This window comes from Amphibalanus amphitrite, unplaced genomic scaffold (genome assembly GCF_019059575.1).
Source record: "Amphibalanus amphitrite isolate SeventyFive unplaced genomic scaffold, NRLGWU_Aamphi_draft 001974F_arrow, whole genome shotgun sequence".
NCBI classification, from domain to species: Eukaryota; Metazoa; Arthropoda; class Thecostraca; order Balanomorpha; family Balanidae; genus Amphibalanus; species Amphibalanus amphitrite.
The window spans coordinates 18,877-81,547 of NW_024883467.1; the positions used below are offsets into that span (position 1 = coordinate 18,877).

At 47.1% G+C, this 62,671-nt stretch overlaps 2 protein-coding genes across 2 annotated transcripts; one reads left to right on the forward strand and one right to left on the reverse strand.

Annotated features, from left to right (window-relative positions):
* The first annotated feature begins 4,049 nt into the window (after window positions 1-4,049).
* Window positions 4,050-5,015, forward strand: LOC122375974 (histamine H2 receptor-like). Its single transcript, XM_043355594.1, has one exon. The coding sequence runs from the start codon at window positions 4,050-4,052 to the stop codon at window positions 5,013-5,015; it is 966 nt and encodes a 321-aa protein (XP_043211529.1).
* A 28,587-nt stretch (window positions 5,016-33,602) lies between these two features.
* LOC122375975 (netrin receptor UNC5C-like) lies at window positions 33,603-60,635 on the reverse strand. The gene is made up of 18 exons (XM_043355595.1): window positions 60,522-60,635; window positions 58,591-58,944; window positions 48,130-48,414; window positions 47,091-47,258; window positions 45,319-45,483; window positions 44,854-44,895; window positions 43,740-43,886; window positions 43,319-43,471; window positions 41,709-41,906; window positions 40,989-41,102; window positions 40,064-40,204; window positions 39,555-39,718; window positions 38,785-38,908; window positions 38,335-38,444; window positions 37,560-37,706; window positions 37,126-37,317; window positions 34,741-34,913; window positions 33,603-34,206 (listed from the first exon to the last, which is right to left on the reverse strand). The coding sequence occupies exons 1-18, from the start codon at window positions 60,622-60,624 to the stop codon at window positions 34,035-34,037; spliced, it is 2,952 nt and encodes a 983-aa protein (XP_043211530.1). The 5' UTR covers window positions 60,625-60,635; the 3' UTR covers window positions 33,603-34,034.
* Window positions 60,636-62,671: the final 2,036 nt, after the last annotated feature.

Sequence of the window (62,671 nt, forward strand, 5' to 3'; positions counted from 1 at the left end):
ACACCTTTTTGGTGAAAAATTCAACTTCAAAATTTGACCTCTTTTACCTGAAGGTGACCTGACCTCAGCTATATTCAGCTGAAAATGACCCCGAATGACACAAACGACACTGATTTCGAAATCTGTGACCTAAATGGAGCATAAAACACGCATCGTGTGACCGACGCATGATATAAGATTTCCGTGACCTGTGTGGCTTTGACCTGAAAATCAAAACATAAGTTTGGTACTCTCAGGGTATCTACAGCATCTATTCACGAGTGTGTAAACGAAAAATGGCCCCCCTGATCTGACTTGTAAGCCGACGGCTAGAGCCCAAAATGTGAGCAATCCAAACATTGGTAGTTTTTACCTTGACCTGACCTGTGACGTCATCGGTCATCTCTGCGTCAATGAAATCAGGTTTCGTTCGACAGTTCTTCCTGGGCTATTAGACACCGTTTGAATTTTGACAATCGGCCAAATAATTTTGGAGTTAGCAAGGGGGCTGTGAATAGCCCCCCCCCCCCGCCCTCCAGTAACGGGCGCGTTACACGCACATCCAAGTGGGGTGCGGGAAATAGGACTGGTCACTGGTCAGGGGTTAAGTTGACAGTGTACTTGGGTTTGTGAGGATGACAGCAGGTTTTGTAAAGTTCATTTACCGTAACGTTTCATGCTAAAAAAAAACATCAAAACCGCTTCGTACCGGAGAACGACGAAACTTCATGACGTCACTGTTACGTCATCTTAAGTGCTGCTACCACCAACTTGCCTCAAATATGGCCTAGGTACATTTGAAGCTATATCAAGTTTCAAGTTCATATTTCAGTAGGTTACGGAGAAAGCAAGCAAAACGTAAAGGAGTCAAGTTTAGCCCCCCGCCCCAGTATTCGTGGGCTCTCACGAACAAAATCTCTTTTTTCTTACAGGATATCAAGAGCTGCTGAACAACGCACCTCTCTGCTATCGCCACCAGCATCCATTTGATACGGTTCGATAGTTTTATTTTCATCAATTCATCATCCACCTGGTAAGGTCTTTAGCTATCTCCCCTCCCCCAACGTTCAGTCCGATCTAAGCCTAGCGAAAAAAAAAAACTACGAATTCCACCCACCTTTCCTGGACACTCATAAGCAACTACCGTAAACCGGGGTGAGTTGATATGGGGTGGTGAGTTGATATAAATTGCTCGAAAAATGTTAAAATGTGTGCTGCTCATCCATTTGTAAACCAATTTTTAGTTTTATTTTTCTGTGAAGTGAAGCAACCAATAAGTGATGCATATAGCTGAGAAAGGCATGCATGTGGTGCATTGCCTTCTTAACACATTACTTTTTTCAAAGTCCTTTTTTTCTTCTGATTTTGAAACTAAGGAAAAGTCCCCACCCTACAGCAAAGACGGTGGATATTTATGGAACAACATGCACTGGGAAAGAAACTACCATCAATTTACTGTTGATCCCAGGTAGTTTTGGGTTTCACCTATAACAACGCTTTTTTATAATTTTAAGAAAAGTGACAGGTGGTGAGTTGATATGCCATCAAGGGGTGAGTTGATATGCATGATAAAAGCTGATACCAGGCTGGTATGCATGCAAATTAGCATGAAATATGGGTCTGCAAGTAAGACAAAGTCAATTAGACCAACTCTTCTCCTTTTCTCTCCCCACATCATTCCATCAACCCCCAAAAGCTTTAGTTTTTTTTTTTCTGAATGCTTGAGACGAGGCCTGTTAGTATCACTGTTGTTAGTTGTCGGACTTTCGTCCCCGTCTTGAGTTGAGATGTTAGTTTCACAACGTTTCAGCAAGTAACTTCTCCGGCCATCGTCAAATCTGCCTCGATAGTGGAGTGGCTAGAACCGTGGACCATCACCGGGGAAACCCGAGTTCGATTCCCGCTGACTACAAGAGCTTTCGAACGGTTGGACGCGTACGGCGCAACGCCACCAACATCCAGGTCCTTCTGAGGGTCAAAAAACATCTGACGAGTAACGACGGCCAACTGGCCCAAACGTTTGAAACTAACATCTCAATTCTCAACTCAAGACGGGGACGAAGGTCCGACAACTAACATCAGTGACCCCAAAGTTTTTTTTTTCTGTGGACATACCTAACATGCAAAAGGCACAGCACAACTCCCTGCCAAGTCTCAAGATGGCTCCCTACAAGCTGCAAAGGAACACTATAGAACACCTATATACATACAGATTAAAAAAAACATGTTATAATTATTCGTGGTTTCGAAAATGACAGAACTGTCGTTTCTGTATGGCTAACAGCGCGGGAATTCTGATCTCGTGAAACTGATAGTTTTCCTGCTTGGCAATTGCCAACCGAGAATGAGTGACAAAATGAAATGGAACAAACAATATAAAGAAATTGACTGGTGTTTTAACCCTCGCCCGTATTCGTGTTTTGCCAGCGTTTAACGTATAGGGGGGGGGGGGGGGTCCGTTGGAATCCCATCGTCGTTTGGCCCCTGGTGGAGCTAGAGCTTCGAGGAGAAAAACGAGCGTGTTGCCCGAGACGCGAGGAAGCCGATGATAATGATAACCAACTTTAAGGTCCTAGGTCATTGGTTAACCTTCCAGGCCAGGTCAATTACCCAGAAGTCGGGAAAATAAGGGGTTATTTGAAGTTCGTAAAGCGAGGTTATTATTTTTTGGCTGTTGCTGATCACGAATGTCATGTTTGTTTTGATCACATGTGTCTCTGTACATTTAGGCCAGGTCAGGTCAGGTCAGGTCAACCAGTAGGTGTCCTGCCGGCTATCCATAGGGAGTGTCAAGTGTCAACTACCACTGACGGTGTCGTAACATGTTACGAAGGCACTAAAATTACTTCGTAAATGATCAAATGCATGTTAAATTCGACATCGGCCCGAAAAACTACCCTAGAAACATGTAAAACTCCAAAAGTGAGCCGAGGTCACCAAAGGTCAATGACCTGACCTGACCTTCAGGTGAACTTGACAGTTGACACCCACAATACTGCATCGGACCAACATCATTTACATGTTTGGACGTTACAATCACAAAAAGACTGGAAATGCGCGGATAATGTGAGCCGACTACGCCAAATCGCGATTCCGGCCAAGCATGGTCTCGAGAATCAGGTCACAAGTCAAAAACCATTTGAGTCAGGGTCATGAAATCTTTAGAACATGTGTAAAATTGATAAACTCGAGAGGCACTGAAAGTTTCGTCGCGATCGGCCGCTTTTTGCGCGAGTTATGTGCGAAAAGCCGAGGTGGTCCGTTCGCCCGCCTATAAGTGCGAGGGTTAATTTTGGCTTTTGATCCGAATTCTGTTTTATGTCGCTTATTTCACCTGATAGAATACAGTCCGAATTAGATTCGCTTCACTTCACTTCATAAATATTGTGTTGACTACCAGTCCACAAAAGCTCAGAAGTATATGTATTCTTTCATTTCAATCCATTATATCTGTCAGAGGCATATCAACCTTGACCCGCAACTGACAATGTGTTTTAATTACAAGAAAATACACTTGTAATTCCAAAATATACTGCCAGTTTTGATACCGTTGGCTTGAGGACACGTGACTAGCCAAGTTCAGAATGTTCTAAGTAAAACGAAGTATCATAAAGCGAAAAAATGATGCTGCTAAAATCAAGCCATTTTGATAGCGCTGTGTTGGACATGATTGCGTTTTCATGAATGTGAGGTCTGCTGCCAAACTACTAGCATTTTTCTTATGGTTTCTTTCAGGATGTGTTCTCTCATCCTTTTTTAAACACTGGCATTTTATCAACTCACCTCTGAGCTTCTTTAGCCGAGAAATTTTGAAAAATCCAAAATCATATCAACTCACCCCCTGGGGGGTGGTGAGTTGATATGAACTTTGGCGTTTTAAAAAAGGGGCTTAATATATACATTTTTTTATTCATTTTTGCTGATTGCCTCCCCAAGGCATGTGCCATGAAACTGGCACAAAAAGAATACCGTAAATGAATGTGGCTTTTAAAGAAATCTAGAATAACCTCAAAATCCATATCAACTCACCCCGGTTTACGGTACTAAGTGTCCACTACAAGCTCCTCCTGATGGCTGTGAAGATATTGATCGGCTCCCTGCTCGGTCTGCTGATTGTGACCACGTCTGGGGTGCTGCCGGTGGTGGTGGCTCGCTACCAGCACCTCCGCACGGCCACCAATTACCACCTCTGCATCATGAGCATCGCCGACTGCGTGGTGGGGCTCCTCTTCATCTTCTACCCGTGGATGAGGACCTTCTGGCCGTCCCTCGCCTTCTCGGGCGTCCTGTGCGCCCTTCTACTGCTCGTCAACTTGGCCTGTTCGACTGTCTCGAACGTCACCATGTTCTGGTTGGCGCTGGACAGGCGCACGGCCGTCCGCAACCCTCTGCTTTACCCTCTTCTGGTCACCAGGCTCACGGTACGACGTCAGCTCCTGCAGACACTGGGGCTCGTCATGCTGCTCGCCGGATACGTCATCACCTCGCGTCTCCTAACTGACCCCTCCTTCCCGGACGAGATCTCCCAATGCTTTCTCTCTTGGCAGCTGGTCTTAGGACATATCGGTACGCTGGTCAACAACGGCGTCAACCTGGTGGTCAGCTGCGCCACGATCTTCCTCTGCGTGGAAGTGCTGCTCGTGGCGCGTCGCACGTTGCGCTCCAACGTGGCGGCACTGCCGCACGAGCTGGCCGAACGTGCACGGCTGCGAAAGCACGTGCGCACGTTCTACTATCTGCTGCGAGTGATGGTGCTGTACGGCGTCTGCCTGATTCCGTTCAGTGTTTCCTCGCTCCTGAAGGCCTTCATGGGCCTCAAGGCCTCTCTGGAAGATGGGGCGACGCCTGGCGGAGGCGCGGAGGCCGCCAGTGTCCTCACCATGGACTCCGAAGAACCTCAGATCTGGTTTGTCGTTCTGACGGTGCTGCGCGGTTCGTTCCACCTCGTCGACTCCTGGCTGTTCTGCAGCAGTCCAGAGCTGAGACATGCCATCCTGCACTACTTCGGAGGCGACCGTTTCGATCTTTACCCATAGATGTTAGGGACTGGGGGCGGCTTTGAATAGCGAAGTGATCTAACAATGTCAACTTTAACTAAAAGGTCACGATTCTAATGGTATGCTGAAATACGTTTTTCCAGGTATGCGCTCTAGCCACATTAGCATTTTATTTAAACTGATGTGAAGTTTTCATTATTCATGGAGGTTTGAAGAGAAAAAATTGCACCGATTGGAGCAACAGGTGCAAATGTCAGCTTCTGAGTAGCAGTCGGCTCGGCACTCTTTATCGACTTTGTTGCCGGTGCGAGCGACTTTAGCGAGTGTCATTTGAGCGAACGTCATTTGAGCGAACCATTTTCAGCGAATGGCAATTCAGCGATTATTAAGTTCAGCGATTATCAAATAAAGCGATTATCAATTTTAGCGAAAGCTATGTTTCAGCGACATCTATTTCGTCGACTACAATTTGAGCGACTGTCAGTTCAGCGAAACACTTCATCGTTCTGTAACGGTGTATTTTTTGTTTTACTTTTGCGAGCGTATACGTACGAATGTTTCCGGAATTTCTCATGGTTATCCGGAACTGGATGGCGGATGTCACGTTCAAAAGTCAGACATTGAGCTCCAGATTTAATGCTACGTTTCTCAAAAATTCCAACGGTTTAATTTCACCCCCTGCTCTTTGCCAATAATGGTGACCAAACGTTTGTTTAGATATTCATATTGCTTATGCTGTTTTTTTTTCGCGAAATTCCCCCGCTTGAATTTGGACCAGTGTTGTAAAATTTGTTCTTGCCCCAAGCTCCTTACGAAATTCCAGATATTTGGGTGAGGTCCCTGAAACATAGACTGGATTCCCCCGTGCGCAGCTTGAACCATGACACATACCGAACGGGCATTCCAATGGCAAGAATTTCCGAAAAGTAGCAAATGATTGACTTTCGTCGAGTTCGGTTTCGCTGTAACTGTACTCGCTCAATTGGTCTCTCATTGACCACCATATATTCGCTCAATCTGGTTTCGCTGATTCTGGTCCTCGCTAAAGTTGATAATCGCTGTGATTGAATTCGCCGACTTGACAATCGCTGTAAAAGTCAATCGCTTAACCCGCGCGGGGCTGGGGGGGGGGTAAATTTTACCCCCCCTCGCGAATTTTTGCGATATCTCAAAAACGGCGGCGCGCAGCGCCGCCAAACTTTCAGTACCTTTTCTTACATCAATTTGACACGTTCCCTGAAAATTTGAGCGAAATCCGTCGGAAATTTTTTGAGAAATTGACGTTTTAGTGACGTCATGTTCGCCATTTTCGCCTCAAAAACGGCAAAAGTTCAAACGCCGCTAACATCTTCATTTTTAAAGGAATCAAGACGTAACAAAAAAGGTTATACGTAATTTTACGTTGTCTATCAAATGGCTATCTCGGTTTTTTGAAAATTTTGGATTTTGGCCTAATTTTTTTCAAAAACTGACTTTTTTGGGAAAATCATTATAAAATCCAAAATATTGAGTCTATCGAAAAAACCGGAATATATGTCAGAGAAGTGGTCTATGTGCACCTACATACCAAATTTTAGAAGAATCGGTTCAAAAATGTGGGAGTTATTCAAAATTTTATGACGTCACGACACACAATTTTTTTGAAAAATGGCTTTTTTGGAAGTTCTAGACCTTTTACGGAAACAAAAATAGCACCATTCGATTCGCCGTGAAAAACTGCATCAGATAGACACCTTTTTAGGCCTTAACAACCAACTTCAAAATTTGACCTCACTTGACCTGACCTTGACCTGACCTCGACCTGAAATTCATCCAGAGGTGGTCCATATCACTTATTGAGTGTGCCTATTGAATTCTATGAGTAAAATGACCCATAAAACATGTGTCGCACATGCCCTTTTCTATATTTTGTTTTTTGGTGACCTGACCTGACCTGACCTGACCTTGACCTTGACCTCTGAATGATATTGTATGCAGCGAATATAGTCTTGGTAGCCTAAGAACACGTTTTGGGCGATCAGTCTCAGTCCATGACTCCATTCTTCGGCAACTACGGTGCAAGGCCGATACTGTAGAAACTTGCAATTTGTACCCTTGACCTGACCTTGACCTTGACCTCAAACTTTAAATTAAGTACATGTTTTTAGTAGTTCGTGATGAGAGCTTTCGATTGGCGTTTGAATTTTCCAAATCGCACCATTAGTTCGGGAGATAACAGGGGGGGGGGTAAAATTTACCCCCCCCCCAGCCCCGCGCGTTCGGCTGGAGACCCCAGCCCCGCGCGGGTTAAATTGATAATCGCTGAAAATGTTTCGCTCAAATGTCGTTCGCTGAAATGACGCTCGCTCAGGTGTCGCAGAACCCTTTGTTGCACTTGAAGCCAATTTAATTGTTTTATTAAAGCAAGTAGGTACCTATCGTTTTGAACTAGGGATTAATAGATTTAAGAAGGAAGTCAAGAGTGTATTTTTCGGATCAATGTAGAAACATAACTGTTACTCGCAGCACCGCGGCTAACGGCTTTCATCAAGCCGTTATCGATTATTGTATTGTTGCGTGGTGCATTGCATTGCATGGCCGTGTACTGCACACTCCATGTTTCGAAGATATTGTGGCGCTTCCTGAATCTTACATCATACGTTTGTATTTAGCATATTGTGTTTATTGTTCAAAGCCTGTGTTTTATTTCTGTGAGAGTACGCGAAGACATAGCGAAACAATTACTCCTTTGATCCTCCAGAGTCCAGAGTCCCGTGCCGATTAAACAGATCAAACAGGTGCCCAATGATCCGTCGTAAATGGACTGTAATGATCTAGCAGTGTCTAAAAGCCGTAAGAGAGGCTTGTGGTGAAACACATGCCTACAGCTTGCGATATTCTTTGTCGTTAGTTACTAGACATGTGAGGTTCCAGTTGTGCAAAGAGGAAGACTTTCGGGCTAAAAGACCATTGCAGAGCCATGGGATAATGAGAGAGGGCGCAGACTTTGAGCTGTGCGGGTGACACCGACAGTGAGCGGTAGAGGTGAAATTGGACAGGATTACCCCGTTGAGACAGTCTTCTCGCCTCTCAAACGGTGGCACCCAGGAGGGAAAAGGTCTGATATGAACACCTCCAGGTGGAGTGACCGCCAGCCCGGAAAGGGAGCGGGAGGGGGTGCGGATGGGTTTGTCTTGAGGGAGGATGGCGACGGCGAGAACGGCTTTGGTTTGGCAAGGTGATCAGTTGCCTTTCTAATAGTACAATAACGTGACTTTGGAGGGCGATATGAGTTTTGAACGGCCCGACACCATTATCAGAAGCCCGACATGATGCTGAGCGGCCCGAGCGTAGCGAGGGACGCTAAGTATCATGAAGGGCTTCTGATAATGGTGAAGGGCCGTTCAAAACTCATATCGCCCGACAAAAGTCACGTTATTTGTATTATTGTCACTTATCTAGTTCATAATTAACCATTTTCTCAATAGCTTGCTGTAGTCAAATCTTCTGGAGGTCGGTCAGCAAGTTCGTAGTGCGCGAGAATGTAAAATACTGGTTATTGTTAAGCACGTGACTTTTCGGGAATTTAGGGCGAGCACTCACGACTAGAGTATATAAGGCAGGTCAGAGCGAACGGTGCATCATTTTCGGTTTAGCTTCTGAGGTAATAATAGCTCTGTCTCCTTTGCGCGTGGAAACGCCAGATGGATAGCGAAATAACGGAGCGTGAATTAATAGAGCTGGAAAGAAGTGTTGTACCTGACAACACATCGAAGGCCACTCAGTATGGGATGAAGAAATTTAATGAATGGCTTGCATTGAGAGACCATGCATGCGATTTTGGAACAGTTACTCATGAAGAACTGTGTAGTTTACTAAGAAGGTTCTACGCTGAAGTGAAGGCGAAGAAAGCGGGGGAAACTCTAACGCCCAGTACACTGACCTGCATTCGTGCGGCCATCCATCGCTGCCTGACCAGCGCTCCACATAGCAGACCGATCAACATCATAACCGATAGAGAGTTTATCGCAGCAAACAACATTTTTGACGCTCGCTGCAAACTGTACGTAAAGGCAGGCAACCCCAAGCCTCAGCATAAGGCTGCTATCACAGAGGACGATATGAAGCGCTTGGGTGACTACCTCTCGGATTTCGCGTCAAATCCAACCATCCTCCTGCAGGCTACATGGTTCTATCTCTGCTTTTTCTTCGGGAGAAGAGGTCGAGAAGGTTGGGCTCAGATGAAGAAAGATCATTTCGTCATCAGAGAAGACCCAGACGGAAAGGAATATGTCACTATTTCGAAAACTGAAGCAACAAAAAACCATCAGGGTGGAAGCAAGCAGGGAGATGTAGACTTTTCTGATCAGAGGATGTACGGGCCTGGTGTAGAAGTTTTCAAGATGTACCAGCAAAAGATCAATCATAATAGTGATAGGCTGTTCCAAACACCAAAGAGAGCATGGACGCAAGATGAATGTTGGTTCAGAAACGAAGCAATGGGGAAGAACAGCCTGTCAACAATCATGCAGAGGATAGCTGATAGCGCTAAGCTATCACAACGCTATACATGTCATAGCGTTCGTGCCACCACCGTCACGACATTGCATCAAGCTGGAGTGGCAGCTGAAGATATCGTTAAAGTAACAAAACACAAAAGGACCGCAAGCCTTTCACATTACATTGACGACATGTCAGTTCCTCAAAAAAGGCGTTGCTCTGAGATATTGGCACAAACGATGACCAGGCAGTCCGACACAGCCGCAAGTGTAGTCCCAGGGTGCAGCGCCACGGTGATACAGAACGGAGGGCCTGCTACCTCACGACGGTTGTGCGAAGAAAAGCCCAACTTTAATCTGACCATCGGTGGGATGGAAGTGGATGACTGGTTGAACATGAACGAACAGGACCCATTCCTGTTCCTGTTCGATGTGCCTGACCCATTCATGGGATGTGCCTGACCCATGAATGGGTCAGGCACATCGGGTGCCTGACCCATCGGAAGTCCGTCAAAGCCAGCAACTGGTAACGGCGAGAACAGCTCTGTCGTCACTGCTCCCGAATGCAACGTTCAACGGGTCTTGCGTTATCAATGTGAACTTTCACGCGTAAGGATAGGTACGCCGTACGATTACATAGCGAAAACGCATCAAATGTGCAATCGGTCGTGCATCGGTCTATGACAAGTATTGTAAATAAAATATAAATCAAAAACTGTTTGTACCTACAGAACCGCCTACTTCTTTCAGTTGCAATAACCGCAATTTTCATTAAAATAATTTGTGGTATTCATATGAGAATATATATTTGAACATATTTGAGCTGTCGGGCGCTAATGACCTGTCGGGCGGATAATGACCATTATTGGCCCGACAGCTTTTATTTTGAGGGCAATACAGAGTTTGAGCCGCCCTCCTAAATGACGGTAATCGCCTAGTGATCGGCCCGTGCAAGTGACAATAATAAAATGTATAGCTACCATAGAACTGATAATGGTGCTGACTGCACTGAGAATATCACAGGTTATCGACCAAGGTCCGGTTACTCAGGCCACTGTGATCAGTTACTCTGCATGTATACAGCCAGGCCCTCCACTAGCAGCACCCCTCTCATCACAGGCTGAATCGCAGAATTCTCTATAGACATTAGACAGAGAAGTCTGACATCTCTATAGATCCACAGACATCTCTATAATATAGAGCAGTCTGTGACTGACCTCATCCGGGATCATATCTCTGCGTCATTGTGCGCCAATGTGGAGACACCGGCGGAGCCAAGGGACGAGGGAGATCATTCAGGGTCTTTGCTCTTCTTGTAGTGTCTAAAATTGACAACATTTTGTCATGTTCCTTGCATTAAGAGCATCAATAAAAACATTCCAAAGAAAGAGAGTCCTCTAAACCGCACACCAGTGTCGATGAAGTAGGAAGTAAAATCGGACACGCTTTTGGATACTTCTGAGAACTTTTTCTGGAGTTCTTCCCGCAGTGTAGCACCTTTCTGGATCCATCAGCGGGTGCCGATGTGTCGACCTCGACACATGAGTGCTGCTGACTGCCAGCGGATGGTTGAGCCTTGAGGTCTACCGAGATGGGAGTGACGGCGTCGCCATAGCCCGGCCGCAAAGTGTCTGCCGGACAACGGAGAGCACGATAGTGGTCAATTGGCTTCGGATGGAAAAACGACCCCGACCGAAGAGATAAAAACTGTCCCAAAACGATGAGAATCAGGAACATATTACAAAGTAGCGTATCCTGCGTATGAATTTGCATTTATTTGAATTTGCTTGTTTAACGCCAAGGAAATGGTATGACCATTGTCATGTAGAAGGAAATTTCTTTTTCCTATACTGCTCCAAATAATACTCCACAAACCCCTAATACTCTACCCTTGGTAGCTATACGCGAGAGAACGCTGAGTGAATAATTGTCCGTGCTTGACGCTGGTTGGTGGATAGCCAAACCCATTACGGGCACCGCTGTGACGCAGAGCGTCGTTATGGAAACGGTACGAAATCGGTATACGAGTATGTGGATTCGCAACCGGTGACAAATGTATTTGAAAGCAGGCGTGGTTGTGCATCTGCGCTCGCCCACAGACCTCGCCGGCTCTCACGCTGGGCGTCTCCGAGACCAGCAGTGGTGAGAGCCAGGTGTGTAGTGGAGTTTTCGTCTGTCGCTAAGGTGCATGCCATTTGTTGTTTCTGACTACTTATTACTTACGTAAGATAATTATTTGGCTTTTCGGTGATTTTGTAAAATAATATAATATTAATGATATTTTGTTATCCATCACTGGCTGCATTATTATGTAAAAAAGAAACCAATTAATCAGCGCCCTGCTGGAGGGGGGTGTTTGAACTGAACACCCCCCCCCCTGCGGTTTTTCGCGACTATCTCAAAAACGGTGGCGCGAAGCGCCGTCGTTTTTGACACACCTTATCATACACTTTTTTACATATGTTATAAAAATTTCAGACCCATGTCACTTAATGTCACGTCACCAGGTCAGGTCAAATGACCTCACTACATAAAAAGTTTCAGTGTCTGCCAAAGCTACACCGAGTGACTGATCGCTTTGAAACTTTCAGAGATTGATGAGAGCAGCATTATATACAAAATGTTTATCTTGGAATTTTGATATCCATGGCCTAAGATCAGATCATTTTGGGACCTCCCCATTATAAGTCAAAGGGAGAAAATTAAAAGCCGCCTTTTTCGACAGTAGTCATTATAACACTCTAAAACACTGAATTACTACACCTTTTTCCGCTGTTCGATGGCCAATCAGCAAAACCCATTCGTCCGATCAGCACACAGGTGGCGCCAGTGAGAGGCATTCCGGCAAAACCTTCAGCATATGGGCAACACGGAATGCTGATCCCACTCCATAGATCGTCAGTTGGTATAACATTCGCTTTCGCCATAACTGATTGAATTCCGGCAAAACCTTTGACAATTTGGATAAATGCTTCGTCGTTCGTTTAATTCCCTTCGTCATTCACCAAAACACCCCTATGCTAATTTCGACATTCCTCATAACATTTCGTCAAAGCTTAAAACAGATCGCCCCTTTACAGAGGAGACATAGGTGGTGAAACTCGTAGGTCATTTATCCATATAAAACGGAAGCCGTTAATTAAAGCCAAAGGTAAGTACACTACACCTTTTTGCGTTGTTCGATGGCCAATCAGCAAAACCCATTCGTCCGATCAGCACATAGGTGGCGCCAGTGAGAGGCATTCCGGCAAAACCTTCAGCATATATGGGCAAAACGGAATGCTGATCCCACTTCACAGTTCGTCAGTTGTACCTTCGCTATTCGCCATAACTGATTGAGTTCCGGCAAAACCTTTGACGATTTGGATAAATGCTTCGTCATTCGTTAATATCCCTTCGTCTTTCACCAAAACATCCCCATGCTAATTTCGGCATTCCTCATAACATTTCGTCAAAACTAAAAACAAATCGCCCCTTTACAGAGAAGTATAAATATGACCACGTTCATACAGTGCAGTGCGAGGCATATGGTGGCGAAACTCGTGGGCCATTTATCCACATAAAAAATGTTAGCGTTCATGAGCGCCATAGGTAAGTATGTAGGTACAATGTAGATGAACGTCGCTAACATGTCGGCTGATTCATGATTGAAAAATGGACAGGCAACAGAGCAACAGGCTAGATAAGTTAGCCCCGCCTCAAACACCAAGATGTCACCAAGGAACAGGCAACAGGCTGGCTAAGTGAGCCACGCCCCAAACACCAAGGTGTCCGGCCGGCAGGGCCTGGCTTGCCATCTGTCAGCCATTCCCTCGCGAGTCCGACCGGCGCGGCCGCCCCAGGCGTTGTCCCATGACATCGCACGGGCAGTGACGCGATAACGACGGCCGACTTCGTGGGTTGTATCGAAGCGCTTAGGAGTCCGACGCTCAACCATCTATGCCTACTCGGTATTGTGCCTGCATTCTCCTCGTAGCTATCGTATAGGTATAACTGCCTTTTTCGGAATCCAATGGTTAATTGGTTGCAAATTGCGCTGGAACTGTCGCAAGTCTCATCCATGAATGTGTGATTAACATTAAACATTTAATGTGGCTAGATAAGCACTACATCATTGACATTTTGATCACTGACGAAAGTTTTAAATCAACAGTCATTGTTTACGCAAAGTACCGATGAATTTTGCACATCGAGTAACCACTTAGTGAAATGTCGAAGCATTATCTTTCTAGTTGAGGTTTATTTGCCATTGGCCGTTTTCACGACGGAATAGCAGGCATCTATTTGATACCAATATAATCCTTTGGTTCCTCAGGAATTTTAGTAGTTCTTTTTAGTAGGTTTACCAGCTTTCGAATGAATGGCGCGTTAGTTTGCTATTTTTCTATTAAATATCACATCGATTTACTTTATCTAAGGATTTATCACTAACATCAACATAAAGCGTAAGTACAATTATAAAATTATGAAATTATTAAATACTAGTACAATAGTTAAAAAAAGATACTGAGTTGCCACACTACAAAAGATATATTCATTTATGGCGCACGACAGACATTTAGAAAGCAGCGCCCTGTTTTATTGCACGCTGCTAGCCGCTTCCATTGGGTTTTGCAGGCCGACGTCATTGGTTGTTACACGTATGATGTCACGCGACTTGTGGCCTATCACGGCTCTTTAATGATCTCCACTAAATGAATGCAACAATGGCCTTTTAAGTTGATATCTGTGGCCATCTGTCTATGGAGCGACCAATATGAAAGTTAGATGAATTTACCGGGGTTACATGACTATGAGCAAGCAAATGTGTATCAGGAATGGATTCAGGTGGAGAATTGCGCTGGACCATGAGTGCTCGAGCGCTCCCAATTCCACGCCGGTTTGGCTTTGGAGCCGAGACAGACGATGCGGGTCAAGGTCACCGCTGGGGTAACGCTGGATTGGCTGCGCCCGAGCACCCGTAACGCGGCACAATTCTCCATCTATAGATTTTCCTATTCGCTCAGCATTGTGATACCTAGGTGTTCGTAATAGCAATTACTCTGCTTATGTACTTATCCCCGGTTATTTAAAAGAAGTTTTTGTGAGGGGATATCACGGCTATAGGTAGGTTCTCAGTTGCCCTATTCACGACTTTCAAAGAATGCTCCGATATCTAAATACCGCACAGACCTACTGCATTGGTGAATCTGACAAAAGGTCTGTGGAATTACATTCCCCCTCACCACACCCCTAAAAACTCATCCAGTGTCCAAAACCACTTTTATCGACTCGCCAAAAAAAAAAAAAAAAACACACACACACACACTCACACAAAGCATGGGGCATGTCAGCTCTCAGTTCATTTATCATTGTCTTTACCATGGTTCAATTGCATTGCGCGATTCAAAGCACGTGAGTGCCTATATAGTATATATGTAGAAAATAATACCTACAGCAAAACATCAAAAATTACAAAGGCTACAATGCTTAAAAAGTAGGTTCATCAAGGAAGCCCATTTTAGCTTGCGTGGTGTTGCCAACCATGCGATTCCAACGCGGGCTATTCACAACGTCTGCAAAGGCACGTTAACAACTGACAAGCCGCCACCGCTGCCACTTATTCATAGATGGTTGATATCGCAGCTGTTGGCACTCGGCAGCCGGTGTTGCGACTTAACGGCCGGCCGGCCCCATGAAGGAGAAGCTCTTGCTGAAGCTTTGTGATCGCCTCATAGCCGCCTTGGATGTCATCTTTCTTGGCAGATCCATCCGTTCAGATGGTACGGTGCAGTCTGGATAAAGGACGAAGTCCAACGCCGCTAACCCCGCGACGGCCACCCCAGAACGTGGCCGCAGACCGAACGGGCGTGAGGGCCGTAAGGGCCACCCCGCCATCCGGTAGGTGGCTGAGCAGCCGGGCGCAGCGGCGCCTGGGCGGCGGCCGCGCTGAGATGAAGTCCCAAACCGCCATGTCGCCATCACCGCCATCACCATTGCTGCAGCTGTTCCCAACCGCCTCCATTGCCGCCGTTGTCAGGTATTGCCAGCAGCCGCGCCGCGGGATGTCAGAAGCCGCGCCTCCAGCGCCCCTCTCCGCACGTGTGCAGGTGCTCTGCGGCCGCCGGGTCCGACGTCCAGGCAGAACATTATATTTCCATGCTGCTCCGACGGTGGGCTGGTCTTGTTTGGGTGTTCCTCCACTGTGACGTCGGTCACGCCTACCCCGGCCAGGGCGCAGAGGCCGACGTCTCACCATCCGGTTGCGGTCCTCAGTCGGGTCGCAACGTGTGCCTCTACCGCAGCGTGGAGCGCGCTCCCGCTGGGCAGCGATACAGCCAAACGTAACATGCGGGCGGCCAGCGCTGCGCCGGACAGCGGACCCATGCAGGGGGTATGCCGGTCTCGGCCATTAGCGGGGTCGTCGGGGCCGAGGCTGTACATACAGCTGGTGACCGCGTGAGCCGCCAATCGAAGCTCACGGCTTATAAGCTCGACGCGGGCATCACACGTTGTCCCGATGGGAGCTCCACGACGCCGCCGCGAACTCCAGCAGCGCGGCTCGCAGCGCGAAGACCGGTACGGACGGCCGGGGCGCAAACGGCGTGCGGGAGTCGCAGGCGACGGAAGACGTTCTGCGGACAGAAAGGGTTGGGCATAAGCTGGTCGGCAGGACACTCTTGAGCCGAGCCTTTGATGTAATTACAGATGATCCAGAAGCATGCACAAAAATTCATGACACACTATTCCCATTTATGTATTTGCTACATATGATATGATATACCAGCTCATGATCAGTGACGCATTCTGGGCAATATGTTCTAAAGTGAAGTAACTGAAGTTACAATTGACAGCTTAAAAAAACACACACACGCACACACATTCGATAGCTTATGAGAATAACATGCCTTGTCTGTTTAATGCAGGAAAATATTTTTCACTTTTTTAGAAACAGCAAAACCGTTGTCAACATGCCATGTCAACTATCTAAACAATTTTTATGGAAACTGCTCTAGCTAGCTTAAAGTTCCACAACGTTTCCGGAGCACTGCACCCAAACTCAGTTCATGTTGCAAGAAAAAACAGTAATAATGCCTCCTAATTTTGAATGAAATATAGGTATGAGTAATTTGATTTGGAAATTGGAAAGCAACAAATTTCCGCACATCATTTTAGCAAAATTACTATTTTCTTCAGCCACCAGGTTTTGCACAAAACTATAGTAAACTTTATGATCTAGTTTACACCAAACCAAAGCCCCTTTTAACAAATGTTGAATAAATTTTAACAATTTTAAAAAATGTATCGTGGAAAAAATGAAAAGTGTAGATTTGTAAAGCCGGGATATTTCACGGATTAGGCACTTAAAGAAATATCTTCACCTTTCTTTGAGCCACCAGCCTTCACCAAGTTTTACACGAATGTAGTGAACCAGACAATGTGGCAACTCAAAATTGTGATGGTTTGAGATAATTATAACGGTAAAAGAAAAAGCAACACAAGGTTCCTTACCCTCGCTTTTTTCACTAGTCCAGATGAGGCTTCAACTGTTGCCGACCTGAGGAGCTATAGGGACTTGAGCTTTCCAAAACTCAATTTCTAAGGGCACTGAGCAGTGTTTGGGTTTCACACGTATGCGATCGTAAGTTATATTAAGTTGACAAAGCAAGCAAAGCAAAGCATGATGCCCCGCGCGTCCACCCGCGACCACGTCCCGCGTCCGACTCCCGACCGCCGCGTGACCCGAGGCTCCCGGCGGTCACGTGACCTACCGGCCGGGACTGCAAACGGCCTTCAACACCATTCTTGTATGACGTCATATCCTACTGAGGTGCTGATTGGTTATTTCCACCGTAGTTATTTTTGTTTCATTGTTTTGCGTGTTTTTCTTATGTGAAATGTAATTAAAAAATTTGCCATATTTTAATACCATTAAAACATAACTCAATAGGCATAAAAGAAAGCTCGATATATACTTTCCTTGTTTTTAAGAATTCCGGAATTAGATACCCGAGGGAGTAAAGTTGCCACGCTGATTTGATACCTCATAGTCGAAAGGTGGGCTACTAGAACCAAAAATTGCTGTGTTTGTAAATAAATAAGTGATTTGAGGGCAAAAAATGCCCGGATTTAAACTTCTAAAATTATTTTGAACATAAAATATTTCAGTTTGAGGGATGTTAAGGCCTCAAAGGGTAGGTACTTTTTAGGTATTAAATAAGTTCCTCTGCGAAAGTTCCGTCGTGAAAACGGCCATTGGGTCTACAGTGCAGGGATATTTCTACCTCGCACTCCTCTGAGATGCAAAGATAAGAATTTGTTATATCTGCATCCCTCTGAGATGCAAAGATAAGGTCTCGAGGGTTCATAGCGAAAAATCAAGAGTTCATGTGATGATGGGTCAATAACCGAACGACATTTTTAATGGTTGTTTATGGATGAAACTTATGAAATAAGAACAAACTACTCTGAATCTATTTTACATCGATGAATGCATTTTAATATAATATTTAATTGATTAAGAATAAACCTCAACATAGAAAGATATAGGATTCCTCATGGCTCACTCGTGGAAGATCGGATATCTTTTCCTCGCGTGTTACAGAAAAACCTCGCTCCTTCGTCGCTCGGTTTTTCAGTAACCCGCTTGGAAAAGATATCCTTATCTTCCACTCGGAGCCATGAAGAATCCTCTATATCACAATCTGACAAAGTGTTTTGCCTATGACGAACAACGTGTTCAATGACAAAGAGTTATGCAGAATGGTTAAATGGAGTACAGCTTATTTTGCCGACCGTCAATTAGTGATGCACAATGCACATCGCCGATGGGTTATGCTGAATGACGCTTGTTTCAAACTGATGCCGAAGTGGTTATGGCGATTGGCCATCGAACAGCGCAAAAAGTTGTAGTATATTTGACCCGCTGAACATGAAAATGGCAACCGTGACCCCTTTTTATGGCCTGAGGTCATCTCAGGTCACCAATAGCATCTGACTGTTTTTCGCGAATAACTTTTGATAGAGGCATGCTAGAGCGATGAAAACACCTTAGCTTAGCTGTGTTTGGCTTGACGATACGGATCGACTGATATGCAGCTTGATCATTACCGGTCAGGTAATGACCTTGAATTGAGATCAAATTTTAAAATTGACCTTTCAAGGTCAAGTGATAATTCACCCGACGCTTCTTGACGAGAGGAACACGATGCTGGTAAAATAAAGTTCGTGCAAGGTTTGAGTCAAAATTTATTGCAGAAAAACGGTTTCCGAAAAAAAAAACGGCTATTTTGGCAGTTTTTGCCCCCTGCAGGCAAAGCCGTTGACGTTAGGTCAAATTCGAGAGAATTCTTCAGGAAGCGTTAATAGGGCTATTAAATGCGTTTTTCCGCGGCGCTGCAGCTTTATTAGTTTCCGAGCTGTGCGTCGATTTGTTGAAAGTTGTCGACATCTGACCTACAAATCGGCGAATTTTGGTGTTCAATGACCTCTGGTGACCTGACCTTTGACCTGACCAAAAAAGTGACTAAGTGATTTCTTCCTGATTTTTGTCGCTGTTTCGAATGCCGCCTTTCGCGCATCGCTACGTGGCCCAGGAGCCGAGTTAGAAGGGGGGTGTTCAAACACCCCCCCCCCTCCAACAGGGCGTGAAAATCCAGGACCCCCAGCGGGGCGCGGGTTAATACAAATGCAACACTTTTATCTAAAAACGTATATATTTAGTTTCTTTCGTTTGTCAACTCGCGCATTTCGCTGCACCTATTGGTTCTCGAATTATCGGCTAGAGGCATTTACCCCCTCCCCCCGCATTCACCCCCCCCCCTCCCACCCAGCAAGTGGTGGGTGACGAAATATCCCAGCAACTGACCGGTCAAGGAAGGCGTTGTATCAACCCCCCCCCCCCCCGGCTTGGCACTAGGGCTAAAAATCTTTTTTTACAGGATATGGAGAGACACTGATCTAGCTGCTCTGCTTCCCCCACCATTCGGCAAATAACAGGGCATGACAGATTGATTTCAACGGACACCAGTTCAAAAGATATCCAGCTCTTGTTCATGCCCCTGAACCGATGCTCACCGAAGATTAACACTAAAAATATTGCAAAGCCACACGACTAAGACAGCGTCCACTAGGTAGTCATCATGATGGCTGTGAAGATATTGATCGGCTCCCTGCTCGGTCTGCTGATTGTGACCACGTCTGGGGTGCTGCCGGTGGTGGTGGCTCGCTACCAGCACCTCCACACCGCCACCAACTACCACCTCTGTGTGATGAGCATCGCCGACTGCGTGGTGGGGCTCCTCTTCATCTTCTACCCGTGGATGAGGACCTTCTGACCGTCGTTCACCAGCTCGGGTGTCTTGTGCGCCGTGCTGCTGCTCGTCTACTCGGCCTGTTCGACTGTCTCGAATTTAACCATGTTCTGGCTGGCGCTGGACCGCCGCACGGCCGTCCGCCACCCTCTGCTTTACCCTCTTCTGGTCACCAGGGACACGGTACGACGTCAGCTCCTGCAGACACTGGGGTTCGTCATCCTGCTCGCCGGATACGTCATCACCACGCGCTTGCTGAACGGTCCTTCCTTCCCGGACGAGATCTCCCAGTGCTTTCTCTCTTGGCAACTGGTCTTCGGACATGTCGGTACGCTGATCAGCAACGGCGTCAACCTGGTGGTCAGCTGCGCCACGATCTTCCTCTGCGTGGAAGTGCTGCTCGTGGCGCGTCGCACGTTGCGCTCCAACGTGGCGGCACTGCCGCACGAGCTGGCCGAACGTGCACGGCTGCGAAAGCACGTGCGCACGTTCTACTATCTGCTGCGAATGATGGTGCTGTACGGCGTCTGCCTGATTCCGTTCAGTGTTTCCTCGCTCCTGAAGGCCTTCCTGGGCCTCAAGGCCTCTCTGGAAGATGGGGCGACGCCTGGCGGAGGCGCGGCGGCCGCCAGTGTCCTCACCATGGACTCTGAGGAGCCTCAGCTCTGGTGGATCGTTCTGACGGTGCTGCGTGGTTCGTTCCACCTCGTCGACTCCTGGCTGTTCTGCAGCAGTCCAGAGCTGAGACATGCCATCCTGCACTATTTCGGAGGCGACCGTTTCGATCTTTACCCATGATGTTTGAAGCCGGTGCGACCTGGGATAAAGAATAAATGTTAGAATGTTAAGTTTATCTAAAACGTCAATATTCGTATATGTAAGGGGCTAATAAGAGTGCCCCCTCCGCGGCCGCCTGATTGGCTCGGCCGCGGCTGCTGCTGGGCGCCGATGCTGGGCGCCGCTGCTGTGTGCCGCTGCTGGGCGCCGCGGCTGGGCGCTGCGGCCGTCCGCCGCCGCGCCATGGTGTGGTCCGGGTCGTGGGCCGCCCGAGGCAGTGCGCGTTGTCGGCCGCCTGGCCCCGACCCGGCGTTATGTCGGGCGTCGTGTGCGCGCGTCAGTGTTGTGCTGGACTTGCTGTCACGTGCGGCGTGGACGTGTCTTCACCGTGTAAATACAGTGTGGACAATAAACCGACCACCTTTATGATGCTGGCCGCAGAAACCGTACGCGATGCAAGTCTACGTATAAATACACTGTAGTATGAATAAATCTCAGCATTTTATTTAACCCGCGCCGTGCTGGGGGGGGCGTTTTTACGCCCCCCCCCCTTCAGGCTTTTTGCGAATATCTCAACAACGGCGGCGCGCAGCGCCGCCGTTTTTAGTACACGTGTTCCTACATCATTTCCCCACATGTTGTGAAAATTTCAGACCTAGGCCAGTCAAGGTCAGGTCACCAGGTCACGTCAAGTGACCTTACCTCAGAAAAAGTTCAAAGGCTCGCTATAGCTACACCGACTGAACGATCACTTTGAAACTTTCAGCGATTGATACGAGTAACAGTATGTATAAAATGTATATCTCGGATTTTTTTTTTATAAAATTTTTATATCTGTGACCTAAGGTCAGGTCAATTTTGCGACCTCTCCATTATAAGTCAATGGGAGAAAATTGAAATGCGCCTCTTTTGGACGAATGTCGTTCAAAACGCTCTCAAACATCGGTTCATAGGTAAACATGACACACTGAATCGGAAAAATGCACCTGTAACCTCTCTGTATGCCCCTGAGGTCATCTCAGGTCATGAACGGTCGCCAGCAGTTTTTTGGCTATAACTTTTGATAGAGACGTGCTAGAGCGGTGAAAACACGTCAGATGTGTTCAGCTCGACGATACGGATCGACTGATATGCAACATGACCCTTTTCGGTCAGGTCATGACCTTGACCTGAGGTCAAATTTTCAAAATGACCTTTCAAGGTCAACAAATAGTTCATTCGACGCGTCTCGACGAGAGGAGCACGATGCTGGCAAAAGTAATGTCGTGGCTCTCTTGAGTCAAAAGTTATTGCCGAAAAACAGTTTTCGTGAAAACGGCTATTTTTACAGTTTTTGCCCTCTGGAGGCTAAACCGTTGACCTGAGGTCAAATCTGAGAACACTTTACATAAATGGCGGTAAAAGGGCTATCGAATGCGCTTTTCCGCGGCGCTGTAGCTCTATTGGTTCCCGAGTTGGCCGTTGGCAGTTTCCAAAATTATCGAAATGGACTAATTTTGACCTTCGATGACCTCTGGTGACCTGACCTTTGACCTGACCTTAAAAATGACCGAAGTGTTTTCTTCTTTATTTTTGACGCTCTTTCGATTGCCGCTTACCGCGTGTCGCTACGTGGCCCAGGAGCCGAGTTAGACGGGGGGCGTGAAAACGCCTCCCCCCCCAGCACTCGGCGGAAAGTTCAGGCCACCAGCACGGCGCGGGTTAAAGAATACGGCGAAATCCCGATTGTACATATGTAAATAGATAAAAATGCACGGCTCGAACGCGACCCGCCTGTTACCGAGGCACTCAGCCGTAAGGTGGCTCTAGGACACACCGCGGGCGCCTACCCCGTTCCGATGCAATCCTCTCGGCGCGCGTGACAAGGCAGATGGCTCGGTCCGCATTTGGAATTTTCTTTGGCGTCTTGCAGCGAGAAATCATGGCACTGGCCCTATATAGGACGCCGATCGACAGAGGGCGTGAAAGGAGTGGAGACCGAGTCGCGCCAAAAATTAGCATACGAAGCTCACTCATACCACCGATCGCCGACCACGTGCTAAAGGAGAAGAAGAAAGGTAAGTGTGCTTGTCGGATCACCGCAGAAGCAAGATCGTGCCACGCAGTCTCACGCCTACCCGCAAGCCTTTATCGATAAGTTATATTCCAGTGCGATGTATTGCATTGTATGACCTTGTGTTGCATCCTGCATGTGCCGAGAAGATTTTGTGGTGGTTCCTGAATCTTTCTACTCATCATATTTCTTTGGCATTCCATATGTTGTAAGCGTAAGCCTTTAGGCATTCAATTACAAAGTAGGTCTAGAGCAGCAATGACTCCTGCAAATTGCAATCATTGTAGGTATCAACATTGTACATTTGCCTAATGCATGAAAAAGAAAGTAAAAGGTCCTAATGATTAACCCTCGCCGGCACAGGGGGGGGGGGGTGATGCAACCCCCCCCCCCTAAGGTTTTTCACGAATAACTCGCGTAAAAAGCGGCCGATCGCGACGAAACTTTCAGAACCCTCGCATTAATCAATTTTACACCTATAACCCTAAAAATTTCATGACCCTGACCCTAATGACCTTTGACCTGTGACCTCTTTTCCGTGACCATGTTTGGCCGAAATCGCGATTCGGCGTATGTCGGCTCGCATTAGCCGCGCCTTGCAAGCTTTTCGTGGTTTCAAACGTTCAAACATGTGATTTGATACTGCTCCCATGCAATAGGGTGGGTGTCAAGGTCACTTGAAGGTCAGGTCATGTCATTGACCTTTGGTGACCTCGGTTCACTTTTTCGAGTTTTACATGTTTCTAGACTAGTTTTTGGAGCTGAATTCGAATTTAGCAACCATTTGAACACTTACCTACGAAGTAGTTTTGATGCCTTCGTAACATGTTACGAAGCTGTCAGAGGCGGTTGACACGTATTACGAATACCCATCACGACCCCTACCGGTTGACCTGACCTGACCCGACCTTGTCTAAACGCTTAGCGACATCATCTGTGATCAAAACTTACACGATATTCGTGATCAGCACCCCGGAAAACCCCTTAGCAGCCACGCTTTACGACTTTCTAACAGGTCCCGATATTCCCGATTTTTGGGTCATTGACCTGACCTGGAAGGTCAACCGATGACCTAGGACCTTAAAATTGGGTATCATTGGCTTCCTCTCGTGACGGACAGCACGCTCGTTTTTTCCGCGAAGCTCTAGCTTCATCAGGGGCCAAACGCGAGGGGGGTCGTACCCCCCCCCCCCCTTGTGCCGTCGAAGGACTCAAAATGGCCTGTGCCGGTGAGGGTTAAAGAGACTTTGATTCAAACAGCCTTCAAGACAGGCTGTCAGGGCTAGAGCCTAGAGGATTTGATGAGATTTGATTACTGCGCAAGTAAGTACGTCTGGAGCAGAGCAGTTTTAGAAACAGCCGCCCCACCCAGTGTAGTGGTAAATGGATTCGTCAAATGGCCAACGGCTCCATCCGAATTTTCTGGCTACCTATTGTTATTCGCTTTCGAATTGTCATTGTTTTTGTTCTCATTGTTCTCGCTCGTCGGATATTTCAAACAAAAGTTAAGTGTCATGCACCTATAAGTGACGTTAATGGGCTTAAGGTAAGAATGTAAAAAGAGTGTCAGAAGCATGGGTAGAGCTTTCCCAGGGAAATTGATGGGACAAAAAGTCGTCAAACCTACAAGGTCCGATTATTATAAAATGCTACACTGAATCAATTATTTTCGTTACAGATATAACATTATGCATTATACAGACATTTCAAAGCTCCCTAATGCGAAAAAGATTGATTTGCAAAGCAACAAAGTCCTCGAATCAGCTAAATTTGAAAGGGCAAAACGCTTATTGGTGGGGCAAAATGGCAAGTTTGGAGTTGCCTGGGGCAGCCGCCCCACCAAATGTATAGGAAGCTTCGCCCCCGGTGTGAGGTGTGCAAAATGCTGCCGTTATTCCTGCATTATATTGCACAAACTGCAAATATCCAACCAATGAAAATAATCACGAGCAGCAAAGCCGCGACGCTTTTCTGCTCTGACTCGCGGTCAAGAGGCAAGAAAAGGAGTATTGTGACGCTCGGACATTTGGTACCAGTGATCGCCAATAGTAGCTACCTGGTCAGCCGTCAGATGTGGAGAGTTTAACCCGGCAGGCGGTGGGCCCACCAGCCACCTTCCGCGCTGGGGGGGGGGGGGCATTTTTTGTCCCCCCCGTATCTCCGAAACTACTGGACGGATCCGGAAAATTAAAACGGCGTTCGATAGCCCTGTCAAATTTGTCACGAGAAACAAAATTTCATTGACCTCGGGGTCACCGATGACGTCATAGGTCAGGTCAAAGATAAAATGTTTCACCGTTCACGGGGCTTCTCGGGAAAGCGCTATAACACCGAGTAAAACGCATTTTGTCGAAAATCAGCGATAAGGCGTCAGTTGTCTAGTACATATGTTGCTATTAGAGGTCACTGGTCATACCAGGTCAGGTCACAGGTCAGGTCACCAAAGGTCACCAAGGGTCACCACATGAGCCCAACTTTACTAAGGTTATGCGATGCATGTTTTATGGCCAGTTTTTCATTTCCAACTCGATGGTGTTGGTTATAAGACTATGAGATACGGTTTAGGTCACTTTCTGGTGGAGGTCAGGTCAAGGTCAGGTCAAAAAAGGTCAAATTTCAAAGTTTATATTTTTGCATAAAATGGGTATCGATTCGATGCAGCTCGTCACGGGGAGTCAAATGGTGGTCTTTGTTTTGCGCTACGAGGTCTAGAATTGCTAAAAATTTGAGTTTGAAAATTTGACGTCATCAATTTTGAACAGTTTTTTCGCTATAACTTGGCCAAAAAAAAAGAGGTATCAATCTCAAATTTGATATGTAGATAGAAGGCGGTAGGGACTATCACATATATTTCGTTTTTTCGAAATTCAAAAAAACTTTTTGGATTTTTTGGCTTTTGTATTCAAAAATCTATTTTTTGATTTTTGGGGGTCAAAATCCAAACAATTCGAAAAACCGAAATAGCGGTTTTGTAGCCCTTTTGATTCCACACCTTTTATGCCTGAAACATTTTTCTGTATCTCTAAAGCTGTAGGCCTGACAGCTCTTCCCGCGAAACCTTTTTTTGGGGTCGAAAATGGCAAAAATGACGTCACTCTGACGTCATTAGCGGCCAACCTATCATAGCCTTTCGAAAAAATTTTGGTCACAATGTGCGCTAGCTGCTCCCGGGAGGGTACTGAAAGTTTGGTGACGATCGACGCAGCGGTTCTCGAGATATATTGAAAAAACTAAAGAAGGGGGCAAAAAAATGCCCCCCCCCCCCACCGCCTGGAAGGTTAACCTAGGTCCAAACTTATAACGTGCCGTACTTTTCAACTCACATTTAGTAAGTTTACAGTGATACAGTAGGTACTAGCAAATGCGTATCGAGTCAACGATGCAACTCTTATCACCGTCAATGCACGATGGGCTGAAATGGGCTTTTTGCATTCCGCATTGAATAACAGTTTTCTGTGCAGCTGAACAGAAACAGACTTTTTAAGTAGACTTTGTTTGGCCAGTGCTGCCAAACAAAGTCTACGGCATTTATAAGATTTGGTATTTACCTATAACAGATTGAAGCTGAGACGTTCAGCCAGTTTCCATCTCAGAGAGCTCGAACGGGGGAGTCTACGGCCAGGGGTATCTGTGGTGCAATGTAGTGGCACCAGTTTCACAACATGTACATTGTACATATGTATGATTCATAGTGGAAAACATGTATGTGTAATGTATAAAACATGTAAAGAACATGAAGGTATAATGTCCGTCCATTGTCCGGTATTTTCGTCCACTCTCCGTCAAAAATGCTGTCCAAAACAGCCATTTTTCAAAGATTTCCGAAAATTATGCAATGATTTACACTTAACACTCTTATTTAGTTTGCCTTCAATGTACTATTAGCTGCCCAAAAGTGTTCGCCATATCGAGAGCTGAGCATCCTATTCGCCAATCAATGCTAGAGGAGGACAAGGAAAGATGCCCAGGGGTTTGAAATGTCATGAATTACTTGAAAATGACGATTGGAAAGCGAAAAGATGGACATTCAACGGAAGCTGACATAATTTTTCTCTACAAAATATCTTACTTTCGTGCTTCAAATATGATAGGTAACTTTTTTGTTATTAATCATTTTCCTGAAGTAGTGCAAGTGGGCATCTTACCCCAGAGGATGGGAAAGACGCCCCTGGCGTTGGGTAAGATGTCCCTACGCATTATAAAGACACTTAACCCCCGCCCCGTTGGGGGGGGCCATTTTGGCCCCCCCCCCTGTGGTTTTTCCTGAATAGCAAGAAAACGGCGGCGCGCAGCGCCGCCAAATTTTCAGTACCTTCCCGGGCATCAATTTGACACCTTCACACCAAATTTCAAGTCTTAGGTCACCTTAGGTCAGGAGTTATTGAGGTCAAACTGAGGTCATGTTCGAGCAAAAATGAGCAAAAAACATGCAATCTTGAAACGCTCACCAAATCTACAGTTATCAAGCAATTTCAAAGTTCTTTATATGTTCTAGTAGACAAAAAGCAGCGCTACAAAACTGCTATCTCGGATTTTCAAAATTTTTGGTTTTTGACAAAAAAAAAATCAAAAAACTGATTTTTTTAGAAAAACTTTGAAAAAATCCAAAAATTTTCCGAATTTCGGAAAAACCGGAATATATGTGATAGTCCAAGCGCTCTTCTATAGGGGAGAGTGGGGCAATGGCGACACCATAAGCATTTTGCTCAATAGCTTAGCTATTTGAAGCTATTTTATGGTGATTTTGACTGTGGTTATAGCCAAAGGAATAGGCTTTCAGATAGCACCCAGTTTTAGTATCTCAGATCACTGATGACAGATTCAGAGCCTACGCGAAAATGTGGTGAAAAATGGAGGTGCAAAAAAGAGAGGGGTAATGCCGGCCACTAAGTGCAATAGCACAAAAGTCGAAATATCGTCACTGGTATTCATCCTTAAACCGTTCTTTCGATGGAAATTTAAGTGAGGATTAAGAAACGACAACTGTATTCAGCAGTTAACAGTACACTGCACTGCAACACAACACTGCACTCGCTGCAACACAACAGCGCGGCGCCAACAGAGCAGCAAACTAACACAACCGTAAACACAGCAAGCAAACTAACACAGCCGTAAACACAGCAACCCGAAACGTTGAGCTTTAACGACAGAAGTCGCAAACAAAACCGCGTGGAGTCATTCCGGACACGTGTCCGGTATTACCCCGAGGTCAGCTTTATTTTAAGAATGCAGGCAGCAGTCAAAGGCATTGCGCCGCAAACGCCTCACATCCAGCAGTCGCCTAAGAAAGGCTTGATTGAAGGCCATTGCAAAGCAGCACTTCTGAAAATGCGTTAACACATTTCACAGTCAGCAAATAGATGCAACAAAAATTAAAAACCAGATACGAAAAACACATTTAACGCTATAAAAATGAAAATAATGGACCTACCGTGACAAACTTGCACCACGTGCTAGAATGGCGCTCAACTGAAATGTAAACAACATCAGCTGATAAGTGATGGACAAAGTACTCATTAGAGATGAGTGGCCGGCATTACCCACCGTCCGCCATTGCCCCACTCTCCCCTATACATACCAAATTTCAGATCGATATCTCGTTTTTTGGCCAAGTTATAGCGAAACAACTGTTCAAAAATGATGACGTCAAATTTTTGAACTCAATTTTTAGCAATTCTAGACTACGTACGGCAAAACAAAGACCACCATTGAACTCCCCGTGACGAGCTGCATCGATTCGATACCCATTTTATGCAAAAATATCAACTTTGAAATTTGACCTAATTTGACCTGACCTTGACCTGACCTTGACCTGACCTTGACCAAAACGTGATCTAAGCTGGCCCCAAAGGCTGCCTGACCCATATAATCGCATTTGTCATGTAAAATTGACCATAAAACATGTATCACACGACACTTTCATATTGTGACCCCCCCGTGACCTGACCTAGACCTGACCTGGTATCAGTGACCTCAAATAGCAAAATATGTGTTTGAAGAACATTCCCCCATCGATGACTTTCAATGAAATGCATTTTACTCGATTTTACAACGCATTTCTTTAAGTGCCTGTAAACGGTGAAAATTGGACCTTTGACCTGACCTGTGACGTCATCGGTTTGACCTAGGCCAATAAAATTGGGTCACAAGGTAGTTCCCCGTTGGGGCTATCCAACGCCGTTTACCGCTTGTCGCTATGTTGCGTGGTTCTCGAGATCTTAGGGGGGGGGGGCCAAAATGGCCCCCCCCCCCAACCGGGCGCGTTGCTCGGCAGAGCCCAACGGGGCGCGGGTTAAACGCCATCGTAAGGGTCCTCAAAAGTCGTCGTGAGGAGCTTCAGAGGTCATGGTTAGGGCCATCGTAGTCCGCCGCGGCCAAACAAGCCTCCGTGGTGGCGTTCGGAGACCGTTGTGGGGCTCTTATAGGTCTTCATGAGACTTGAGGGACCTCAAGACCAGGTTTTAAAAAGGTATTACTAAAAAGGGATTTTTATATCCTTTGACTAGCCGATGGGTCAACGCATTGGTACTAATCCGCCTAATGCATGCTCTTTTACTCCAGATTTTTCCGTATATTTCTATAAACAACATAGTACATTATAGCTCTTCTAAATGACGTTCAAATTTCATTTCATATCGACCTCCTTATTTTTGTTACGAGCGAGCGAGCGCAGCGAGCGAAGCGAGTCTTTTCAATATAACGGAAAAATCTCAGTATGAGCGGCCCGGCCCGGCCCGGCCCGGCCTGTAACGCTTTTGAGAGGCTTATATCTCAGCAACCGCTGGACCGATTGGCCTGCGGTCTTTTTTGTTGGGTAGCCCCATCCCTTCTACCCCGTAATTGACTACTTGTGATACATCTAAGTCACCGTCGTGGCACGTGCCACGTGAAAAGTCAAGGGTGTTCAAGCAGTTTTGCAAAAGTAGTGATTTTGAGAGGCCCATATCTCAGCAGCGGCTTGAGCGATTGTCTTGCGGTCATTTTTATAGGGTAGCAGCATCCCTTCTACCAAAGGTCGGATACTCTCGATGCATGTGGGTCACCCCCAGTGCACGTGCAAAATACAACAATAAGAGGTGTCAAATTTGTTTCCATTTCAGTAACTCGGTAATTACTGGGGCGATTTCGCTGATACTTGGCATACAGGTAGGCACCCACCAGGCAATGCATTTCCATGTGTTGCGGTTAGAGTGCTACTGCACGTGCGCACGTGCAGGGGGCGTTTCCAGATCTCGAGAATGGCTGGGCCGATTGCGCTCAAATTTGGTACACGGTTGGGGACCGGTTAGTAGGGTGCCGTGCAAAAGTCATTTTGGACCCCGTTTCACGTTTGCACGTGCGCACGTGCAGAATGCCGCTTCCAGATCTCAGGAACGGCTGGGCCGATTGCGTTCAAATTTGGCACACTGCTAGCGACCGGTTAGAAGGGTGCTTTGCACAAGCCCGTTGGAAGAATCCTCTCGCCCTTCCGCACGTGCAGGGCTCACTATCTCGCTCGCTCGTTCTTCGCCCAAAAGGCGTTTTACTGGTTAGTAAATTGACCAACAAATGTTCCCCAGCATTGTGACGCAATCAACTGCTATTTTCCAGTTCTGGGGTTGCGGTGAGCCAAATGTGAGTGCCACTGAGGAGGACTGCGTTGACCTGCACCACGTGCCGTTCTGGAATGACTATGTGTGCGATAAGCGTTTGTTGTTTATTTGTAAGATGAAACTGATCTAGTTAGGTACGTCTAGGGCCCGGGTTACGTCAGTTTCCGACCTTTCAGAACCCCGTTTCTCGCATCCCCTTCCGGGTTTGTGAATTCATAGGGTCAAAAATAAACGATGCTGTTAAAGTGTTTTCATGTGGGTGGCCCTAGCACGAATAGGCTGTGGCCAACCAGATACCTATCCACATAGACCCGGGAACAGGGGGGGGGGGCAGCGGGGGCGCTTGCCCCCCCCCCAACTTGGGAGCCGAGGGGGCGGCGCCCCCTCAACATTGAGGCAGCGAGAAAAGATCGTTCCTCCCTTTTCCGGACTTCTTTCCTTCTTGTTTCCTTTATACATCTAAACATCAACACACGGCATTTTCCTTGCCATCTGAATGGTTTCTGCTGATACAGTGTCGATTTGACAACATCTGCTATTGTCATCCCGCTTTGATTTGGGCCTGACCTTGGTCATAAGTTTGGCAGGCCAGATTTTATACTGGACCATTTTGAGTCAACTTTGAGAAATACATAACGTATAACAACGGTGGTAAAATCGTTGCTATAGGTATAACACAGTTTACCCGCTCCGGGTGTGAGGGAGGGGTGTGGGGCAATGAGTGCACTGCGTGGCTCCCTCGGAGGGCCGGTATGGGATTAAAGCTCAGCGACACTAAGGGCTTGTGTAGTGCCTTCGGTTATCGGTAGCATCCTCAGAATCACCGGCGTAGGGCCCTCAGAGCCACCGGTAAGAGACCTTTAGAGGCACTGGTGTGGGGCCGCCATGCAGGTGCCGGTGTGGGCGCTCAGAGGTGCTAGTGTGATTCTCTCAGAGGCGCCGGTGAGGGTCCTTACAGGCGTTGCTGTGGGCCCTCATAGACGCTGGTGTGGAGCCGTCACAGACGGGTGTGGGGCCTTAAGAGCTGCTGACGCGAACTCTCTACAAGCCGGCAGGGGGTCTCAGTGACCGGCAAGGGGTCCTCAGAGCCGCCGATTAGGGCTTTAATAAGCACTGGTGTAGGCACTCGGGTGTAAAACCCTAAGCACCGGTGTTTGCCCTCATAGGCGCCGACGAGGGCCCCACAGTTGCCGTTATGGGGCCCTCAAAAAAATAATTGTGGGACCATCACAGGCGGGAAATGCCCCTAGAACAGGCCCCTCATAGGCCGGTAAGACCTCTCAGAGGCTAGTAATGGGCCTTTGGAGACCACCGAGGTGCCCTTAAAAGCCGCAAGAGGCCCTCAGAAGCCGGCGTGGGGCCCGTATGGAGATTTTAGTGTGGCTATTTAGGGCCCATGAGATGCTCTAACCCATGGGGCCCTTCTGAGTAGAAATATGGCCATTGTTAACCCTCAGCGGTCAAATGGCGCCGCAGAACCCCTCGGACCCGAGGGTCCCTTTGAACCCGATGGGGGGGGGGGGGTACGTGTCGCCTTAGACCCCTAGCTACGCCACTGTTTCACATGCATCATGTCAGGTATTTTAGGCTCGCCCCCCCCCCCCCCCCCAACTTGAAAATCGTTCCCGGGCTAATCACAATGCAAATGGTACGAACCCTGGAATTTCTGCTTCGTATCTGCAGATACAAAGTGAGGCAATGAAAGGGTAAACCGATCAATCTATTGCGGTTAGGGGCAAATATACTTCATTACATATACATATTTAGTTACAAACCATACCTAGCCTATTGTCCTTTATAACACAGCTAGAAGAGCATCTCTTATCAAGAAGAAGGCGATTGGTGATGCCTGACAAACTCTGTTCTCTAAATTTTACCATTAAATTTCGATCTAGGCAGGTCTCCACCAAGTCTTTTTGGAGGTGATGGATAAACCAGGTTACTCTCACAAGTTTTGAATTTCATGGCTGTGTGGTAAATATTTGTAAACCTGCTGTATTACAAAGTATGCAATGATAGAAACAAGCAAAGACACGCGTACAATTCACACGTAATAAAAAGTCCGTTAACGCATTATCGCTATATTTTTATGGTCTACCCAACACTTGCAACAAGTGTAATACGCAACTCAACCCGACACTCATGCTGTATGGCGTTATAAAAGGACCGTCGCGTCAACATTCACAATTGACTAGCAGCAACACCGAAAGGAGATTCTACTGAACCTTGCCACGAGAAAATACACAACAAACGTCACACATACACGCTCACTCATACAAGACGTTTCGAGCGACATTTACCAACGTGGATCATATTTTTTGTGATCCTTTCAAATAATTATAGTCTGTTTTTCTAATGATCGCGGATCGTTTTAAGCGCACAAATTAATACGGCACGAGAAATGCAATAGGATTGAAGAGAAGGTCAAAAAGAAAAATCAAGAGTAAGCTGATATTTTCAGCTGGCTTCTGTTATAGGTGTTGGTGCTTCACGTGCGCTTTTCACTAAAGCGCTTAAAGCGATCCGCCATCGTTAAAAATAGACTCTAGCGTTGCATTTTGTTGAAAGGCGTGGCAATGCTCCCTAAAAACTTCAGAATGTGCAATCCATTTGCATCAAGGAGTTCAGATTTAAGTATAAGTTAACTTATCCTAATACAATACCGCAAAAATACAAATAAATATCTACAAACTGAATACAATGCACAGGAACGAAAGAAACCATACCACTTCCCACTCATCTTACCATTCATAGGATTATACAATAAAGCGATCCTTTGCATCAATTGTCATGAGCAGTTCACGCAATTTCTAAGCATGAGCTGCATTTCATCGCACAGTGCACACGCCAAACAATACCATAAATATATCCACACATTAAAACTGCATGAGAAATGTTCTCATTGAGTATCGGCACAGATGCCAGGGAGGAATTGAGAGTATTGTTCACATTCGCATAAGTAACAAGTTTGGTGGTTCATGGACGCCGTCGTCTACACTACGAATTTGATTTTGTAAGGAAGACACAGAGGCATTTTGGCACTAATGCAAGGGACAATCTTAGTGAGTGCATTAGAAAGTAATGCATGCAGAGAGGTGTAAATATTAAAAACGGGAATTCTTAGGAGCTGTTGAGAAGCGAACCATATTATATGATCGAAATTCAAAACAGGTAAGAGATAAAAAGCTAGCAGACTATATCACACTGTCATTCGAAAACTGAGCGACGTCAACACTTTGGTAATAACTGCATTCACTACCCATAATAATGCGGCACACAGTGAAGTGCTTTAGCAATGCAGTTAAAAACATACGCCACTTTAACAAATTATTCTGTTAGCCATGGGCTTCGCATTCAACGAACCTCCAACGCCCACTTGACGCGAACATACGAGTTTGGCAAATATTTGATTAATACCGCCTGGTGGCCTTTGCAATGGCTTCAGATTTGTCGAAAGCCTGGCAATATCAATTAATGGTAATGGAAACAGCTGCAGTAGGCTTCAGGCTTCCACGTCGCAGTCGTCCGTGAGTCTACGACATCAGTCAACAGAGCCTCGCAGTCAGTCATCCGGCAGATTCCTGCAGTCAGTCAACCTTCGAGGCAGTTGAACAGCCAGCGCCAATCAGAAGCGCGTGCTCAAGGCCACCAGTCTTATTCATCTCGCCAGGGCCAATCAACGAGCTTTCCTCAAGGTCATCATACGCTGCTGGGAGCCAATCAGGAAGCTCTCCTCAAGGCCAGTGAGCTCCATCAACCAATGAAACAACTCCCCTCAAGGCCAGTGAGTTCCACCAGCCAATCAAGCAACTCCCCTCAAGGTCGGTGAATTCCACCAATCAGAAGTCAGAACACATTCCTCAAGGTCAGACGCGCAGGCCGGCCTGAGCCTGGACGATGCGCGCCGCGTCCTCCCGACCCATAATGCGCAGAATGTTGATTAGTTCCGTACAGGACGACTGTTCAGGGTGCCGCGCCTCCCACAGGTCCAGGATCGGCTCCGTCGGAGACTTCTTGGTGGCGAAGTAGTTGACGTACCTGTGGTGAAAATAGTTGAGGTTTTAGTGTGCGGCAGATAGGAATAATGACTTGTTTAAATGAATTTAAGCAGCAAGCAGCAGCAGAAAAGCAGTTTCAACGGCAATCAAATTACAGTCCACACAACTGGCATTGTTGAGAGACAAATGAACGCTTTTAATAATGACTTGAGCGTGATGCAAACACCATTTAGCTATAAACTTCGCAGTTGCGTGCGATTTGGGGGCTTATGACCACAAACTGCTCGAAATCAACAGCAAAAACTAGATGAGTGGAGAATGATGGTTGGTTGTGTATCAATAGGGTACATGGAAGGCTGCGAATGTCTATTTTGGCGTCCAAAGAAAGACATAAACCACCACCCCTGCAAATACATCTGTCATAATAAACAAACAGCAATAACATTTCCCATTCGATAATAACCAATCGATGCAGGCATTTAACACAGGCAGCGGGAACCACCCTTTCATTGCCTGCTGACAGCTTTGTGACCAAGTTATTGGCAGCATATTACAAATTTGGCTCATTGCCTACCTGTTGACCTGCATCATCTGTGCCAGCATTCTCCAGTCGTTGCCGTAGGGATTCGGCGGGTTCAGACACTGACACAGTCGCTGCTTGGTCTCGGCTGATAACCTGCCCACGGGCCGCTCGGAGGAGAATGTGGAAGACGCCGGGGACGGTCGAACTGGAGGTGGTACGCCAGCCTGTAACACACAATAGCCAGAGGTCAGACCACGAGCAAGGTTATGTTAGGTCAGGTCAGGTCAGGTCAGGTCATGGTCATGTGTCAGACCAGGAGGTGGTTTAATGTTGAACCATAGACCTCTTTACCGCAGAGTGCACACCAGGTATACAGTGTGGTCCATGGTTTAATATTTAGGCCAAAGGTGATCATAGGCTAGGTAAAAAGGTCGTCGAGTTTGAGTTGAGGTCGGTATGAACTTGGTTGTTGAAACCTTTAGTACCAAGACGATTTAGTTATACGCCAGTCCTGGTTATTTTTATCAAAATAACCACCACCCAGTAAGACTTATGATGAAAAGTTATTTTTAGAAGTACCTACCAACCGCCTTCTTTGCTAGACCAACGGAAATAAAATCGAAGCAATATCGCATATATGAGCCATTAGTTTCATAGTAAAAAGCACAACATCACTCGAGCTCGGGATATTTTTAGTTGGCGCAATACGCGAAATGCGCAATACGCTTTTTACTTTTTAGTGTTTGGCAGGCCGACTTATGAAGCCATAGTCGATCTTAAACTACCTTTTGATACAAGTCTATTTGGTTGCTCGAGCATTGTTTGATAAAACGTGGTTCCGCCCCAACTCCCAAGTGAATAAAATCTTAAAATAATTACGGAGCGAGCGAAGCGAGCGTAGTCTTTCCTTAGATTAACGGAAATTTCTGAGTATGAGCGGCCGGCCGGCCGGCCGGCCGTGGTCACGCTTTTGCGAGGCTTATATCTCAGCAACCACTCGACCGATTTACACGCGGTAATTTTTGTAGGGTAGCTTCATTCCTTCTACCAAGTATTGGACTATTCCTGATGCATGTAGGTGACCCCTTATGCACGTGCCACGTGCAAAACGAAGAGGTGTCCGTTTTGTAATTGTTGCAATATCTCGATAACTACTTGGCCGATTGCGCTGAAAGTTGGCATGTAGGTAGGCATCCACTAGGCACTGCATATCCATGTGCCAGAGTTGGGGCGCTGCTGCACGTGCGCACGTGCAGGGGTCGTTTCCAGATCTCGAGAACGGCTCGACCGATTGCGCTCAAATTTGATACACGGTTAGGGACCGGTTAGTAGGATGCCGTGCACAAGTCAGTTGGGACCCATTTTGCACGTGCGCACGTGCAGGGTGCCGCTTCCAGATCTCGAGCCGGCCCGGCCCGGCCTGTAACGCTTTTGAGAGGCTTATATCTCAGCAACCGCTGGACCGATTGGCCTGCGGTCTTTTTTGCTGGGTAGCCCCATTCCTTCTACCCCGTAATTGACTACTTTTGATACATCTCAGTGACCGTCGTGGCACGTGCCACGTGAAAAGTCAAGGGTGTTCAAGCTGTTTTGCAAAAGTAGTGATTTTGAGAGGCCCATATCTCAGCAGCCGCTTGGGCGATTGTCTTGCGGTAATTTTTGTAGGGTACTGCATCCCTTCTACCAAAGGTAGGATATTCTTGATCTATGTGAGGGACCCCCACTGCACGTGCAAAATGCAAAAAGCAGAGGTGCCAAATTTGTTCCCATTTCAATAACTCGGTAACTACTGGGGCGATTTCGTTGAAACTTGACATACAGGTAGGCACCCACCAGGCAATGCAGTCCCATGTGTTGCGGTTAGGGTGCTACTGCACGTGCGCACGTGCAGGGGGCACTCCCAGATCTCGAGAACGGCTGGGCCGATTGCGCTCAAATTTGGTACACAGTTGAGGACCAGTTAGTAGGGTGCCGTGCAAAAGTCAGTTTGGACCCCTTTTGCACGTGCGCACGTGCAGAATGCCGCTTCCAGATCTCAGGAATGGCTGGGCCGATTGCGTTCAAATTTGGCACACCGCTAGCGACCGGTTAGAAGGGTGCTTTGCACAAGCCCGTTGGAAGTACCCTCTCGCCCTTGCGCACGTGCAGGGCTCACTATCTCGCTCGCTCGTTCTTCGCCCAAAAGGCGTTTTACTGGTAACATAACATAAGTTACATAACAGTACACGATATTCTTTGTATGAAAGGTCGCAAAGGAGAATTAAACGGTGATAAATTCCACTTTTTCTGTCGCTTGAGCACCTTGTCTCTGTTTTGATCAAATTAGAGTGTGTTTCCCATCTGAATAATATAATTACCAATACAAGTAGCGTTTAAATATAGCGCATACCATGACATCACCACACTCCACAACCCGTTCCAAACTCGCTCTATTACCTGACTATCCCCATCGCTTGATGACGTCACACGCAGAACCTGGCGTCGGATCTGGCTGCACCGCTGGTACACCTGAATCCGACCCGAGAACGCCAGACTGTCACGTGCCGCCGCGTGACCCACGTGCTCCAGGCTGAACGACGCGTGCAGCAGGGAGCACGCGCCGCTCCACACGTGTCGGAGCGGGATCTCCTGTAATGAGATATAAATATCAATTAATGCACGCGCTATGTCAGGGAATGACAGTTCGTTAGCACTATGTTTTAGGGCCTTGGCTAGCACGGCCTATATGAGAGAGCCTATGATGAAAATTTCACAGAATACATTCATTTCTCATAGCCCCTCTTTCTTCAGAAGGCATTCAGAAGACATGTTGTAACCTGCAATGCTATAAGTGTAGTAACCTGCAATGCTATAAGTGTACTGGCACTGACTTGTTGCGAGGGTTGAGAGCGACACCTCCACCCCAAACTGAGGTCCTCCAAAGTGACACAGAGACCTGCGCCGCCACTCTGGTACGGCAGCGTCTTCGACTTGTCCATCATCCTGCCGCCCAGGCGCCGCTCCAGCTGACAGACGCTCTGTGGAAGAGAAGGGAAGGGGGATGTCAGACTCTGTCGGGGGAATGGAAGATGCCAGAAAATGTGTGTGAGTAAAGGGAAGATAATATGTCGGAGGGAAGATGTCAGACACAATGCGGCAGGGAAGGGAAGATTTCAGACAATATGAGAGAAAATGGAAGATGTCATACGAGTATACTGTAGGAGAGAAGATGTCAAACTCTGTAGGAGGAAATAGGAAATGTCAGAATATGACGGTGTAGTGATATGCACTGCGTTCGTTATTTTAAAAGGGACCACAAAGCTCGACTAGCTTACCTAAGCAGTAACTACGAATCTTACAAATTTCATACGGCCCTTAGCCAAAAGCTTAACTAAAAGCTAAAAGCTTAGTCCTGAGCTTAAGGCTGACTATAAAAAAGATAATCTAAGCAGTCACGTTACACTAAAAACTCATACAAATATGCCAACTAAGTGGAGATTACATTCAAACATCCCAGCTGTCCAATCGACCCCCTTACACACAAAACAAAAGTACCTAATTACACTATGATCTCAGTGAGTCCGTTACACTACCCCTATAAGGACACCCATACTATCCCCACTATACACCCAGAGTAAACAAACCCCCTGTTCCCCCGCTCCTTACATCCAGAGCCGCGCGGGTATCGTCCATGATGTAGACCCTCACGCAGGACTCTGTAGCTGACACCACACGGGGGCCAAACGCTGCCAAACGGAGGTTCTTCACTGCCGGGGCTGTCGACAAAACGGAGAGATCAGTGACTAAATGCGTCATTGCAGGGCGACGGAGGCATTAATGCTGCTGATTGGGTTCAGGAAGTCAGGCGAGTCCCAGCGCTGCCGACCCGAGAAGGCTATTTTTGATGTAATTGAGGGTTATCCACAAGGCTGAAATTCATTAGATAATGCGCCGTGTGCGATCCATCAATAAAAGCCACTGAAAGCCGCAAAATATTGAACAAGAGTTGCCACATGCGTTTTGACATGAACAAGTTCTACGTTTCATGTTTTATGTCACGTGTTTCATTTCTCACAGTTTTGGGATGTCCAACTGTTTTTTTTTTCTTTATCTCACCAGTGCATGGTTCTCCAACTAGTGCCAGAGCCTGCAGGCAGTCTGTGAGAACGTAGGCTTTGGCCTGGTCCAGCTGCACGTAAATCGGTGTGTTGATGGTCTCCTGACCTAGAGTCACCGCTCGCTGAAAAGGAGACAGAAATAAAGTAACTGCGGTTAACAATTATTATCAATAATCATACTAATTGATGTTAGGCTATACACTCAATCAACTGGCAACAAAAACTCTCCATTTCCGTAATGAACATTGACTTCCTTGATACCTTACAGTAGGTAAAAGACAACAATATGTTATATTTATCATTTAACACAAGAGTGTATCATATTGTTTCTTTAAAACCATCTAAAATCCTGACAGGAATAGCATGAGATTGTTTGTTTATTGGGGCATTATGGGGGCGTCAACTACAATTATCATTTCGCAATAGCTCCCCAGCCAGCAAATCGAGGCTTTCCCCTATACGGGGAAGCCCTATGGCGGGCTTAAAACATACTTGGGGAAACCCCGACCGTTTGCCTGGGGAAAACGGAGCATTCACTTGGCATTTGAGATACTTTGTACGCGGAACTAGTGGCGCGGGATTCGTACGGGGAAACGGTATAACTACCCAAGCGTTCCCCAAACGCTCCCCAAGCTACCCCGCGCCGACTATGGTTAGGCAATTATCACTTAAACAGACTAAACTAGATAAGCTAGAGTTCAGCGATCAAAAGTAAACTACCCGACCCAGGTAGACCTACACCATAGAACTACGCCAACTTCGCCTCACCTGCCACTGAGGAGTCTCATCTGCCGGACTCTCGCTAACGTGCACAGACGTCAGCCAAGACGTCTTCAGATTGGCGCAGTGGTGAAAGCCAACGACGACAGGCTTTAGGAACTGCGTACCCGGAGGGCCCACCAGGATCACCGGAGACAGAAGTGTCTGGTTCTCTGTAAGAATGGGTCGGGGAGGGTCAACTTTGGGGATAATGTCAAACATCTTTTACAGAAATGAGAAATGCGATCCGGTTGTACATACCTAGTTCGTGTTCATATATGTTTATATGGACAGAACATTGATATGGTGGCAATAATTTGGGCACCTACTCTTATACCTTGCGTTAGAAAAGAACAGAAGAAGCAAGCCTAGTAAATGCGTTAGAAATCATAGCAACTATTATATAAAAGCATAACATCTTTCATGGGGCATCAGACATCTATCGCAATTCGCAGCAAGTATTTTCTTTGTATGTAGGTACCCTTTAAGACCATATACCACTTCCCAATCTCGCTCACCATTTAGTTGCGGCTTCTCTCGCGCGTCACTGGCCACGGCCAGATACACTTCCTCGGCCTGTCCAGCCGGGACGGCTCCCTCGGGAATCACCAGGGTTACACCGGCATTGGGCAGACTGAGCACCGCACCGGCAGAGGTCACTGGAAGGGCAGGGAGGTTACTGTGAGGTCATAGAGGTCACTGTTATGTCAAATAGTGGAGGTACCGATAGGTCGTCACAGGTCACTGGAAGGGCAGAGAGGTTACTGTGCGGTCATAGAGGTCGCTGCCATGGCACGACGTATAAGACTAAAGTGGAGGTCACCGACATGTCAAAGAGCTCACTGAAGAGTCACCGTGAGGTCAAAACGGTGACCTGCCAAATTACAGAGGTTACGTTTGTTTTGTTAGTTTTGTTGGGTCAGGCTCTTTCGGTCTGACAAGACCATTTCAGAGCCGAAAGGATGATAAGAATTTGGAGAGACATTGGTCTGGGCAGGCACCCTAGTGAGTCGCCGGGGCTGAGCCCGTCCAGAGGACAGGCCACCCAGCCCCAAGGCACTCACTGCACACGGCTACGGGGTGCGCTCCCTCGGGAGCAGCGGCGCCGCTCCAAGGGAGCAGCCCGCATGAGATAAAGTTGCCTGTCTAGCCCGGAGGGGGTTACGGCGTGAAGGAGAGTGATTCGAATGTCCTGAGGATGGAAACGACTGGCGGGGTGATAATGATATATGTTAATGATAAGCCAAGGAGGTCATTCCAAGATTAAGTGGACCAGCGTGAAAATAACCCAAATTGGGTCACAATGACGAGATGCTATTGGTGTGGGCTAGAAGAGCAGGCAACAAATCACGGGTTATTCAAAGCAGCCAGAAAAAAGATGTTACAAGGCGAGGAACATTCATTAGAGTGCAATCATTTCCTCACGCTCCGCCGCCAACTGACCTGTGCCGAACTCGAGGTTGTCAGGGTTGACACTAGATGGCAGTGGCGATGAGAGCAGCGACTGGCGACACGAGGACGGCTCCGCGTCGTACAGAGAATTCGGGCGAGATGTCGCTGAAATGAAACAGCTCTGTTAGATGTCGTAGGGCAAAGGTTGGAAGAAACATTCAGCAACCCTCATGGAGTTGCTGAAGGTACGATAGATTGATCTCGTCAATATTTTCTGCCACATTGGACCTACTAATCAAAATGACTATATCTAATTTATACGCCGACAACTTATCATTGATGGAAGGCCTAGGCCTTCCATCAATGATAAGTTGTCGGCGTATAAATTAGATATCGTTACCTAGGAGTCCTTGATGAAACATCAAAATGACTATTACGAGTATATGTTATCATTTTGATGACCATGGAAGTTGATTGCGACTAAGCGGTTTGAGACTCAAGATAACTCAGTGAGCGGATTTGGGTTCGACAAAGACCACCAAAAAGTATGATCTATAGGCAAAATGAAACACGTTCCGTTTCAAATATGTAAGGCTGTAGTTTAGCACTTCAGTGGCAAGCTACAAGAGAACAAAATGACCTAAGTGGGGCAGTAGAGCGTAAGCTTCAATAGAGTAAGTAACACGACAGGCAATTCGTCGGGACTCGGGCGTTATCTAAAGTTAAAAAAGAAAAGAAAACAAAACAAAAAATAAGCTGCGTCCAACTCACGTGAGCTACAGTAGGACGACGAGCTGTGATGGGGCGTGCTGCGGGAGCCGGCGGAGCCGGAGGAGCCAGCGGAGCGCTGGGAGCTCCGGGAGCCGATAGAGGGCGCGTCGGGAGCCGCTTTAGAGGTGGCTCCGACCGACCCGCCAGGCGGCGGCAGCAGCGGCTCGTCGTAGAGGGGTTCGGAGCGGCCCAGCAGTCCTGAAACGAGCCAGAGAACAGGCGTGAAGATGATACACAGGTTGACTTTCGCGTGCTGGCAGGCTCCACGCTTATAGAATAAATAATAGTTCGTGATTAATTCATACGAGTTTGATCAATCTTACGGGATATGAGGAATATCGCTAACAATCAAGTATTTCAGGATATCCGTTGAGGGTCGATTACATGCAGCATGTAGCTTCAGCTGCTTCTTTGACGCATAGATACAACTTGAGTTGAGTCAATGGCCAATGCTAAAGCCTACCGTGGCATACAAGGCTCGTCAACTTGTTTGACCTCATCCCGGATGCTCTCAGTAACTTGCGAAATATGGGAGGTGCACTTCTGCATGTCCTTTTCCGACTTCATCTCTTTATTCAGCACTTTATCACTTTTTCGGTAGATCACCTGTCTCTCTATCACGAGATACATTAGCCGAGTCAGCACCATCTTCGCAACCATCGTGAGTCACTAGCCTCACGAGTCACGACTCCATGATCACGACTCGTGCCGGACGAACACGGTAAAACGCACGGCGACGACAGAGTCGTGACTCGACCCACGGTAATGTGACTCTAATGTGCTGAATATATGTAGCGTGGGTACGTCGAAGATGCATTATGGAAGGACGAAACACCTATCAGGCAAGGTCGCGATGGCTTCCAACAATCGAGTTATCGAGTCTATCTTGCTTGACGTGTTCTTGAAACTGGCCATGGGTGGAGAAAAGGGCACATGCATACGCAAAGAGCTATGTAAATATGCACACAAAGAAATGTAAATTGGATGCTTGGCTCTATGCCAATTTTAAACATACCAGTGGCAGGCTTCCCTCAGCTGTTCAACAATCGTCCAGTTGCTTACAATCGTCCTCAACACCATCTAAAATGATTCTGTTATCTTCTACAAACATCAACATGCCATTGACCTTCAAGTTACTTGAGGAGAGTGTGTCTATCCATCCTACATTCACCCTACTATCTACCTAAGCCCTTTCTTCGTGCAAGAGTAAATACGAATTTTCATCGACTTGTGAGAATATCTGGCAGCGTTCGCAAGCAATAAGCACAGTCATATCTACATAAACCTTTTCATTGACAGATGAGATCATCGAGCAGCATTTCGCATGCCATAAGCACAGTTACCATGTCCGTTTACATATCACACAGGTAGATTAGAGGGTGCATATTCACTATTATAGTCTGACAAACCTAAGAAAGAACAGATTTAAAGCGCAAGCGCTGTTAATGTACGGGGCTTTTATATTGCCCCATATAAATATGAGAATATTTCTCTTCTCTCACAGCTTTTCACACACGTTTCTCCGAATTATACTCGTACATTTCAAGTGATCAGAACACGTGCAGGATTCAGGCGCTTTCTTAGGTATAGTTATCGAGTTAAACTCTCACCAGTTCTCCGATAGCCAGCGTCCAGCCGGTTGTAGCCGTAGTCGGTGACCCGGCTCGGGGGCGTTGACCCCAGCCCAGAGGTCACGGTCGCCGTCAGGTCAGGCGTATAGCTGAGAGGCTTCTTGTTGTGGTCGTAATACTTGGACTCGTAATCTGACGCAGCCAAGAGACGCAAATACAATGAAAATAATGAGGGAAATAGCAGATGTCATTTAATAATTTCATTTTATTCATTTCATGTTACCTAGGTTTAGCGGTTACTTGTGTTGAGCCTTTTTTAGAAGCAACTTTCTTTCTGTATTGCTATTTTGTAAGCACCAAAGTCAAGCCTAAATCAAGTCAAACATACACACTTTTAAAATTATGTTAGCCAATTCGTGCATTAACTCATATTACCCATCTCAAGGTTCCAGCTTCTTACCTCTCTCCGTCAGGCCGTACATGCTCTGTCCCCTTCCCTTCCTTCTGTACAGCTTCAGAGCGAGCAGAGCTATCAGTGGGAAGACTACCAGAGCCACGGCCAGACCCACGTACAGCGCCACGTCCGACCTGGCCACTGCACGGGCCGCTGAAATACAGCACAGGATACGCGTCAGCATACCACAGTACAGCATGTCGTGTACGAAATGGGACAACAACGCACTAGTACACCACTATACATGAACTGAGCTGATGTATAGACATTATACCATTGATATGCATAAATAAAGGATATAATCCGACCAGGGATTGGAATTATCTTTAACACGACAAGCTGATCGAGTCGTTTAATCATAGGAGCAGACAAAATATATTATAATATTTACAATTAAACGCAGTATCCTTCTGGAGGTTAATGAGGCTTTTGATTACTATCTTTCTAGTTGAGGTTTATTTGCCATTGGGTCTACAGTGCAGGGATATTTCTATCTCGCACTCCTCTGAGATGCAAAGATAAGAATTTGTTATATCTGCATCCCTCTGAGATGCAAAGATAAGGTCTCGAGGGTTCATAGCGAAAAATCAAGAGTTCATGTGATGATGGGTCAATAACCGAACGACATTTTTAATGGTTGTTTATGGATGAAACTTATGAAATAAGAACATACTACTCTGAATCTACTTTTATATAGATGAATGCATTTAAATATAATATTTTATTAATTAAGAATAAACCTCAACATAGAAAGATATAGGATTCCTCATGGCTCACTCGTGGAAGATCGGATATCTTTTCCTCGCGTGTTACAGAAAAACCTCGCTCCTTCGTCGCTCGGTTTTTCAGTAACCCGCTTGGAAAAGATATCCTTATCTTCCACTCGGAGCCATGAAGAATCCTCTATATCCCGTGAATGTCAACCAGCAAGTGTCCCTCATTTCTGGCATTCTGTCTAATCCGTAGGTATGCCCCGTTAGACTCATTCATCTCATCTGGGCGTTATCTCCAGTTTTGACAGCTGTCAATCATAAATGACGTATGGTCCGAGAATAGTTTCTGATTGTCAGTTAGTCATTCGTCACTTCTGTTTCGTGGTAGACAGAAGTCTCAAACATACCTTGGTCTGAAGCCGAGTTATGTCGAAGCACAGCTAAGGCGTCTGTGGAATGAACGAGTTGTATCAGACATGTGTGTAAAAACGACAACAATATTGCTACCAATATAATGCATGATGTGAAACGCACTGTACATATCAAACTAAACAAACGTCTTTCCTTCCTACGTTAGCCCAGTGGTTACATTGTTATAATACATAGTACATTCTGTCTTGCGAGAGTGTATTCTTATTTCTTACATACTCTCACAAACAAGGTGAGAAAGTTGAAAAGCTACGATACTCTAGCAACTTTCACGGTCGATAGCGCAACAGTCAGTTGTCAGTCTACGGTTCCAGCATCTTGCAATAAATAAGTAGCAGTGTTATACCACGATACTAACTTTGGCAATTGACAGCGGAGCAGTTGATAGTCTATGATTCCAACATAGTGTAATAAATAACAGACTGTTACAGTGAGGTACTTACTTTGACAGTCGACAGCAGAGCAGTTGCGATGTTCCCTGTCTGCCCCGGAGCAAGGCCTGCCCCCCTGGGCCGGGGAGGGGGAGGAGCAGGTCCGCTGCCGGCTCTGACGGCAGGTGATGTCACAGGCCGACCAATCACCGTACGGAGACCAGCCGCCGTCCACCGCTGGGGGAGCGACAGAACATATGACGTCATAACAGCAGCGAGCGGCCGTCCGTCCACCGCTGTGGAAGCATTAGATAATGATGTCATAAGGATACAGATCAGCCGTCCATCGTTGGACGTTGGGAACAACAGAACATATACCGTCACAAATACAACTACCAGCTGCCGTCCAAACCTGAGGGAGGAAACAGAGCATATGACGTAATAAGAACAAAGAGTGGCCACTGTCCGCCACTGTGGGAGTAATAGAACATATGAAGTCATAAGAACAACCAGTCGCCGCCTACCGCTAGGAGCAGAGGACATATGACGTCATGCGGACAACTAATAATCGCCGTCCACAACTGCTGGAACTTCAGAACATATGACGTTATAGTAACTATATGATGTCACACAATATAGCAAGAACATTCCTTCCGTCTCAAATGCTGTGGACAATATATGCATAATAGTGTGTTAAAAACAGCCAACCTCTACCGCCCACTACATACACTGAACAGCAGCACATTGTGATATCATACTGACGTCATAATGACGTGCGACCACCATTTAGCGACAAACCGATATCCTCACTGCCTATATCGGTGATGACGCCACAAAAAATGCACCAAATTAGGAGCGAACCGATTGACTTATCAGGTGCTTCATCAAGACAGTCTTGCAGTCAGAGCTACCTTAAAACTATAACCGCCTACGATTATGCCACCAATGAAATTCCTCCAAATGAAAACAGGTGTCACCTGACGCGTCCAAATGTGACCACCAGTTGACGGCAAAGAAGGCTCAAATATCAACCATCCCGACACAAAAATACATCCTGCGACATTATCATCGCCATAAATAGCTACATTTGCAGACAGGGGGGCGTGTGGACCAGTTTCATTGCAAACACAGCCGGAAAATGTGCTCCGGGGGCGGCACTGTACGTAAACTGAGGAAGGCAGGTGTCGAAGACGGACCAACACGACGCAAACGGTACAAATTGCCGCGTGAATCATAATGACGCAAGCCGTCGTGGCGATACGGAAGATTTCCGTGTGATTCTAGTGAATGGGGTTTGTACCCAGACAATAAGAATTAAAGTGGTCCGGTAAGTGGTAACTAACCTAGGCACAGGTAACCAAGTAAGCTAAGTTTCGGGGATTTGGGTTTGTGTACCTATATGTTGATGAAGCCTGGTTTACAGAGGACGCCTCCTATACCCAATACAACAGGACACAAGAATCTCCACCCCCGCCCCCGCGTGCAGGGCGAAAGGGTGTCACTTCCAGACCCCACCCTCCTCCTTACTCACGCGGAACCCAGCGCCTAGAGGACACCAGACCGCACCTCATCCAGCATTGAGAGGACGCCAGACCCCACCTCCTGCCCAGAGGACACCAGACCCCACCTTCTCCAGTAGGTATTGAGAGCACATCAGACTTCGCCTCCTCACCTCCATACTGTCACTAGTCACTCAGCAATGCACTGACGCCAGACTTTACCTCGTTCCCTAGTCACTCAGTATTGAAAGGACACCAGAGTCCTCCCCTCGTCCCCTCTTCAGGTGCTCCCTTATTCCTCAGTACTGAAAGGACACTAGACCCCTCCCCTCGCCCCGTACTCACGCGGACAGTGTGAGCTACACTCGGCAGTCTGCTGCTGCGGGCCTCGGCACGATCTTCCTCCGTTCAGGGGTCGGGGCGAGTCACAGGTACGGACTCTCTGGCGTCGGCCGGGCCCGCAGGCGGGCTCACAGCTGGACCAGACGCCCCAGCTGGACCAACCGCCATCCACTGGAATAGAGAGGGAAGGAGAGACGTCATTACTGGACCACACACCCCCAGCTCGACCAGCCGCCGTCCACTGAAATAAAGCTGAGAAGGGAGGTTTTATTGAAACAGCCCCAATATTTCTAAATTCAACGAAGAGAAATCGACGACTGGAACAACAACATCAGAGCTTTGAGATCTGACTAGGGTGACGTATATCAACTAACGAGACTCATGGTAGCTCCTTAATCGCATTTCTATCATGGATTCCGTCAGTGCCCAAGGCGCATCTAGGAGACAGTTTTTGGAAAGACACAACGTCAAAAGAACTCTTGTTTATATTCTATGCTCTAGATGTTGTACTACAAATGTTCGTCTATATAAATAACTTTATTTTGTCCAAATGCACGCTATATTACGGATTTCCTACCTCGATCTGCCTCTGCCCTACCTCCGTGGGTGACACACCGTATACCTAAACCGATAACCCCACCCTAGTAACGACAGGAACCTCTGCGGTTTCTGTGCCCCTTCCCATTACAGATATCCCCAAAAGGAGCGCTCCCTCAGCGAGCAATGACGTGCTCTTTGCCACTGAGTCACCTACAAAGTGATAGCCAAGCGCGCTAGCGCTGGTGACGACTTCATTCCAAACTTGTCAGCGATGTGGGAGCACAAGCCAGGTATGACCAGCCGCATTGGAATATCAGTGACCAGTCCGCTGCTGACACATATCAAAACCATTCATCTGCTCCGTCTTCAATATGCGCCTGGTGTGAGGTATTTCATAAATATTGCAATACGATGATAGCCAATATCCCCTATGCGTTACATATTGAGCGGCAGTGGCTTCAATTTATCACACCCCAAATACGGGAAACATCTCGGTACGTACCGAAAACAGTGAGCCGTGCTGGCGGACTGACGCGCCGGTTGGCCACGTTCTCTGCCACACAGCTGTAGTTGGCCATGTCGGAGAGCTTGGCGGCCACGATGAGGAGGTTGCCCTCCTTGGAGATGATGTAGTTGGGGTCCTGCTTGGGGTCGATGGTGACGCCGTTCTTGGTCCAGCTGATTGAAGGAGTTGGTTCCCCGGAAGGTGGCTTACAGCGCAGTTCCACAGTCTGGTCAACTTGAACAGAGTCGGGCAGTGGTGCTGTGGCGAACGACTTCTTCAGGTCTGTGGACAGAGATAAAATTTATTTCATTAGATGATGCTTCGGACAATGAACGTTGGGACACATCCACGGATCATGAACGGCAGGACGAGAGAGTAAAAGACGAAGAAATACCTATATAATGTTGAGCAGGCACTACATAGAAAGGAACACCATCTACGTCTTCACGTTGGTTTACTAAAAAGAAACCAGTCACATCATCCGCTGTCATACAATTGAGCATGAGGGTTCCACATCATAAACAATCCATGTTATTACGACGTCCTTGGGTAAGAGCTTTTCAACAATAATGACCAATTATGTGACAGTGCCTGCTCGATTCTATTTAGAACCACGGCCGAAACCGATCGCTATTGTTTGGCGTTAATGACTCGACCGCTGAACTCATTATCGATTCGAGCCAGCCATGAAGCGTCCGGCTCTGTAGCCGTTGCCAGTTCCGGGAGCAGTTTCACGCCTTTACCAAACATAATCGAACAGAAAGGCGGGTAAAATTTCTTGTTCTGTCTGCTTCTTTGACATTTAGCATTTGCTTTGGCTGTGTACAAATTGTCGGCCAGGGACTTCTGTCTTAGACCCAGATGCTGATCGATATTACGAAAATTGTGGTGTCTTACACTTAGGGTTTTGTTTATGTCTGTGTGCATTTGAATTCGATTAACTGAGGCTTCTAATATTTTTTGATGATTCCAAGGGGGCCACCCAAACGTGACAGCTAGCGGTCAATCATGTAGACGCCCGATTGCTTACAAAAGTTACTGAGGAAGACGTCAGTCATCAGATACCTCAACAATCATATTTCATACATCAAAACCTCATACAGCCATACCCACTGCCATTCATCTATAAATCCAGCCCACGCTCTGTCCCATGCCATTCTTCCCGCCTACGCCACTTCGCCTTCCTGATAAAACCAACCACTTACAGTAATCTCGTCACCGATCTAAATGGTCGACAATGCACGGGGCGTGACATCACAGTGCGTGATGACGACCGTCAGAAAGAGGGGGCGTCATCGGTGGGCGTCATCGGCCGCCATCCGCGCACCGTCATCGGAGGGGGCGTAGGGGGGGGGAGAATCGTGACAGATTACGGACGGTGAATGTTGGGAGGGGAGTCGAAAGAATCGTGACAAAACATAGTCGGTTAATTGTTTTAGGATCCCGCTTATGGGACCGCTCACCGAGAGGAAAATGTTCTAGAAGTCACGAGAAGAGGCTGTGATGAGGGCGTGGTTAGAGTGTGGAGGAACGGCGAAGACAATCAGACGACTGGGGCATCAGATAACAGCCTAGATGGAGAGGTAATTTGACGATGCACCGCCCCAGCCGACACGATTGCCATCATAATAAAGTGGTGCAGAGGTCGAAAGGCCGAGCGATTTCGAATCGTCCAATGGTTACGATTTGTTTTATCGGCTGTCGCTTGCCAGCGAATTGTGCGCTATTAGTGGGTGCATTCCAGTTCGTGTAACATAAACAAAGTGTGATAAAATCAGACAAGTGGTACCTACCCTAATCGATGCATCAAGACGGTACGAGTGTTTGATATTTCACGCATTCCTCATTCACGATCTATGCCTGGCACGAAGCATTTCGTAGATAACGTTTACCAATTCAATAAATGACGCGTGTGAGCTTTGCTGAGCAAAATGTATTGTTTTGTTCCTTCATTTCATCTTAAATGACATCTGAGCAGGGAGCTTGCTCAATACGCAGTGCTTGATTTGAATGGGTCATGGAAGGGGCTCAATCAAATCCATTGGTTACATGCTCTTTGGACAAACCACCGAGGCTCAGAGACTGCAAGTGAGGCTAGGCCACTAACACCGCCCATTAAAAGCCGCAGAGCAGATGTCGATTGTTTCAAAAGGATTTGGAGAGCACATACCAAGTCAACTCGCTATTTGCACAGATCAAGAACCAGCCAACAACTCAGCTGAAATATTATCCCAAAGCAAACTAACTGTACTGCCACTGATGGTCTGTTTGTCCGGATACAGCTGAAGTGGTGCTCTGTTGACATTTCCGGCGCAGCCGAAACACAGCGCGTCATCGTCGTCAGAATCAGTCGCGGCCGGCGAGTGTTTACCGCTGCTCTGAGGACACTCTGTCCTCCCAATTCCTCCGCTGGGACCGACAGGCGGCCCACAAAAACCAATCCCTCCTCCCCTCCCCTCCCGCCCCTCCCCCGCGGTGTCCCAATGGCTCATCACTCGGCCTGCCGGCCGGGGGCACATCAAAAGAAGAAAAAAGACCAACGCAAACAGCTGACAGCACCGGACAATAGGCTGACAGGGTGGTGAGGGCCGAGGGCCGCGGGAAAGGGTGGGACGATCGGAGAGCGATTACGACGGACTGATTTGCCCGAGATTGTGGAGGAGCGGATAAGTACCCTCACAGGGGAGAGTTGGGGAGGAGTAAGGACTGGTGAAGAGAGGGAGGGAGAGGGACTGTAAAGGATGGGACGGGTAACTGTCTGAAGGACAGAGCCAGAAAGGGGAGCCGTGGCAGGTGCCGGGAGTTACAATACCCGGTGATACACAGTAGCTACCCAGTTGAATGAAGCGGGAGAGTTCAATACTAAGGTGGTCCTTCACAAAGCCCTACTGCCGACAAAGGATACCACACAGAGGATACACTGAAGACGCATTGTCAAGGTGACAATACAAACACTACAGATACATGCGGGTTTAAGGCTGTCCCGGCTATCAAAGCAAAGGGGTGGTTTATCAAAGCACGAGTCTAACGTGAGAACGCCCGCACAAAGAGAGCAGTTTCCGGCCAGTGGATAGGAGTTGGGTAGGAACAGGCGATCGTTCGGATAATTTTGGACCATCAATATATTACAAGAAGGAAAGGGCTTGATCTTCTAACCTGGTATCCCGAAATACATTCATGCAACTGATGTTTTGCACGAAACTGCAACGAAATGACCCAATATGTGAAACTACGTGATGAATCATTAACCTTTTCCTCGAAGAAGTATAAACAATGCCAAAAGTTATATTTAATGCGGTGAGCTATCGGCTACAAGCCTTCGTCAAACCAACAAAATGACACGATACAAAATTCACAATTCAAAATTCAAATTTTCAATTTTGTATCGTATTATTTAGTTGGTTTGACGAAGGCTTGTGGCCGAAAGGTCACCGCATGAACTACAACTTATAGCATTGTTTTTACTTCTTCGAGGAAAAGGTCAATGATTCTTCACGTATTTATTCTAGCTACATATGTTCTATTTATACTAGCTGTATATGTTCCTCACTAAAGCACTTCACACCATTCATATGTGAAACTGTCGGATTGGACCTATGCCATGGAAGCATGTTGGACCAGGGGCGGATCCAAGGGGGGGGGGTCACATGGGTCATGGCCCCCCCTTGAGGCCCGGGGGCCCAAAGACCTTCCAGGGGCACCACCGGCCTATCAGGGGTATCACAGTCCTGACAGGGGCACCACAGGACCGCCAGGGGCACCACAGGCCTAGCAGGGACACCACGGGCCTGGTGCCCCTGGGCCCTGACAGGACTGTAACGCCCCTGACAAGCCTGAAGTGTCCCCGGCAGGCACGTGGTGCCCCTGACAGGCCTGAGGCGCCCCTGCAAGGCCGGTGGTGCCCCTGGCAGGCCTTTGGTGTCCATGGCAGGCCTGTGGTGTCCATGGCAGGCCTGTGGTGCCCTTGCTAGGCCTCTGGTGCCCCTGACAGGCTTGTAATGCCCCTGGAAGGACTGTGGTGCCCCTGGGCCCTGACAAGCCTGAGGTGCCCCTGACAGGCCAGAGGTGCCCTTGCTAGGCCTGTGGTGCCCCTGGCAGGCCTCTGGTGCCCCTGACAGGCTTGCGGTGCCCTTGGAAGGACTGTGGTGTCCCTGGGCCCTGACAAGCCTGAGGTGCCCCTGACAGGCCCGTGGTGCCCTTGTTAGGCCTGTGGTGCCCCTGGCAGGCCTCTGGTGCCCTTGCTAGGCCGCTGGTGCCCCTGGCAGGCCTCTGGTGCCCCTGCGCCCGGAGAGGACTGGTGCCCCTGAAAAGTCTGAAGTGCCCCTCGGCAGGCCCGTCGTGCCCCTGACAGGCCCAAGGTGCCCCTGTGAGGCCGGTGGTGCCCCTGGCAGGCCTATGGTGCCCCTGGCAGGTCTGTGGCGCCCCTGGCAGACCTGTGTTGACTGGTGCCCCTGCTAGGTCGCTGGTGCCCCTCACAGACCTGTGGTGCCCCTGGGCCTTGACAAGCCTGAGATGCCTGGCTATGACAGGCTCGTGGTGCCCCTGATAGACCAGTGGTGCCCTTGCTAGGCCTGTAGTGCCCCTGGCAGGCCTCTGGTGCCCCTGCTACCCCTGCGCCCTGAGAGGACTATGGTGCCCCTGAAAAGCCTGAAGTGCCTCTCGACAGGCCCGTGGTGCCCCTGGGCCCTGACAGGCCCAAGTTACCCCTGCGAGGTCGGTGGTGCTCCTGGCAGGCCTCTGGTGCCCCTGGCAGGTCTGTGGTGCCCCTGGCAGGCCTGTGTTGACTGGTGCCCCTGCTAGGCCGCTGGTGCCCCTCACAGGCCTGCGGTGCCCCTGGGAGGACTGTGGTGCCCCTGCCCCTAGGGGTGCTCATGGGCCCAACAGGCCCGTTGTGCCCCTGACAGGCCTGTCGTGTATACTTGCTAGACCTGTGGTGCCCCTGCTTCCTGGCAGGCCTGTGGTGCCCCTGGCGGGCCTGTGGCGCCCCTACAAGGCCGTAGGTGCCCCTGACAGGTTTGTGGTGTCCCTGGAAGGACTTTGGTGCCCCTGACAAGCCTGAAGTGTCAAGGACAGACCCTTTAGACGCCAGGGTCAAGTTCGTCGGACTGACAACGATTTGCTTACCTGATAACGTTCCTGGTAAGTACTCATTACTCAGCGTCCACAACATATATACACATAGCACATTCATATATACTTGCTTACAATTGGTAAATGTGGTTGTGGCTAAGAGGTAAGATACTGACTAAAAATAAAAAATAAAAATAAAAAACTGAAAATGGGGGCACCACCAAAATGAAGTGGACGAAATCCGTTGAGTTTTTAATTTTGGGTATAGGTAGGGGCACCACTTCGATTCATGACCCTCCCCTTTGAGTTTTCCTGGATCCGCCCCTGTGTTGGACAAACTCAGACAAACTATGAGCATTTCTATCGGCGCTATTCGTTATTAACTATTCGGTAAATATCTAATACCTACATCTTATATTGCATCCATCCAAAAGTCATAAATGCCTGTAAACGTTCACAAAAGACTACCTAGGTAAATGGAACCAGATCACAATATATACCACGAGCACAGCTGAACTCCATTCCAAGTAGTCCGCGTCCATGCCTTTTCGACATCTCCTATAGCCCTCGTCAGGCTTATCTGAGCCCCATCTGGACATTTACCAGAGTTTTCCATAACAGTGAAGCGACTTTTCTTGTTGGGCCACTTACCACAGATATTCCAGCCCGGTGATAATGAACGCGATTAAAGACACTTTTTCACGGGCCGACTTTAGAGTGGTGCGCCTTCGTGACAGCTTAGTTATGAGCCCGAGAAAATAGCCCCACTTGTTAGGGTATTATCCGTATTGTTTCCTGGTTTAGAACCGAAACATCTTAGCGAGCTAAGCACATTATGAAGTTTTCTCACGAATCTCGATGAAATGGCTTTTGTGAGAAATCGAGCACCTTTGGAGTTGAGTGATGTTAAGTATTGCTTAGTGGTCATGCAGCTTGACTGAACTCTAGTTTAAAGCTCATCGAAATCTCTATGCTTCACGTTTATATTTTTCTGAAACCTTTTATTATTTTGAATGTTCTAAACTCTTAGGAAGTCTCGATGACGTTAACATGCTATTAGTGATGAGCCCAAGCCCAGGAATCATATAAAAATCATTCTGAATGCAAGGAACGCTCATCGTTCGGAATCATATTTCGACTTAATGTTTCCACATTACTTTCAACACACAAAAATAGCCCAGGCACACATCACATGTAGTGACAGCAAACTTCAAAAGAGCTACCCAGCACAATACACACTAATCCTATTATATATGACAGTTTAATTTCTTGCATATAATCCCTCCATAATACGATCCAGAAGCCGCCGAGTCAAACGGGCCGCCGATAAGACCGGTCGTCGACGGCATGCGTCAGAGACGGCGGCTCATAACATCTGTCAAAGCAGGCTGTCACGGCCGACCGTCAAAGTGGTCCGTCACCCTCCCGGGTTGACAGGTCGTTTGACGGGCGAGGCGGAGCGCGTTCCAGTGATGCGTGGCATCGATAGCGATGGTACAGTGACGATGGGGATGGGGACGCAGAGGCTGGTAGCCTCTTGGCCAATGGAGGGACAGGCGAGCATGGCATAGGAGCAGCCTAGCTTCCTCAGAGGCTAACAGCCGAGCCAGGAAGTCGCCTAGCTTATGCTTCAGCGCCAATTTAGTAGGAAGAAGCTAGGAAGTCTGGTGTGCGTTTTGAAGAGTGACGGATGGGATAAATTAGGCTGCGGCTTGGATTGATTACCGACCACACCTGTCGCTAAAAGAATGTAAAACGTTTGTGGGTATAAATATATGAATAGCAATGCAATGCTAACGATGTGGCTAGACGAAACAAAAGAATTGTTTGCAGTCCACGCAAGTTTCTTCATCAATGTTGTGACATCTCAAAGAACCTCAACTTCCTTTTTCTAGAGGACGGCGACTCACTGGTGTCCGGAACCTTTGGAATTCTAGCCGCTCCCGCGGAACCCCGGGTTAGTTTGTCTCTGAGGCTGTCAGATGGAGCCGTTTTTCGATGGAGAAAAACCCAACAGATCAGTCGTGGTACTGCCGTACGGTCAAAAACAATGCAAACAGAATGACAGCTGCCGAACTGCCGCGAGGCTTTTCGCTTCAGCGCCAACAAAAACAGGCATCCGAATGTAATTGATGATCCAAAACACTTGACCTCCGGTGGGCCGATATTAATGGATCTACTGAATGGTGTGACATATCATCTGTTACCGAAAATCATCATACGATTCACGGGAGATATATCTGAGGAACTATCCTTCTTGAATCCATTTACCTTTCAGAAATTTGTGGCAAATTTGAACAAAAATATGAGAAACGATAGACAATCGGGAGCAGACAACTTCCAGTTTTATTTAAACTTTTTTTGAGCAGATTGTGACAAACTAACTAACTCAGTAAGAAGTTTGTTATCTTCCTTCCGCACCACGGTTTAACAAGCCCGGTATGTGTCACATTTAGTCTAAGCCAATAAAAAGCAATGCAACGCTAAATACCCTTCCGCAGCCAATGTCGCCGGGAATCTACAATCTGAGTCGTAATCCCGTACTCCATGCTTTACGGTCGAGTTCCTCATCGTCCAGGCGCCATCAGGGCCCAAATCTGGGCGACTATAACGGACCAGATCTCAGAGGTTTGCATGAAGTCATCCGTGATTCTGTCCAACATCAATCCGTGGTTCAGCGCTCACACTGCATGCAGAGAGTGGCTATCACAACCGGCAGCATGCAATCTGCACTGTAACACCCCCCCCCCCCAAAAAAAAACAGCGGACGTGACATGGGAGGTTAAGATGGATAATGGAACTTGACGGTGTGGACTTCAAAGCCAACACACAATAAGGTAGGTACCGTTTTCTTCGAAAAGACATGTGTTTGTAACATTTTGTAAGTGGTTAGAGGTTTTCATGTAGCTGCTACATGCATGACACATCCTGCTGATGTTCACGAACCAGAATCGGTTATCCAGCTTCGTACTGCGTTGTTGTATCAGTTTGTTGGTAATTCTTATCGAACATTGACAATTTGAAAATTTGGGAGCGAGAGAGAACCGAACGAACTCAGAGTTGTTGATCAATATTATATAATAATTGTGCAATTCAGCATCAACAATTAATCACGGTAGGTAACTAGGAAAATTGTGTAACAAGCTTGGAAGGAAAATAAGCTCGCATGTATTTCCTTCCCAGGGAAGGGATGCAGACCACAACAAAGTACAGTACCGGATTCATGATAAGGAAAGCTCACAAGTGAATCTGTATTGGGTGATTACAGAGCAAAAATTTACTTCAGGAAGGAATCTTGAAGGTTTGTTTTGAATTTTGAACAGCATTTAAAAGTTAGATGAAACTGTAAGAGGTCAAGACCGCACTGGAATATGATGCAATATTGATTTTTTGACTTTGCACCTTTACAATTAACAAGTGATGACTAGATATAGCTGGATGGATGTGGTCGGAGCCTGCCAAAAGGAAAAAACAACAACCATGTGGAATTACAAAAGTCGTGGTTGTAAACTCAGCATAGCCGGAGACGACATCAATCGTTCTGCGTATTTAAGTAACACAAGTTATGGGATAGGACCTTGTGTAGATGGGCACTTCCATGGCATCCTGCTTCAGTCCACTAAACCGTCCCCCTTAAACAACTGCTCACACCATACATATCCAATACCCAGCCCAGTTCCCACAAGCCATCTCTGATTCACCCCACATCCCCTCGCACCGACCCGGAGATGATTATGCGCCACTATCGCCGCACTGAGACGAACATGGCGCAGCATGATCGTCGCCTGAGACGTACATGGCGCCCCTCAGAGCGGCACGGAGCGTGCCAACAGAACTCAGCTGATAACATCAGGATATGGACATTGCAGGTAGCGCAGCGACAGACTCCGTGTCCAGAGGGGGGGGGGGCGGGGCGGGGGGAGAGATGTCGAAGATCTGTCTCGACACTCTGATCAGAAGCCCGACAAATTGGATTAGCTGCCTTTTTGTGGAGGTAGATACAATGCATTATGCATCTGCTTTTTGCTGGTTTGTTATTGGTAGTCAAGGGTAACTGTGATTATCGGAATGTCTCCATAACAGAAGTTGCTGAACGGCTGCATACAGACACCAAAGCGCTACTGTATACATGCATTTGATGTGTTTGATCGTTTTTTCAAATAATAGCGATATAAATATTTCAAAGCGATATAGTTGATGACAAAATTATAAAATGCCACCATGAACCATGGTATTTTTGGATTTTGTCGTCGTTCTCGCTCGAATAAATAAAAACACACCTACCTAATTCTCCGCATTCGTTACTATTCACGCATGTTGATCATCGTACCCGACAGGGATGAATTTTTTCCCTCAACTGACAGCTCTGGAAGAAACAGCGTGTGCGAATGCTGATGCATGCATCATCACCCAGAAATAGCTCAATAATGGCATAGCTACCGCGAAAACCACCGTTTTCCAATGCAGGGCGCCTGCAGCACCGCATCGGTGGCACGCAGCGTGAGACTTATTTGCATACGTAGTCTGCAGTTATCGACTATTTAGAAACCGGAACGGTCGCCCTAAAGGCATGTCTCCACAGCCACCGGCGCCCATAACATCCAGAGACAGTTTTAGAGCGGTGCTCACACAGCACCATTTGGCGTTGCATGAGCAGTTGGGTTTCACCTATGGGTCCGCACATCTGCTGCATTTGAAGGCAGAGCACTCATAAAATGGTCATGGGTTCTGCAGCGTTTGAGAACAGGGAACGTGCTCAGCTGCCGCAGGCGCAGAGGGTCTGCGAGCACACCCACTGATGGGTGCTAGAACCCTGCAGGAAGCGGAATAATGGCTTCAGTTGAATGCGCACGGGTGGGGAATGGTAATGTTGGAGACGGTTGAAGACAGAAGGGTAAAAGAAGGATGGTATTTCGAAATACGTCCCTTCCTGAATTACGACAATTCTTATAATTGCGGTGAAGTGTTTTTTTTCTTTGAGTGGGTGTAATGAAGTATTTTTTACTATACTTTGTATGTTGTAAAATAGTTTGCATTTTGCTATTTTTCCATCTTATTCTACCATCTAACGTTTAAAGTCTGGGTGTCTGGGTACAGGGCACACTTGGTGCGAAATCGGCATCCGGAAAATCAGGGATAATTTTCCGGGATCAACGGGATCATTCGGTGTTTTAGGCTAACACCGTGCACAACGGACATGCCAATGAGTAAAAGAGCCATTACTGAAGCAAAAGCAATAAAAAACATGACTTATTGCATCGATAGTCCTTGCAATACTAAATTATTACCGGTGATCCCGGATAATTATCCCTCATTTTCCGGATGTCGAACGCACGCTTTGTAAGATATTCTACACGCACACGACCCACTGTCAGAGAGTGTACTCACATGCCACTGTGACCTTGACCGTCGGGCTGGTCTTCCTGCCTCGGCTGCTGACCGCCGTACAATTGCACCTGTACTCCCCAAAGTAGCTCTCCACAGCTCCCCGAGTCACTGCCAGCTTCAGCTCCAGCTGCCTAATGGCAGTCTCCGGGTCCACATAGTCCGCTCTTGAATGCTCATCGTCCGCCATTAGGTAGCCATTGCACCGGAAGAAGAGGTGTAGCGCGTGCGCCGCGCGACAGGTCAAGGTCGCCGGCTTGTTGCGACGCACATATGCGGGGGCGGGGACTTCGAGAAACACGGGATCTGATTGGTCGAGGCTGGGTCCGGTTGGTAGCACGTCTGGTAGAAGAAGATCTGCAAAAGGGAAACAAGTGAAGTTATGTCAGAGGAATTTTGTAAGTACGAATCAGAATGGGCATGATTGGTTATATCAAGTACCTACCTAAGTTTTTCCAGTACTTAATTGTTGCATTGGAATAAATCGTCTACATAAGAAACAAACAAATCTTAAATGTTCATCATGCTACAGATACTCATGATGTATTTATTACTTATGCGACTTGTTGAGTTTAAAAGTAAGGTACAAGAAGTGACTCCTGCGTATGAGTCAGTTTATTCCCTCTACGCAGCAGGCAATATACATTATTCAATTTGCAAGTACAATGACTCTTCAGCGCACACAGAGGAATCCAGCATCCATTTAGAAATGACAGTTCAATTGCAGTGTAGCCTGTCGCACGGCCATCTTGATGTCACCCGCGCACAGTTGCAGGAGACAACCGCCTATTGAGTTAATAGAATTTAAGTAGCGTGCTTATGGAGACTGAGAAAGAATCCCGCCAATCGGGCCAAATTGGTCGGATGTCAACCGTCAGCTGGATAAAGGCTAAAAAAAGACGGAGTAATAATCTCGGAGGGGATCAGGCGGTTTCTTTGGTAGTCCGGAATGACATTTTGTGACATGGTCGTTGCAAAGGATGCAGTCGGAATTTCAAGAAGGTGGTGTGAGGAGGGCATTGGTACTTTACCAAGAGACCGGAAGGGCATAACCAGGGAACTGACGGTTCGAGGTCCAACCCAACTGGTGTCACAGCTTCTAATCCATGCTAACATTGAACGAACTACACGACTAAAGAAACTTGTCTGTCATTTTATTAACTCAGAATTGTTGTTAAAGCACCTATCATTTATTCTCTGGCCATCATCATGGTGCAAATAACAAAGAAAAGACTGAGCCATTGAGTATGCAAATCACGAGATTGCGTATATAAGATATCAATGAGATATCAATAATAAATATCAATTATAATAGATAGATTAAAGGGACCCTCCCACCTTAACATTAGATTTGAGTTGAGATAGCCAAAATGGGGTCCCTGGCTCACAATTACCGGTTTCGGCACTCACAACATCGAGAAATGCCTTAAATCGGAAATATTGAATTTCAAAATTGCAGCATTTTGATTCAGAGGGGCTAATGCATAGGAATACCCCTCTGAATGTGTGACGTCAGCGCAGATATCTAACGATTTTTAAATGTTTGACTAAAACGTTTTGTAGCACGCGGTGGTATATGCTGCGTTGCGCGCAACAAATGCCGCACTTTTAAATAAAGTCGCTAGGAACAGCGGAGATCCCAAAAAGTTAACAAAAGTAAAAGTATAATATCTTGAAAACCGGTGAATATTTTTCGGTGAAATTTGGTAGATATTCGTTTTCGCTCTTTCTGAACCGAGCGACATCACTTTCATGCCAATTCATTAACTTTTTTGAAGGTGGGAGGGTCCCTTTAAGATATCAATTACAAAGGTGTGGGCAGCAATGCCAAACATAGAACACGACACCCCTCGCTTTGCTTTCTGATAATAAAATTATTTTCTCTTTTCTTTTTAATCAGCAACTATCAGTGAATTAAAAAGCTTACTGCTTACCGTCGTCGGTACTGGAGTGTGGAACGGGGTCCAGAAACGGACCGAATCCCGCGGCCAGTCTTGCAGTCCATAGGAACACGAGCAGCACATTTAGTGCTGACATATTGACGAAAACAATCTGAAACAAATGGAGAGTTGCGTCAAGAAAAATTGTGCTAACTATAGGAAGAGAATAAGACACTTAATTTTCTTTTTGTAGTGCACGAATGGAAAAGATGTTTTATGATTTACTGATGTGCGGAAGAAAGACCAAAGCCAGAAGTTTCAAAGTAATGAGCAATAGCCATCACCTAAAGTATCTACCTATCAGGCAGAAATATCTGCATAAAAATTAATATCGTCTGCGATTACACGTGTCCATTGCACTGAGGTTTTACAGAGTGTAATAACTTATACACACTGAGGAGCACTACGTTAGCAGTAGCGCACAGAAGCGACCACCATCCTCAACGCTCAATTTCCCCCTTATATTGGCGACCCAAACTCCGTAGTCGCCGTGCTCGTTTCGTATGACCAGCAGCAGCAAGAGACCAGGATGTGTCACCCGCACGGTGGCACGATCCTCCCGTCTAAATATTTATAAACGCGGCCCGTTACGCCCTTGGCACATTGCCACGCTCTGAGGGAGGCGGCTAGTCAGATATTCAGCAGGGATATGGCCAGGAGGGTCAACAAGCTGACCAACATGATGGCTCTGCATTCCAGCGTGCAGTGAAGCGAGATCAGAGGTTGCGCTTCGGTGGCAGTAAGGGAAATGTGGATGCGGGTGTCATGTGAAATGGACAGGAGATAGGTAGATTGACGCTAATGGTATTGTAAGGCAGATACCACGGGGGGAGGCCACATTATACAACCTCGGTGAGGTCGCAATGTAAACGAGATAAATAGCCTAGAACATTTAGGTGGAGTAGCCGATTAAGCAAGGTGAATGGTGATGAACTCAAATAAAACTATTCTGTGTGCGACAAAGATAACGAATTATCACCGTCGGAGTGTATCAGTGCGCTGATATATGACGCACAATGTAAGGCAATAAAAAATAGTATCTTACACCGAATTTATCCGTGATATGACAGCGATTTACAGTGTGTGCTCGTCTCCCAGAAAAGTCGTTTTTAGATAAAACAAGGCACGAATGGACTGTGCTATTTGGTTCCTTTCGTCACCACATTTCTGCGTGTTTTTTTTTCTCTCTCTCTCCCTCTCCCTCTCTCTCTCTCTCTCTCTCTCTCTCTCTCTCTCTCTCTCTCTCTCTCTCTCTCTCTCTCTCTCTCTCTCTCTCTCAACTACGATGAACCTCAGCTCTGAAAATCTTCAACTCAACCCCCGCCTCCGAAAAACGCTTATCAATCGCGAATCACCCCACTTCACAGCGCCTTATGAGAAATTTCTGCTGACATTGAGTTTCTGAGACGATAAGCGTGTGGTCTCTGTCATTTATAACAGCCAGCCCCCACCACTTGACACGGCTAACCAGTCTCTCGTCACTTCTGTGAGGTCCTCGGGCGTCTGGTTGCTAACGGAACGTCCCGTATCTGTCAGGGTTTGGAGCTGAATAGGCTGGTTAGTGCCAGTGGAAGCCTTCAACTGCGGTTTGACTAGCAGCAGAAAGTGACTGGAAGCTAAAATAAACAGTGAGTCGTGTACGCGTCTTCACGATATAACTATCGCAATTCGAAGAAACCTCAGAGTGGTGGATGAGACATGAAGGTATGCTACGAGTCATTTTATGCATAATAAATCACTCGTGAAAGAGACACATTCAAAATACATAGGCGTGCTTGTATTTATTATTGTACATAATGTATACCGGCACAATAGCTATTCCTGCCATCAAGCAGATATCTCCGCGACTGTCGATCCCTGCGTAAGAAACCCATCCACTACCTCTACCGGAAGTGAGCCGGAAGTGACCGGAAGTGGGCCGGAAGTGTCGTCCGGGGCGGCGTCGGTGGCCTGATATCTGCCCGGTCCGTCCACGGAAGGATAACTGGAGCGCATCGAAAGGAAATGGGCTCTCTGTCCAGAGTCCATCAGCCATCGGGTACGGCACTAGTCCATCAGTGCCTCTCTCTCTCTCTCCTCTCTCTCTCTCTCTCTCTCTCTCTCTCTCTCTTCTCTCTCTCTCCTCTCTCTCTCTCTCTCTCTCG

Coding starts and splice junctions, on each gene's coding strand:
- LOC122375974 (XM_043355594.1), top strand. CDS start 4,050: ATGGCTGTGAAGATATTGATCGGCTCCCTGCTCGGTCTGCTGATTGTG.
- LOC122375975 (XM_043355595.1), bottom strand. CDS start 60,624: ATGTCAGCACTAAATGTGCTGCTCGTGTTCCTATGGACTGCAAGACTG. Junction 40,205..40,988: donor CAACCTCGAGTTCGGCACAG/GTCAGTTGGCGG, acceptor CTGCCCTTCCAG/TGACCTCTGCCGGTGCGGTG. Junction 34,207..34,740: donor CAGATGATGCAGGTCAACAG/GTAGGCAATGAG, acceptor TTTTCACCACAG/GTACGTCAACTACTTCGCCA.